We start from the raw sequence: 72,089 nt of genomic DNA on the forward strand, positions 1-72,089 counted from the left end.
GGCAGAGAATACTAAGTCACAAAATAACAGGGTACCATGAGCGAGGAACACAAGGCCAGTTGGTGTCAGTGACTGTCACACATTTAATAAAACTTTGTCAGATGAATTAATGAAGGTTTTAGGAGCCTGGCATTAGAGAGCCACAACACCTTCAGGGCTTCTTCTTGAAATAATGTACCTTACCGGCGGCCACCTCAGTCTGTGTATTTCCTCCAATGAAAGGGAGAAGAGCAAAAGCAAAACAAAACAAAGTAAAACAAAAACCCCTTTCCCCCAAAATACAATAAACTGAGTTTAAAAATTTTTTATTTATTATTATTATTTTTTTAATTCTATTTATTTACTTGAGAGAGAGAGAGAGCGAGAGCACAGAGGAAGAGGGAGAAGCAGACCCCCGCTGAGCTGGGAGCCCAACACAGGACTTGATCCCAGAACCCTGGGATCATGACATGAGCCATAGGCAGACACTTAACCAACTGAGCACCCAGGTGCCCCTAAACTGGTTTAAAACTTTAGCTTTCCCAAAGCATTTCTACTCTCACCCTCAATTTCTACATATCTAGGATTCTACATCAGACACTTTTCATTACTGTTTCTGAGAATCTTGTCTGTATTGAAAAATTTAGGCAATAGATCAACATCCTTTGAATTAATAGGATAGGATAGATTTGAATCCAAACTCCCCAGAATAACCTCCAGAACCCTCTAGCCTCAATGCCCCTCACTGTCCTACTTGAGATTCTGTTCCAGCTACTCTGACTTCTTCCCATTTTGAGGGTTTTTGCATATGGCGTCTCCACTGCCAGGAATAGTTTTTTTTTTTTTTTTTTGTGCTTCTTGGACCCAGTTCCAACCTGTGAGCGTGGTTGGGAGGCACTTCTTCACACCAATAAATGAGCGATGCTGTGTGGACGCCGGCTGGGTTTGCTATAATGCAACTCAGTTCTGACACAACTGACTCAGAAATAGCAGCGATTCCACTGGTTGAGGGCTCAGTCTTTCCAAACTGCCCCACCCCCACTTCAGATGCCAGTGCAAGCCCAGGCTGTCATCTGTGCCTCTCACTGTCCACCACAGATCAGAGATTCCAGTGGCCCCCACATTGGATTTGATTAATTTGCCAGAGCAGCTCTCAGAACACAGATAATCATTTTACTTACTAGAACATTGGCTTATGGATTATTATAAAAGCCTATAACTTAGGAACAACCAGATGGGAGAGATGCACAGGGAAAAGTGTAGGGGAAGGGCTCAGAGTTTCCACGCCCTCTCTCGGCGGGCCACACTCCTAGTACCTCCACCTGCTCACCAGCCAGAAACTTTCTGAACCCTGCCCTGGGATTTAATAGCAGCTTCATGACATAGGCAAGACGGATCAAGTCATTCACTATTGGCAATTGATTTAACCTCCAAACCCCCTCTCTTTCTTGCGGGTTGGGGGGTGTGACTGAAAGTTCCAACCTTCCAATCGCTCAGTTATTTCCTCAAGGTAACCCGCCTCCACCCTTAGGTGATCTTGGGACGTGTCCAGCCTAGTCATTAACATAACAAAGGCATCTTTTTCACCCTCAAACTCTCTTCTTTCCTTCTTCCTTCCTTCCCTCCCTCCCTTTCTTTCTACCTTTCCCCCTCCTACTTTGTACACTTGTTAATTCCAGCGGATAGGGAAAAACCGCACTCTAAGATGGCCGACCAAACTAGCGAGGGAGTTCAGCCCCTGTCTCAAAGCCCTTCCGGGTTCTGTCCTACCCCGTTTCCGGCGTGCACGAAAAGTACCGAGTATGCGGAAGTAGAAAGATATCAATTTCCCTCCCTGCTAATGCTCGGGACTCAGACCTTCGGAGAGCAAATCCTCTGAGCCCACCGGTGTTAAGTAAACATCCGATCTGCCAAAGTCTCCCAGGCCGCTTGGTTCTTCCGCCAGGATCCAGTCTGGGTGTGAAAGACCCCTCCCCCAGAAAGCCCCCTCCCCTAGAAGATAGATAGGATAACTAACCGCTTGTTTGCTTTTCTGTGAACCGCTGGCTTTTAGGCGTAGATTAGGTTATTAATTGCGTGATTAATTGCTCTTTTGCCCTTCTGTAACTGCTTGGCTTATAGAAATAATAGAAGACGCCATGATGGCATTCCTACCTTCCCCCTTCTTGTTCCCCCTCCCTGCCTCTCTCCTCCCGCGCGCGGGCCCTCAGAACCAATCAGCCTGTTTCGCCCTTCCCGCCTCTCTCTTCGCGCGCGCGGGTCCCCAAAGCCAATCAGCAAACTCCACGTATGCCTTTTTCAAAAGTTCTAACTGTCAACCAATCAGTTGTGCTCCACCCAACACTTGTTTGTACCTGTTTATAAAAACCCGGCACCACCCCAGCTGGGTGTGCTCAGCTAGCAGGAGCTGCTGACCACCCGCAGGCGCGCGCTGACCACCCGCAGGCGCCTGTGTAACAATAAAGAACCTCTTGCTGATTGCATCCAGTGGCAGTGTTGGATTCTTGGGTAAGGGGATCCGCGGGTCTTTCAGGTGCCGTAACACAGTAAGTACCGCGGGTGTCCTACGTAGACTTCTTAAAATTCTTTTGAAGAAAGGAAGAGACATTTTACGCATAAAAAGGTCGCGATTCAGAGAGATTTTGGCCCAACTTTCCCTATCTAGTCCGTGGCAAAGTCTTATTCTTATGGTATTAAGAATATGAACTTGAAGGTAATACTCCCCAAGGTTGGATTCCTGGCTCTTCTTACTCACGGCATATCCTTAAATAAATTGGCTTCTCTAAGCCTGAGTTTCCTTCTTGAAATGAAAATAATGCTAGGGGAGCCTGGGTGACTCAGTCAGTTAAGCAACTGACATTTGATTGCAGCTCAGGTCATGATACCAGGGTTGTGGGATGGAGCCCTGAATCCGGCTCCACATTCAGCTCAAAGTCAGCTTGTTCTCTCTCCCTTTGCTACTCCTCGTGCTTGCTTGCTCTCTTTCTCTCTCTCAAATAAATAAATAAAATCTTTTTTTTTTTTTTTTTAAGTATAATGTTAATACTTCCTTATTAGGATCTTCTTCAAATACTGGCATGCAGCCTAATGCCCAGTATTAGGGATGTATTGGCTGCTCAGGAAACAGAAACTGCTATTACTGAGTATTCTGTCTCTTCAGGCCAGTTGGCTCCAGGATGCCCTAACTCCCCTCAGACTGTTGTGCTGATGGTAGTGTAGATAGGACTAAGATGTTAGGAAGCAGACACAGGGGTAGTAGTGGAAACCGACTTGAAGCAGGAAAGGACCACATGTGTAAATTCATTAATTGCTGGGTCCCACTGGGTGGAGAGAACTAAGTTCCTTTTATTATAAACCCTGCTTGGGTCTTTTAACCCGCCAAAAGTGCAGAATGTGTGACACCGGGCCAGGTTTGGGGGGGTTCCACCTTGAACAGATCTATAATAACAAATCTCCACTGTTCAAACTTGGACCACTTCCCAGGTGACAGCATTTCTGTGTAGCTGGATATTTTCAAATACTCTTGGAAAGGAGATTTCACATTTCCTTAAATAATACCAGAAACTCCTAGCAAAATACCAGTTATTTTTGAAGTGGGAGAGGTAGGTTCTTGTCTCAAGGAGTCGAAGAATGACAAAGGACAGTTAGTAAAGAGACAAAAGTTTAAATAAGGATACAGAAAACGCTGGACCCTACAGGGTCGCCACTGAGGGCATTTAAAGTCGGTCTTCAATAGAAAGCTAACCTGGGAACTTAAATTCTTTTAGCATTTCTATTGGTAACACCATTGAACAGGGACTAGTGATCACACCTTCTATGGCTTACTTCCATTTTAGGGTCTGGTTATTCTTTGTTGGTCACAAGTGATTATCATAAAAAAAGACACCAACCCTGCAGGTGCAGAGCAGGATGCTCAGGTTTTCTCCCTTATCTCTTGTTTCCCAGCACCTCCACATTTTTGAGATTTCTGTGATCCTGATCACTATCTACCTCTCTCTTTCTAGCCCAGTCTGCCCCTTACTCAATTTCTACCAAGGTACCTCTGATTTCTTCATCACCTGCCTGGATTTTGTAGATCAGAATAACCTGCTGAAGATCTCTGGGTGACTTCTTACTATGGAGTTCAGGGGCATCCCCCCCTTTCCCTTTATGGAGGTCAGGCTTAAAGGTTGTATCTGACTATTGGACGCTAGTGTTACTGAGAAAAGAATGCAGGGTTTGCAACTCATCTCCAGCGCGGCAGCAGTTGTGAGATGCACCTGTGGGCCGGTGACATTGATTTCTATGAATTGTTTTATTCTTGTCAGAATCGATCCATCAGCCAGTGGCCACCTCATCCTTGGATGTGACTTCATCATGTTTCCATCTTCTCACTTCTCTCTAGCCCTCCAGCCTGTCAGGAAGGAACAGGTTACCTTGGAGACAAGATGTTTGGAAAATGTATGAAACCACTACCTCTGATTCAGTTATTAGGTATCTTATGGGATTCTCTATGCTTAATTTATAAATCCTTTAGAAAGGATTGGTAATGAATTTCAGAATGGAGGATTTTTTTCTTTTTCTTTTTTTTTAGAGATGGAGATACGTATATCCAAGGAAGTTTTAAAAATCTTTCTTTCTTTTTAAACAGTAAGGTGAACAATTGCTTGGGTTGCCCTGAATATCCCTGTTAGTGCAAAGAAGAAAGAAATAGATGAAAGGACCTCTCAAGGTTCCTTTCAGTTCTAAGAGCTCAAAAAAAAAAAAAAAATAAGTTTACACAGTGACAGAAGCCTATGTAAATTTAGACTGTTTTATTCTACTATTTTGCTAAATACTATAAGCCACAATTTTTTTTATATAGACAAAAGGTAAATTAAACAAAATTATGTGTTTAAGCACGTTTTACTATTTTAGTTTCTCTTTGTGGAAATACACGTATAGGACTTTGGTATGTATGTTATTAAACATGCAGATACACTTCCTCTACAGGTAGACATCATTCTTGCCACACTTCTGACCTCACAAGCTGTTCCTTTTGCCTCGCTCTCCTTCTAAGAGGTGACTTTTCCCCCCACTGCTTGTGTATTCACAACTGACAAGCAGCCATTTTCCAGAATTAGAGACTTTTCAGAGTCAAATGCTTCTGGAACCATAAATATCAGACAGTGGCTACATTCCAAGAATTTCCTGGCATGATAAAAGGAGGGTCAAGCTTTCTACTACAGACAGTGTTGTTTATACAGCCCAGGGAATGCCTAAGTTAACTCTGCTTCTGCAAGGGGTTTGACCCTGTAGGCTGTAAACTATTAACCACTGTGTTCCTTGAACCACAAGGAATAAGCACAGATCTCATTAGGGAGCTTTGTGCTTTAATTCTTGTCATTGAGTCTGCAATTGACCCTACTGGGTGTTCCATTCAGTACTTCAAAGTAAGGTCATTAACAGCCAAGGGTGAAGGACCTGTGCCATGATCTCCTTAAATAAGTGACTTGAGCTGAAATGCGGAGCCATAGGAACTTCTCACCTACCTTTATAATGGATACTTTGGAGGAAGCTGAAGCCCTACAATTTTCTCTATAGTCTGCATCTTTGTTCATGCCAAAAGCATTTAATCTCTTTTCAAAATTACTTTTACTGAGATGAAAAAAAAAAAAAAGACTGCATCAGAAGGAGGAATTTAGTTCCATCCAACGAATTAAGGTGGTATACTTTCTGCAGACTTTACTGTTTCCCACTGCTAAAAAGAAGAGAGAGGAGGCTGCATTATTCAGGGAGCACTCTGTGTGCTTGGTGGACACTGTATAGGGCATCTTACATAATTCCCCAACAGTCTTCACAGAACATGGTTAGTTACATTCTATCTGTCCATCTTAGAGGTGGGTAAATGGAGTCCTAGGATAATTGAAAGTTGAAAGACCTAGAATTAAGTCTATTTGAGCCCACAGCCAAGGTCCTTCTACTAAACCACACTGCCACAATTAGCTTGCAGAGCTGTCTGTGTCCAAAGACCATATCCACTTTCCTCCCTCCTTTTCCTCTTGCCTCCTCTCTTTCTCCTTTTCCTTTCTTTCTTTGTCTCTATTTTGTTTACCAAATATTTCAACCACACTAAAAGATTAGAAAATGATATATCAGATATCCATGTACTGCCTAATGCCAGAGTTTATAAATGTTAATATTTTTTATATTTACTTTAGATTTTAAAAATATAATCAAAATATTACATATCTAATTAAAGGCACCTCATCTCATTCCTTGTTCATCTTTCTTATAGATGAATATTATCCTAAAGTTAGTATGAATCCTTCCAGTCCATTTTTATATTGTTAAAACATAATGTATTTATCCAGAAACTATATAAGTTTCCCTCTGGTAACCATCAGTTTTTTCTTTAGATTTAAGAGTTTGTTTTTTTGGTTGGTCTTTCTCTCTCTTTAACCTTTACTCTTTTGTTATGTTTCTTAAATTCCACATATAAGTGAAATCATAAGGTGTTTGTCTTTCTCTGACTTATTTTGTGTAGCAGTACACTTTCTGGCTCCATCTATGTTTTTGTAAATGGCGAGATTTCATTCTTTTTTACTGTTGAGTACTATTTTATTATATATTCTATTATATATAATATATTAATTATTATATAATAAATGTGATATATCACATTTGATATTATATATTAATTATATTATTATATTATTATTATATATATTATTATATTATATAATATATAATAATGTGTATATTATATCACATCTTCTTCACCCATTCATCTATCGATGGACACTTGGGCTGTTCTTTAATTGGCTATTGTAGATATTGTTGCAATAAACATAAGGGTGCATGTATCCCTTTGAATTAATGTTTTTGTATTTTTTGGATAAGTAGCCAGTAGTGGGATTACTGGATCGTAGAGTAGTTTTATTGAACATAAAAACTACTTAACATTTTTTCGTAAACATGGTGTCTTTTCTCCACTTACCTGCTCATACATTTTGCTAATTTTTTTTTTTTTTTTGGCTTATTTACCTTTTCTTACTTATTTATGGTTCTTTAACTATTTTGGATATACTCTTTGATAAGGAATACATAATGCAAATGTCTTCTGTTTTGTTGCTTGTATTTTCACTTTGTTCATGATGTTATTTGTCATACAGAAAATTTTAATTTCAATATACTCAAACTTATCAAAACAGTGTTTTAGGTTTTCTTGTGTTTTGTTTAAGAAATAATTTTCAGGGGCACCTGGGTTGCTCAGTTGTTTAAGCCTTTGCCTTCGGCTCAGGTCATGATCTCAGGGTCCTGGGATTGAGCCCCACATCGGGCTATGCTCAACAGAGAGCCTGCTCTCCCCAACCCCTGGCTGCCTCTCTGCCTACTTGTGATCTCTGTCTCTGTCTGTCAAATGGATAAATAAAATCTTAAAAAAAATTTTTTTTTTAATCCCAATGGTATAAAGTTATTTTAATATTTTCTTTTAAAATTATATTTTTTCAAACCTTACCAAGGATAAAGTTTAGAGAGACCATCACTCTGTCTAGAATTGTTTTTGGCTTTTTTGTTTGTTTTATATAAAGTGAGACCAGGTTCTGACTTTATTTTTTTCCACATGCCTAGCCCTCATTCTGGCACATATCATTCAAATGTTGGTCTTTTCCACAATAATTTGTACTGCCTCCTCTGTCCTACATAAAGAGAGCTGTTGCTCTGCACAACTCCAGGGGGCACCATTCATAACATATGCTATATGAATGGCACAGCCTTAGAGCACATAGAATATAATGTAAATGCTGTCCCTTGGAGCTATGGAATGTGACAGCCCTGTATAAATATCTGATATATATGATTGCTTGTGTATTAGTTTCCCAGGGTTGCCAAAACAAATTATCACAAACTACATGGCTTAAAACAAAGAAATATATTATCTCAGTTGTGGGGGTGACCTAAACACCTAAATCAAGGTGTTGGTAGGGCCATTTTATCTCTAAGGTTCTGGAGGAGGATACTTCCTCGTTTCTCCCTAACTTTTGGTGTATGCCAGCAGTCTTGGCATTTTGTGTAGATGCATCATTGCAATTTCTGCCTCCATCATCACGTGGTATTCTCTCCTGACTGTCTCCTGTCCTCACATGACCTTCTGGTAGAAACACTGGTCATTGGCTTAGGTCCCAGCCCAGTCCAGTGTGCCCTCATTTTGACTATTTACATCTGCTGGCTATTTCCAATAAGTTTATATTCTGAAGTTCATAGGGGAGCACAGTTCAACTCTGTGTAGTTTGTTTTGCTGTAATTTCTATGTTGTTGGTTTATTTAATCTACATCTGTGCCCAAACTACCTTACCAAAGTATTGTGGCTTAATGCTAAGTCTTTACATAAGGTAGAATGAGTCCTCAGCTGTCTCTAATATTATTCTTCAAACATTTCTTGGCTTTTCTGTGTTCTTAAAAATCTATGATACCCCTTTTTGAAATTTTTGGTTGAATTTTCAGATTAATTTGGAAAGAGTTGGCCTGTTTATGATAGCATAGATAAATAGCTCCATTTATTTAGACCTATCTTCTTGAACTAATTTCCTCCATACATGTTTTCCACATTTTTTTGCTTATTTTTTCCTTTATATACCTAATGGTAATTCTTTCTTTAATGAGTGGAATATTTCTTATTAGTTGTTGCAAGTATTCAGGAATGCAGCTGTTCTTTGTGTGTTTATCTTATATCTAGTAGCATTGTTGAATTCTCTTAATAATTCTCACTATTTATCTCCAGAGTCTCTCTGATTTGCTATATAGAAAATCCTACTGCCTGTAGAGAATAATTTTGTTTTTCCTTTGAATCCTGATAATTATTTCCATTTTATCTTATCTTTCTTCAGTGCCTGGGACTTCAAGGAAGTTTCATGTAGAAATAGTGACAGCAAACATTATTTTCTTGACTCTCATACATTTTTACAAAAATATTTTGCTCCCCAAAGATTTTGTGTTGTCATAGTAATGATCATGATCAAGACTTTATGTTGTTTATCTTTAAGTTCTCCCTCCCCCAACCCTTCTCAACTATCCCAATTTACAGAATCAGTTATATTTAATTCTCTACAAACAATTTCAGAAATATAGGGCACGTTTCCAGCATTTGGTGAATTGGGAATTACATGTTGTCCTGAGTCTGTATGAAAGCCTCTGACCCTCTGTCTTTCTTTTAAAACCTTTGTTTCCTGAGACACAAACTGTTGGGAATTGATACTTGCCCAAGTCCTCTCATTCTGAGTCTGGTGTCCTGTTACTTTTGTCAATTCCTCCTTCAGAGGGGATGCACTAAGGTTATAGTCCTACCTTAAATCAGCATCATTTTCTGCAACCTGGATACTATTACCCATGGCACTCATTTGGCTACACATTTACTTAGTGACTAGACTAGTAATTACCAGCTATAACTTTTTCATCTGTAATATACCAGAATATTAAGAATAGTGAATCACTATGACAATAAATAGCTACGGATGAATAGCTACTGGCAGGGAAGTAGGAGTGTCAAAATCTCTGGAGAACAAAGAATAGCTTAGTAAAATGCTCCCAGACTCCCCAGTTAATTCTAATATGCTACTGACTTCTCTCATTTTGGGATCATTGACCTTGAGGTACTTATTTCCTAATTTTACCCACTGAGTCAGAGTCCTTCAGTAGAAAACCTGAATTATTCAGATAGAGCCAAGTTCTCTGTGCCTCTCTAGATGCTGTGATGGGGAACTGCAGATCATTTCCCTTTTCCCTTCACCAAGAGTATACCTGATAGAGTCCATCTCTTCTTGGATTTGGTGTGTGTTTGTTTCAAGTTTTTATTTAAATTCTAGTTAGTTGACATATAGCATAATATTGGTTTCCTATTGGTTTCAGGAGTACAATTTAGTGATTTGTCACTTACATATAACATCTAGTGCTCATCACAAATGCCCTCCTTAATACCCATCACCCATTTAGCCCATTCCCCAACTCACCTTTCCTCCAGCAACCCTCAGCTTGTTCTCTATATTTAAGAGTTTTCTATGGCCTTCCTCCATCTCTCGCTCTCTCCCCACCCCCTTCCCTTATGTTCATCTGTTTTGTTTCTTAAATTCCACGTATGAGTGAAATTATATGCAGTCAAATGCTCTAACCCTGAGATATACCCCCAAGTGAAATCATGGTATTTGACTTTCTCTGACTGGGTTAATTTGCTTAGCATAATACATTCTAGCTCCATCTATATCATTGCAGGTGGCAAGATTTCATCATTTTTGATGGCTGAGTAATATGCCACTTCTTTATCCATTCCCCAGTTGGTGGATGTTTGGATTCTTTCCACAGTTTAGCTGTTGTTGATAATGCTGCTACAAACTTCAGGGTGCATGTGCCCTTTTGAATCAGTATTTTTATATCCTTTGGGTAAATACCTAGTACTGCAATTGCTGGGCCATAGGGTTGTTTATCTTCAACTTTTTGAGGAAACTCCATACTCTTTTCCAGAATGGCTGCATCAGTTTGCATCCCCACCAATAGTGTAAGAGGATTCCCCTTTTTCTGCACCTTCATCCATATCTACTGTTTTCTATGTTGTTAAATTTAGCCATTCTGACAGGTGTGAGGTGTTATCTCATGGTTTTGATTTGTATTACCTTGATATGTTGATCATCTTTTCATGTGTCTGTTCATCATCTGTATGTCTTTGGAATATTGTCTATTTGTGTCTTCTGCCCGTTTCTTAACTGGATTATTTATTTTTCAGGTGTTGAGTTTGATAAATTCTTTTTATATTTTGGATACTAACCTTTTATCATTTATGTCATTCTTCTTGTATCTTTTGAAGCATTGAAGTCCTTATGGTCAACTTTCTGCAGATATTGGCAACAGTTATAGAAATCATTTGAAAACTTTACATTTATAAAGGAACTCATTAAAAACAATGATCTGTAGTTACAAATGCTCCACCACAAATAATTAAGAATTATTTTATATTGGTAAAATTCTTACTTAATTGTTAATCTTCATCTTATTACTTTATTATATATGAAGAGCAGCAGCTACTTTGAAAATCAATTTAGCATCTCACTTCATTTCAATGTATACATCTTGATTATATAAAATGATTTCCTATGTTTTTGCAGTTGCAAAACAATTATAACAAATCCAGTCATTATAACCTAGATACAATATTTTGATGTGTATGATTGTCTTGAATAAATTTACAGCAAGCAATATAGAAAACACTCCATTATTTAGCATGTATTCACTGATTAAAGAAAGTTTTCTCTTTTTTTTATTAAGATTTTTTTCTTTTATTCAGTGGTTTTATTTTACAGCCTGAGAGTTATACTTATTGTTTTGTGGCTTTCAGTTTTCTAAAAAAGATACATCTCATTGGAATCTTAGCTAAGGAAATATAAAAAGTTAAAAGAACAGAAAGAACTGGACAAATTTGACATTTTCCAAATGACATTAAGATGTATTTCCTTTGGTTCATCTATATGAAACTGTCATAGTGACAACTGCAGGGACAGAATATCTCCATAGTTGAGAATCCTCTTGGCCTCTTGGCCTCTTCCAGAGCCAATTCTCTAGTGGGCCAGAAGTGAAACCCAAGATATTATATTTTCTTCTAGAATCTCTTCCCTCCTAGACACATTGGGGCTAGCAAACTTTTATGTTGGTGGACTGCCACAAGGATTAGAGATCACTTATGAAAAGTCCTTGATACACAAGAAGTATTCAATCAATGGTAAGTATTGTCTTCTAACCCTTGTTAAAGAAAAGTAGTTAAGTTCCCATTTTCTTTTACCTGAAGACTAAAATCGGAGTCAAATCCAGCATAACTTTGTTGAAGTATTCCTGTATCTGAGAAGTTAGGTACTAAAACAATGAGCAAAGATAGGTGAAACACAGGTTATAATCTAGCTGAAAGGAACAAAAGTCAGACATATAACAAGATAACTGACAATCCAAAAGTATCAGTGAGTGCCTAATGAACATTTGGCACATTGTCATCCTCATTAAAATAAATACCGAATGAATAAAGGAATGAGTTATGAGGAGACAGAAGGAATTTATCATGAGTTGGTACTGGGTTTTTTATTGAATAGGTCAAATTTTAAAGTAGACATAACAGGCTTGGATATACAAGGAAGAAAAGGAAAAATATTCTTTCCAGCAAGAGTAAAAAATGTTATTTCGGTTCAGGAAATTGCAAGCAGATCAGTTTGACTGAATAGAACAAAGTAATTGTTTTCATGGCCTATTTATAAGAAAAGTAAAACACCTTTAAATTAATGAAAGGGACATTCTCTGAGAAGCACTTAAACTATAGTTTGAAATTCACACTTTGGGAGAAATTGTTGCTAGATAAAAAATGTTTTGGCTTAACAGATCAGCCATGTTTTGGAATTTACTCAAGTAAATACACATAAAGATTGGCTAGAAAATCTGCTTTGGAATCATTGATGAAACCTGCCTATGATTACTCATTAACATTACAACTAGCTTTCAGGGCCAAGTTACAGTTACTTCAAAACCCAAGTAGATAAACCCTAGTATTGCCTGATTCTAGTATCTCCTATGAACAAAATCTCACCTTTTCATTTAGATAAGTTCCCATATTGCCCTTCATGTTTGGTTTTAAGCCGTCGTGGCTGACTGCAACCTTAGGGATCTGCCATGTTCTTCCACTGCTACTAAATCTGCCCTTGGCCAAGGTCATCCTATCTCAAAAGTAGCAGAAGCAGATTTATTTATTTATATTGCCATTTCTGATACAACTTTCAGGAGATGGCCAGTGTCCATGCCAAGGATGCTTTATTCCTTTCTTTCAAAGCTCGGCTCCCCAGGGTAGTATATATACTGAATTTTTTATGGTGATGGGAGAATAGTCTTCCACCTGGATCTGAAGCATGCTTTTTTTCTTGGAACCAAAGTAATACTGTTGTTGAACATCTGAACATTTTTTCACAAAGACTTTTTAGTATTTTCTTCTTTCTCTAGCTCCTGCAAGCAACTTTTCAATGACCCCCCCGCCAAAAAATGTATACTTCTAACAAACAAACAGACAAATGCAAACAACAGAAAACAAACCATATGTGTGGCATAGGAGCAAAGAAAAATTCAGACACAGTATTTTTTTCTATCCATGTGCAAAGAAAGCGCCATGACCTTTCCCCCAAGAATTTCTAACCTCTTCTTCCTACTCACCTCTCAGAAGGATAAAGTATTTAGGAGTTGCTCCTGGCTTGACCATTTAAGTCCGCCTATATTAGAGATAATTCAGTTTTCTTGTTTTACAGTTAGAAAAACACTTAGTACAAACACAATGCAATGGTTTATTCAAAGGACTTAGTTTTTCCAGATGTGAAGGTTATACCTCTAAAGGAGAAAAGATAAATTTTAAAATAATTGTGTTTTTTTTTAACCCAGCCCTTTTCCAATCTTAAAAGTTTCCCCCCAAATTGGAATCTAAGTTTCCACTAATAGACATTCTTAGATTTAGTCCAGCTACAATGTTTACTGTGAAATTTTGGGGTTTCTTCCTTGGCTTTTAAACATTAAGAATTGGGGGGAAAAAAAGTCTGGGAGATAACTGCAGAGGTAATACTAAATCAAGGTGCTAAGGACCTGAAGGAGTTAATGAAGTTTGTGGTAGAATCTCGGCAAGAATCACGGCTCTGTTGTGGTAAAATTTATTATTAAGATGTTGTTAGCCAAGAAAAGTTACAGAATGCTTCTGAGAAGTATCTGCAATAATTATATATATATATATATATATATATATATATATATGTATGTATGTAAAAATAGAACAAAAACCAAAACAAATGATCCGGAATTTACCACTCTGTCTCCAACAGAATCTACATTAAGGAAACTGTCTGGGCATTGAAATACCCTTTGGAATATTAAAAGGGTGCTATGTATTATTTGGTTAAATTGCCAGTATCAGGAAGAAGGATCACTAATAAGGAAATGCTCACTGCTCATTGTTCTAGTAACAATAGACTCAAATGAATAATTGCATGATAGCAGGAGATAGGGCTTCAGTTTATCATAGAAATGCTCCTAATTAGACTTGCTACACCACTGTATGTCTCATCTGAATTGCCCATGTATTATTGATAAACTTTATTGGATTATTTTACATATCATGTATTCATCTTGGTCTGATCAAGGCTCAGTTGTGTATTGCAATTTGCTAACTATGGTTGGTTGGCTGGCGCACTGGAGTTCATCAGCCCCCAGTTCTAATTCAGGACGTCACTGAGGTATGAATAGATTAGGTTATTCTGCAGCCCAGAGGTTGATCCTTTATTAGCTCTTCAGTATTTGATAATTATAATGAAGATCACAACTGCAAGATCTAATTAAGTTTGGAACTTTCCAAAATTGACTTTCTGTAGAAAATTTCATGCTGAATGAATGTGACAATCCAGAAAATTAAAGAAATAGCCTCTTGCATGACTATATTTCATTTTCCTCCTCATACATAGAAGCATAGAATCCTGGGGCTAAAAACAGGGTTGAACAACTTCCTAAATTAAGAACAATTTTGCACATGGCCAAGATTTTAATGTCTATTCCCATCCAAGAAAAGTTGTACATAATAATGCTTCTCATGGGTATATAGCAGTTTAATTTTCCAAGTGTTTTTACTGGTGTTATCTTTTTATCCTCATATCATCTGAATTAGGTGGGAGGGGTGTTTATGATGTGACTTTACACTAAGCTAGTAAGATGTGGGTTCAGTTGGCAGTAAATTAACTTTTGGAGCCACCATTTCTTCCTCTGGAAAATGGGGATGAAAATACTTAACAAGGCTCTTCTGAGAATTAGAAATGGTTTCCAGCAAGTCTGACCTTTTTAGTAAGTGGTCGTGGTGATTCTCCCATCTACTGGGCCTTTCTGTCTTTGAGCCAGAATTGTGTCTTAGGCTGAGAGAGTTTGTATTTCCAGGCACATATGCCCACATATGATGAACGTCTCAGCAACAGTATTTCCCCTTAGGATTAGGAGTTGCAGCAAATAATTTGGTTGTATTTTCTATCACCAATACAATTTGCAACTGAGAGAACTAAACTCCTCATCACCAGATTCCATATAAATTCTCAGATAACTGATGTGGTGGTACATTTTCCCCTTCACAGGAGGACAAATTTGCTCAGATGGTACACCATTGTTTCTAACACGTTCACTTGAAACTCGTGTGCTGTACTCTTTGCTCTTCAGCAGACCTCATCGGAACTATCCCAGGTCATATCCCGACTGTAAGGTTCATCTTTTTCCTTTTCTCCTGATTTGATTATATTCAGAAGCAGGGTGGTATAATTTAAGAAGGCCAGATTATTGGCAGTGCAGCATGCTTTGAAAGTCCAGGAAGGACTCCCTTAACACAGAGGACCTCCTGTGTGTTTAGACCTCACTCCCAGCCTTTCATCATTGATGTGAGCCAAGTCATCAGTGACTGAGTCCTTTGCAATCAACAGAAGCTTGTTATCACTCATGTCTACTTTATTCTGGTAGTTTGTGAAATTTTCTGAATGGATCAGAAAGCTGAGGAAAATTCAATCTAGTAAGATGCAGGGCAGGTGGATTTTCACTGTGTCAAGTGGTAGATCTCAGGAGAGTCTTGAGTAAAGAATCCTAGATGGGTGCTGAGGAGCACAGGTACTGGTGGGTAGAGAAGCTTGGTGTTCAAAGGGGAGGTAGGACATCACCAAAGTGCTGATGTCTATCAATATGATTTTCTTGGGCTAGATCTGCCATCAAGACTTCTCTTGACACACTTTTTATCTTGCAGGAAACTGAAATCAGTTTAGGTCATCACCAATTTTCTGGGCTTCTGGCAAGAATAGGCATAGGCTTGCTATAGTGGAGAGGGGGGAGTTAGATTCAGTTTTCCTGGTCTCTCTACTTCCTGTATTCCAAGGCACGCACTTCACTGTTCTAAAAGAACTGGGGAGAGAGACTGCTGTTTCTCTTTAGCCTTTACATGTTCCTTTCTGCTGTTTTCCTCTCTGCCTTGGGAGCTCAGCTGTCACAGTGAAGCAGGTGCCATTCTGTCACACTGAGCAGCCCTTGTTATATCTGAGAGACACAACCACAATTCATTTTACAGCTCCACACGTTAGATAAACCTGCCCACATGTCTAATTGCATTATATTTTGCCATTCATTTATTAAAGATATTTATGAAACTTCTATGCTGTGCCAGGCCCTGTTGTAGTATTAGAGATACATCTGTGAAAGAAGTACAAATAAAAACCTTTGCCCTCAATGGCTCGTGCATCCTGGCCAATGAGGTAATGTATGCACTACAATACTGAGAGCAGGCACTTTTCATAGCCCTTTACATGCAATGGTTTATTCAGTACTTACAGGTGGATACTATTATTTGCCTCATAGTGCAGATGAGGAAGCTGAGGGAAGTGATGTGCCCAAGTCATGCTGTTAGTAAGCTATGCGGCTGGGATTTCAACCTAAGCAATAGGAAGGATAGCAAGATTGAATAGTGTTTTTTGTAATACTAAGATTTAATGGCTTCTCTGATGAAAACCTTTTTAAAAAAAAATTTTATTTATTTATTTGAGAGAGAGAGTGCATGAACAGAGGGAAGAGGCAGAAGCAAACTCCCCACTGAGTAGGGAGCCCGACATGGCACTCAATCCCAGGACCCTGAGATCGTGACAGTGGCCGAAAGCAGCCACTTAACTGATGGAGCCACCCAGGTGCACCGGATAAATAAACCTTTTCAGAGCAATGTAGAAACTGTGCTAGCTTCCAGTTTTCTGTTTTTGTGTCAAATATAGTAGATGTGTTGAAGTGTTAGATCTGATGTAAAACCCTAACTGCATCAGATGAAAGAGAAAGAACAGTCAAAAGTGTATGCTATGTTTTCAGCTGGATTTGGACACTGAATATTTGAGTAACACTGAGTGATTTTCCTGTAATTGGCTAAAATAAAAAAATGAGAACCAGGTAAATGGGTAGTCATCCATATTTGAAAAATTCCATGATAACCTGCAAGACTTTATGAGCTGTTGACCAAGGAACCCAAACTCCATCATGTGATGGTTATTCTCTTAAAATAACTGGCCTGTCCGCAACCAACCTTTTGGGAATTGCAGGGCTCTGGGAAAACAGCTCTTAAAGAACCGAATACATTCTAGTATCCCTCGGGACGGACAGTAGTGCCTGAAATTTCTGCCTTTTGTCATTTTTATTGCATAAGAGGGTTTATAAAAATCAAATAATATTAGGAATAATTACAACTCTTATCTAATCTTTTAATAGTTAATTGATAGAAAATGGGAAAAACATGGAGCAGAATATGGTTGGAAGATAGATCAATTAAAAATAAGGAAGAAAATAAACTTAGAGAATTATGGTAAGAGTACTTACCTCTGAATTACATCTCCTGACAAAATTTGTCTGCTTCCCTGCCAGAAGGTAGGGACCATGAGGTTGAGGCTTTCTTCTGCTTATTGCTTTGTCTCTAATGTCTAAGCAGTTTAGACATATAACAAGTGCTCAGTCTGTATTTGTTGAGACAATGGTTAAGTGAACACCAACAGATTAAAGGAAATAATACATAATTGCTGAATAAAGTTTCAATTGACATGCTTCCGAATACTTAAGGAAGATCCCCTTTTCAGATCAAGACAGTTATAAGACTTGGTTATAATTTTATTATCTCTAATGACTGTCAACTAAATGACAGGATTTTAAGCTCAGTAACAGGAAGATACTGTTTGTTTTCTTCTTTCTTAAACCACTATTGAATGAATAATAAATGAGTTGGCAGGCCAAAACAAGAGAAAAAAAGTAAACTAGGGGATAAGTAGGAAGTACTTCATTATTGTTTTAAGAGTCAGACTAGCCAATTTATCTGGTGAATAGGAAGAAAAGAATAGGGCAACATAGAAAGAAAAAGATATTACTTTAAATCTGTATTTTACTTTACTTTAAAAAAGATTTTATTTATTTGAGAGACAGAGAATGAGAGAGAGCATGAGAGAGGTGAGGGTTGTGGGTCGGGGGGAAGCAGGGACTCTGATGTGGGACTTGATTCCAGCACTCCAGGATTAAGATCTGAGCTGATGGCAGTTGCTTAACCAACTGAGCCACCCAGGTACCCTTAAATCTATATTTTAAAATCTGACTCTTCTTGTGCTTTGGGTCCACTTCTGTACAGTGGGTTCCCAATAAATGTTTATTGACTGCTCTATTGATTTCCCATTTTCCACTCCAAAATCAGCAAGTCTAACCCAAATAATGCCCCAATTTTAAATGGATTAAAAATAAACATTTATTTAATTTTTTGCTATGCTGATGTTATTGAGACCACTTTTTGCTTATTGCTAGAACCAAGATGCAAATTACTGAGACTCCAGAACTCATCTATCTCTTCACCTCTCACACTTCCTCACTGCCAATTCATTTATTCCTCCCAGCAGTAAATGTTCACTACCCGTCACCACAGCATCTGGCATATGATGGGGACTCAACATATAATTCATTTATTTTTATTTTAAAAAGCACCCTCTTTGACGTGTGCAGGATAAGTTGGAAAGAGGTAAGTCAAGGGGAGTGGTTAAGTGTAATTGTCTTGAAAAACTTTGATCATACAGAATAAAACTCTTGACTTTATACCCACCCCCACCCAATATGTAAGTTTGTGACTTATGTCATAAATGTGGCATTGATTGCCACATTTTTGGATTCATGGATTCATATACTATATGCATCATAAAACACACAGAAACAGAAATAAGAAAGGATGCCATGAAAATGGGGAAAAAACCACAAAAACAAAAACAAAAAAGCAAACCCAGCTCACAATGTTTTTCTGTCATGCTCTCTTCTATAATAACTAACCAGGATCTCAAAGCATAATACATACCTTGGGAAGATAGGGGTATAAATCCTTATTTCAGAGAGTCTTTATAATTTTGAAACTTTCTGAATTTTTGTCAGATGTCGCTAGATGTCCATTGTTTATACCTTCTCATGCTGCTAACAAAGACCTTGTTCTAGAAATAGGGAAGGTTTCATGTTTCCATTTGCTTGAGGTTTGTTTGTGCTTGTGTTTTTGGATTACTTTAAATTTTTGTACGTTCTTGTTTTCTGCAGTAATCCTTTTAAGCCCCGTGTCATGCAGTGAGACCTGCTTTTGTTAAAATGAGATAATATGATATGGAAATCCACTTGAGTACTATGATACTTGGGTAAGTTGAAAGCAAATAAAAATGTTCGTATCACAATGCCAACCCTTCCGTGTTGTAGAACGCTAACTCTTTCTGCAAGATTTCTTTGCCAATCTGACATGATGTGTGAACATCTGATATGCAGACCAAGAAAGGGTACAGAATAAATGTGTATATTATATAAAAGTAAAGCTCAGTCTTTTCTCTAGCTTTGGGTAAAAAAATAGGACAATCTAGTGTTTTCTTCCCACAGCCCAGGGAATCATCATAGGAATCCCTGGAGTCTCCATGCCTACCTTTTGATGTTGTTGCCCTAGAGGGTGCCAAAAGGAAGCAGTGGAAGTGGAGATCTGAAGAAAAATACATGAGGTAAAGCAAGTGAATGTGGTGCTAATACCTTGCTCTTTCAACAATCCTTGTTGAATCAACTGAGTTTTCAGTTTTTTTAATTTCTACCACAACTCTTATTTTGGTCCATAACTTATATCTGATGTACTACAAGGCATAATTATAATTTTAGGTTATTATACTTTTTTATTTGTATTTATGTGTTTTTTCAAAATGTTACAGCATGGCATGCATTGTGAGGTATAAACAAAGAAAATCTAATCATAGCTGAAAAATTTCAGAAATAAAGTCTTTGCAATATTATTTTAAATTAAAAAATAAAAAGAACCAAGTTAAATGCAGAAAATGTTTTCTGTTTATTTTCCAAAGATTTGTATGTTACATAGTAACAATAGTTGGCAATTTTTGCAAGGTATATGTTAGAGAATCTTAAACCTGTCTGAAATTTTAAAAATAAATATGCCCTTGATAATTTTTCTTTATATTATATATATACCTATTATATTACATATGTCATATTAGATATTATGTATAACAAATGTAACATAGAATCATGTTATAGTTATAGTTTATAAATTACATATCCCTTTTTAATTTAATTTTTCTTTATTCTGTTATTTATTTTTGTCACTTCTTCAATCATAAACATCTCCACCAGAATGCAGGCAGAAGAAATAAAAAGGTGCAGCCAAGCAATTTAATTCTGTCTTACAAGAGCAATAACAAAAATCAGTGTTTATGTCTGACTTTTAGCTTACTAAATGTTTTCACATTTTTTTTTAAGATTTTATTTCTTTATTTGATAGGCAGAGATCACAAGTAGAGAGGCAGGCAGAGAGAGAGGAGGAAGCAGGCTCCCCACTGAGCAGAGAGCCCGATGTGGGGCTTGATCCCAGGACCCTGAGATCATGACCTGAGCCGAAGGCAGAGGCTTTAACCCACTGAGCCACCCAGGCGCCCCCACATTTATCTTTTTACTTGATTCTGCCAACATTCTTAAAGTAGATATTAATATTATTAGTAGTATTATGTCCCCATTTTATAGATGAGGAAGTTAACTGTGGAGTGACTGGCTCAAGGGCTTTCTGTCCAACAAGTATAAGAGCTAGGACTTGAGATCTCACAACTGTTTCTTTTTTTTTTTCTTGAATAATATTCTGTTATCTTTGTGTATCCAATTACACAATGCATTATAATGTAGTTCTAGTAGGGGCTATAAGGGGAAGAGAGGTTAGACCTTTCAAAATCCTTTAAATATTAGACATACCAAATTAAAAAGAAATAATGTACAGAAAATAATAGACATCAATATATCAACTGTCAATTTAAGTAAATTATTAATATTTTGCAAAATTCACTTCACTTTTCCATCATTAAATACATCTGTTAATACTATAGAATATTAATGTCTAAGGTTTTTTGTTTCATTCCTTTTTTCTTCTTATTCCTTAATTATTCTGAAGTGTAATAGATTATTTCCAATTGTTTTATATCTTTTAATGTCTTTCATAATAACTATATTATTTGGGTTTAAAAACTTATGTATATAAGTCTGTGTGTTGAGGACGGGAGCATTATGCCATATGTTTTAATTGGCAACTTGTTTTTTCTTCATTTTGACATCATGGTGTGAGGATTTAATTCATTCATTACACTCTTGTTCAATATTTCATTGCATGAATAAGCCACATCACATTTCCTAATTGAGACAGCTTGGGTGTTTGTGCTTTTTTCTGTCACAAACATTGCTACAGTAAATACCCTTAGTATGTCTCCTTTTCCATACACTTGAGAGACTTTAAGGTAGATGTAAGAAGAGTAAGTTCTGGGTTTTAAGGTATGTGCACCAATACCCTTCCAAGGAATTCCTAATTGTTTACCAACATGGTGGTACCAATTTGCACTCTTACCAAAATTTTCATATTCCAATGTGCTTATTTTCATAGTATTACTAGGCTATTCATTTTGTCAACCAAATGGGTATGAAATAGTGTTTTCATTGTTGAACATTTATGTCCTTGCTTTTAGTGAAGTTGAAAAATGTCAAGTATTTTATCAACAAGTCAAGCTTCTTTTGCTTGTGTTTCCTTATATCTTTGCCCTTTCTGATACTTTGTTTCTACTGTGTTACTTGTCTTTTCCTTATTGATTCATGGTCCTTTTATATATTCTGAATTCTAATTTGTTTTTAGCGGTAAGGATTATAAATACCTTCTAATTTGTGGTTTGTCTTTTTATTTCATTTATTTTTGTCTTACACATTTTTATTCTTTGTTTATAAAATACTTCTACTCCCTAAGTTTTTGCACAGAAAACTTTAAATCCTATGATCTCATTTGAAATGGCCACTACTTTTTTCATTATGATGAGATTCCACTTAACACCAAAGATTTAAAATTTTAAAAACAAATGACTGGAAAGAAGCCAATTTGAAAAGGCTACATACTATATAATTCCAACTATATGACATTCTGGAAAAAGCAAAACTATGGAGACAGTAAAAACATTAGGGGTTGCCAGGGGCTTAGCCGGGGGAGGGAGGATGAATAGAGGGAACACGGGATTTTTAGGTCAGTGAAACTCTTCTGTGTGGTACAGCAATGCTTGATGAATGACATTATACATTTATCAAAACTCATAGAACATACAAACACAAGCAGTAAATTACAATGTCAACCACGGACTTTAATTAAAAATGTATCCTTATTGGTTCAACAATGATAACAAATGCATCACACTGATGCATGATGTTAACAATAGGGGAAAACAAATTGGAGGATCAGGGAGTATACTGGAACTCTGTGCACTTTCTGCTCATTTTTTTTTCTGTAACATAAAACTTCTCTAAAAAAAATAAAAGTCTATTAATTTAAAGGAATGCATTCTCTGACAATGAATACTTCTTTTCCTCATATGAAAGTGATTAGAACCCTGAAGGAAGTATTAGAAAAGATATGGTTTTGGGGCACTTGGACAGCTCGGTGGGTGAAGCATCCAACTCTTGATTTCAGCTCAAGTCATGATCTTGGGGTCATGAGATTGAGCCCCATGTTGGACTGCATGCTCAGCGGGGAATCTGCTTGAGATTCTCTTCACCATCTCCCTATGCTGCCCCCCTCCACCACTTTCTCTCTCTTTCTTCCTCTCTAAACTAAATAAATAAATAAAATCTTAAAAAAAGAAAAAGAACTGGTTTTGTAAGTCAGGGATAAATTATCTGGTGATGAGGGGGGGTACCCAGGTCTTGATAGGTATATGCTTGTTGTCCTGCTGTAATTATTAATATCATCTACTATCATTCTCAAAAACTGTCCCATTTAGACAATAAATTATATGACCATCTTGACCCCCTACAAGCTTGGCTCTCAAATATGAGAGATACAGATTTCTTTGACTAAAATCGGTTGGAAGGTGGTTTATAGATGTCTTCCAAGTTTCCCTCATTCTTGGTGTAAGAAGCTTACTTTTCAGTATGATGATTACCTCTGGCTCTGTGCTCAGGAATGACAGTTATAATTAATAGCTGGGGAAAAATCATAGTTTATGCTAGAAGACAAGTGTGTTGTCAGTAGAGGTGTGTGTTAGAAAGCAGCAGATCTGACTCGCTGGGGAAACAGAATTGAAATACTTCTTCTTGATGTGAAGCCATTGAGAATTGCCATTCTCAATTCTGCTTCGCTCTTTACCTTGCTCTGCTAGCGCCTGTACAGGGCCAAGGGTACCTGGGCTTGAGTTCAGTTGTACGATGTGGTCTAAGATAAGACACACAATCTTTTGGGGCCTCAAGCTTTCTCATTTGGAAAATAAGACACTTGAGTCAGATAATCATTTTCTTTTAGTTCTAAACTTGTATGATTATGTGTTCTACAATTTTTAGGTGTGCTGCTGAAGCCAAGAGTAGTGAGAGATAAGTCTAGAAAAAGTAAATGAGGCAAAAAAAGTAGAGGTTCTGAGAAGTTTAGAGTTGGGTCTTGTACTTCCAGGTGTGACAGGGCTGTTGGCATCAACCAAACATTCCCACTGAGAATAACTAGAAAATCAGATACAATACAATAAATAATTGTTTGAAGGAGGCGGTGAGAACCAGCTGGTATTTGAGGGACATGATTAGGGAGAGAAGGGAATAGCATCTTATACTTCATTTGTCCCTTCTGGAGATCAGCTGATTGTCGCTGTGAGTTCTGTGCTTGAGAATCTGGGGCAGCTCTTACTAAGAGACACAGGAGCTGGCAAAGCTTTGGCAATCATGTGGGGCTGGAGAGGCAAAGCTCACACTTCAGGGCTGTTAGAACAGCCAGGACTTGAAGATCCAAGTTCCTAAAGTAAAGAAAAGCACAGAGAAGTAAGCCTGACTCTCAGTTTTTTGTTGTTTGTTTTTGGAACATGTTAAAATCTCAAAAAGAAACACACACACACGTGTGCGAGTGAAAGATTTATTTATTTGAGAGAAAGAAAGCAGGGGGACAGGCAGCGGTAGAGGGAGAGAGAGAATCTCAAGCAGACTCCCCACTAAGTGTGAAGCCTGACTCAGAGCCAGATCTCCTGACCCTGAGGTCATGACCTGAGCCAAAATCAAGTGTTGGATGCTTAACTGACTGAGCCACCCAGGTGCCCCAGGAACTTGCTAAATTCTTAAGTTCTTAGAACTTAAGAAATAAAGCAAAAATGTACTGACAGCCAATGTGGAGTTGTTGGCATCTTCATAGCCTCAAGGAGAAGGAAGAAAATAGGGTTTAGGATATGTTGAAGAAGGGCCCTAATCCCAGGCTTTCAGTCAGGATCTCTCGGAGGCTATACTCCAGAACAGTGGGGGCAGAGGGAAGAGAGTAAATTGAAGCTTACTAAGATTGAAATTCAGTCTCAGCTCAGCTCAGTTGTGGATTAGATGAAGGCATTTTTTTTTTTTCTCTCACTGAGTGGGGAAGATGACAGAGGATACTATCTTAAGACTGTACACATTTTCATACAGGATAGATAATATTCAGTAAAAGCATTTATGCACATATACACACAAAAAACAGGTCCAGTATTTTTTTAAAAAAAGATTTTTATTTATTTATTTGACACAGAGAGAGATCACAAGTAGGCAGAGAGGCAGGCAGAGAGAGAGGAAGGGAAGCAGGCTCCCCACTGAGCAGAGAGCCCGATGCTGGGCTCGATCCCAGGACCCCAGGATCATGACCCAAGCCGAAGGCAGAGGCTCAAGCCACTGAGCCACCCAGGCGCCCCCAGGTCTGGTATTTTAAAAAACACAATACGAAGTGGTGTATAGGACATAAACCTTCATTTAGAGCCCCTGATAAAAGCAGCATATAGACAGGAACAAGAGAAGGTGGGGATTGCTGTGAGGACATTTACCCACATCTCTATAAGGAACAATTACATCAGTTTGGGCACTTTGTGTTGTAAATGACAGAAACCTTATTTCTAACAGCCTGAAACAACCAAAATAATTTATTGGCTTATTAGCTGTGAAATCCATAGATGATGGGGCTAGGTTTCTTGATTTGTTTTTGGGGTTCAACTCTGTCATCAAAGACAGTTTCACTTTTGGAGTGTCAGCTGTAAATCTTCCCTCAGAGCAGCAAAATGGCTTCAGTAATTCCAGACTTAACAAACGCACAATTCTTTAGAAGAAAGGATATGGCTGTGGACTAGTAGTTTTCTCAGAATTGTGAGGAACATTCTAGAGATAAAACCTCCAGGAAACATTTTTCTCAGAACAAACTGGCATAGATTGGGTTCAATGTCAATTACCGGACATATACCTGTGACCAATAACTCCAACAGATGACTTAGGAAGGTTCTAATTGGTCTAAAACAACCACAGCCCCCTCGTAAAGCAGAGCACTACACATCCCAACAGCAGGGTAGGAGGTGTTGGGGAAGCATAGTCAACAGCTGCTATGGAAGTTTTGAATAAATATGCAACTATTAAAAAAAAAAAAAAAAGGCTGGGGCACCTGGGTGGCTCAGTTGGTTGAGTGTCTGCCTGCTGCTCAGGGCTCAGGTCATGATCTCCACGGTCCTGGGATCAGTCCCATGCTGGGCTCCCCACTCAGCGGGGAGCCTGCTTCTGCTGCTGCTTCCTCTGCCCCACCCCCTCTCCTCCCACCTTGTGCTCTTTCTCTCAAATAAATAAATAAGGTCTTTAAAGAAAAAAGCCTAGAAAAAAGAGAAAATATATAATTATTGCAGGTAAAGGACCATTCCAGAAGAACATGTGTTATAAAAAAGAACATTTTCTACAGGAAATGTTGGGAACTGTCAGATTTAAGGTGATTAAATACACAAAGGAAAAGAATAAGAAGATAGTGTAAATTAAAAGAGGATATTGCTAAGCCAATTTATAAAAAGACCTTCAGTAAAAATAGCTACATTACGGGATTAATTTATAAATTAGAAATAGAGCAGTAGAGAATCAACATGGGTACCAATCAAACCAATAACATGGGGAGATTCTTAGGAAAATGAGCAAAATAGAGCAGAGAAGATGAAAAAATGATGTCAAAAGAGGCTGTAATATATATGAAGCCAGAAATTGGAGATTATATGTGTCAATAATTGGTGTTTCCTGAAGTAGAGAATAATATAGGAAGAAAATGGTCTATTTTCAAAGATGTAATAGAAAACTCCCCTGAAATGAAAGAAAATATGATCCTATACATCAAAAATGTGTCCCTCTGTACCAGGAAAAACTGTTGTCAAAAAACATGTAAACACACATCCTGGGAAAGATAATTGGATATCAAACCCCTTCCCCTACCAAAAAAAAAAAAAAAAAAAAAGCCTTTGTTTTAAATTCAGAAAATGGAAATCTCCCTCAAGGATAAATAATCAATCTGACCCATAGATTTAAGGTTATTCTACCAAAAGTCTGAAGTTTGCCTGAATGGGTTTGTGCACACGTATGTGTGTACACGCTGATTTTTACATGGAACTTGACAAGGAATTTAAAATTTATACCAAAGCACAAAGGGTAAATAATAACCAAACAAGATGGAAGAGACTTGACTTCCAGAGCTACAATTATCTAGAATAATTGTGACCATATGACACTGGCACAGGAGGAAGAGATATATAACATAGTAGATGATCCCTAAACATAGCAACTTATATAATGAAAGGATTTATGACAGAGTTGGACTGCAGGTCAGTGATGAGGAATGGACTTTTCAGTCTATGCTAGGATGGACTTCTGAACTGTGCTAGGATGATTGGTTAGACATGGGTTCCCTCTCTCACTGTCTCTCTCTCTGCCCAATAAAATCTTAAAAAGAAAAAAGAAATAAGAAATTACAATATCTAGGTAAAGAAGGAGTTCTTAAGACATAAAAAGAGGGTACAACATACAGGGAAAAACTTGGATAAATTTGACTCATGTAAAACCAGGGACTGCTGTTTATCAAAAGACGCCTTAAAGATGGTGTTGGCAAAGGTTTACAGTAATCAGAACTCTTCAGCATTGCTGGTGGAAATATAAATTTGTACAGCCATCTTGGAAAACAGTTTGTATTATCTCATAAATAATCCCAGCTACCCTGCTTCCTTGATACGCCGTAGAGAAAATGATGTACCTAAGCCCCAGGACATGATATAAGAATGTTTGCAGCAACACATTTTCTAGAAGTTAAAGCAAATGGACACACAGACACTGGAAATACCAAATACCGCTCAGGTAGATAATGGATGAATTCTTTGTGGATGCACTCCATGAATGCTAGAAACCTGTGTGAAGAAACTGCCTCTACTATAAGAACATGGAAAAAAATCTCAGGAACATAATTTTGAGGGGAACAAAGCAAATCATGGCAGGATACATAGGATATGATTCTATTTGTATGCAAAGCAAAGGTTGAATCAATTTCTCCGAAATTACTGAGCTGGAAAAAATAGTGGCAGAATCAATGAATAAATATAGGAGTTGCATCTTTGAAAAATCAAAACCAAACCATATACTAGATAAAGCTGTCTAAAGTAATCAAAAAACAAAACAGAAGAAACACAAATATATATACAATTAAAAATATATCAGTTCTTGGTTGCTGCTTTTCCAAATTACCACAGGTTTTTTTGTTTTCTCTCTCTCTCTCTCTTTTTAAAGATTTATTTCTTTATTTGACAGAAGCAGCAGAGGGAGAGGGAAAAGCAGACTCCCCACTGAGCAAGGAGTCTGTTGCAGGACTGGATCCCAGGACCTTGGGATCATCACCTGAGTTGAAGGCAGCTGTTTAATCAGCTGAGCCACCCAGGTGTCCCAAATTACCACAAAGTGGCTTAAAACAACACAAACTTATTATCTCAAAATTCTGTAGGTCAGAAGTGTAGGTGGGCTTAGATGATCATCAGGTTCCTCTGGCCCAGGGATGAAAGGGATGAAATGAAGGTGTCAACCTGAGCTCTCATTCTGAGGTGCTGGGGAAGAGTCTGCTTTCGTAGTTCATTTAAGCACTGGCAAAGTTCACTTCTTTGTGATTGTAGGGCTGAGGTTACTGCTTCCTTGCTGGCTTCCAGTGAGGAGCCTCTCTCAGCTCCTTCAAACCAGCAGCTGTGTGTCAAATCCTTCTCATATTTCTAATCTTGCCCATGTTTTTCATGCCACATTCATTCTGCCATATTTTCTGACTCCAGTTGGAGAAAGTTCTGTGCTTTTAAGGGTTTCCGTGCTCTGATTGTGTCCCCCAGGATAATCCAAGAGATTCTTCCCTTCTCAAGGTCTATAGCCTTATCCTATCTGCAAGTACCATAACATATTAAAAAATTCGGGGGCTTAGGGCATGGACACTGGGCAAGGGGTCAGAGAGACTGAGCATTCATCTGCATACTATAAAAAAAATAAGGAAAGAGAAATAACCCCTGATGCAGAAAAACACAACATATATTATAAAGCACGGATCTATGCAAATAAGTGTGAAAACCTACCGAAACGGACAATTTTGTAAGAAAACATAATTTACTAAATTTGTCATGAAAAGAGGCAGGCAAAAATCTCTCCATGGGAGGGAACTAAGACTATCAAATTTCCTACAAAAGCACCAGTCCAAATGTTTCACAGTTGATTTTTTCAAAACTTCACGAAATAGATGATATCCAGTGTCATCTACATGGTCTGAGAAAATTGAGAAAAGGGTATGCCAGCTATTATTTATTGGTATCCAGCCTCTTATCTGACCATCTGTATTCTCTTCTGTATTTCGAGGATCTGGAAGCAGGGCTCTTGCTAGCAGGGTTCTGGTTAATTCTGCCAGCTGGAGGCACTAATGTAAGATTAGGAAGGGGGAAGAATGGAGAAGCCAAGTTCTCCTTCTGGCAGTGGTGGCCTGTCCAGGGCTGGTGTGAGCGGGCTCCTGAGTAGCTGTGAAGGGGGTGGTAGTGGTCCAAAGGCAGCAGTGGCCACAACGACTACGTGGTTACTTTTTCCAACCTGCAGCTGCTTCTTGTAGGTCCTGATCTCAGGGTGAGATCTTGCTCTTCCAGCCCTACCAAACATCTTGAGACTGGACTTCTATTTCAACTCCCTCTCTGCTGGAAATATCCTGAATGCTTCCCCTGCTTCTTACTGGAATCTGACGGATACAGAAGGTAAGCATTTGAGTTGTTTTTATAAAGCTGCTCAAATTGATCCCATAATCTGACAAACAGCATAAAAAGGAAATGTCAAACTGATCTTATTAATGAATGTCAGTGCAAAACTTCTAAATAAAATGTTATATCAAATATTAAAATAAAAACAGAGTTTAATGAATACTTCTATAAGTAATAAATCATGAATAACTGGGGCTCATCTCAAAGTCATTTGTCATATCAATATGTCGAAAGAGGACAAGGGAATGAAATAACAGGTGTAAATTTTCCAAAGAGGGAGACAAATTTGTTTTTCATGGTAATGTACTTATATAGCCCCAAAGAATCAGCTGAAAAGCTATTAGACACAATATGAATATTTAATAAAGTGCCTGGTTACAAAATTAATCTATAAAATAATTAGCTTTTGGTTTTAAAAACAGTAACTGATACGAAAGAAAATATCTTCGTTACAAAAGCAAGGAAAAAAATAAAGCCAGAGAAAAGCTTTTGAAAATGCGCAAACCTGCATGAAGAGAACTTTAGAACGCTGACCAGGGCATAGAAAGAGGACTGAAGGGGCGTCTGGGTGGCTCAGTCATTAAGCATCTGCCTTCTACTCCCTTGGGTCATGATTCCAGGGTTCCTGGGATGGAGCCCTGCCTCGGGGTGGGGGCGGAGGGGTGGGTACCTGCTCAGTGGGGAGCCTGCTTCTCCCTCTCCCTCTGCTGCTCCCTCTACTTGTGTTCCCTCTCTGTCTCTCTGTCTCTCTCTCTCTCAAATAAATAAAGAAAACGAAAAAAAAAAAAGCAGACTGAAGACATGAAAAGAGGCATCTTATATTTTGGTTAGTAAGCTTCACGCTGCAGAGATAGCAATCCTTTGTAAAAAAATCTGCTAAAACCATATATACATTCTCATCAAAATACTGGAATGTTTAATTTTAATTTTTTAACTTTTTGATTTTGACAAAATAATTCTAAAATACAAATTTGGGTGAATATAAATTTGGGTGAATACTGAGAACAAAAAAGAAATGTGGGGGTCTAATGGTATCCAAGAATAAAATGTACCATGAATGCAACAGTAATTAAAACAGTATGGCATTGATGCAGGAATAAAGCTGATGACCATGAACCAGAGCAGGAAGTTCAAAATAAACTCATGTACCTAGGAGAGTCAGCCTGTGATACAGATGACTTTTCAAATTTTTGAAAATATGCACTTCTTAATATATACTAATAGGATAATTAGCTCACTTGAATGACACAAATTTAAATGAGTCCTGATTCCCTCTTCTCTCATTATATCAAAATAAATTCCAAATTAGTTTAAAAAAAGTAATGTGTAAGTGAAAATTACAAATATTAGAAGGGCATATGAGTAAATTTGTTTTTATACTTTGAATGAAGAGAAAGCTCTTTTAAGAATAAACCCAGCAACTATAAAGAAAAATAACTGATATATTTTGAGCGTAAGTATTAAAAAATTTTTCTGTTAAGTAAGATTAATGGATGGATGGATGGATGAATAGAGTCAAATGACAAATTTATTTCACAGATTAAAAATAGTTATAGTTAAAATAATTATATATAATAACTAAATAATATTATAAATAATAACTTATATATTATATTTAATATATTATATAATAACTAAATAAATATTATATGTAATGAAAATAACTAAATATAAGTAACTATTAAAAATAGTTATAAAATGTATCAAGCAGAAGGATTGAATCTTTCAACAGACAGAAAAGCTCATTAAAATCAATGTGAAAAAGATTAACTGACAATCTAACAGAAAAATGGTCAAAGGATATGAATAGTCAAAGGGAAAAATATAAATGGTTAATAACTTTAGGAATAGTACTAAAGTTAAAATAGTCCTAAAGTTAATTAATTATTCAAAATTAATGTAATGCAGGGGCGCCTGGGTGACTCAGTGGGTTAAAGTCTCTGCCTTCGGCTCAGGTCATGATCTCAAGGTCCTGGGATCGAGCCCAGCATTGGGCTCTCTGCTCAGCAGGGAGCCTGCTTCTTCCTCTCTCTCTGCCTGCCCCTCTGCCTACTTGTGATCTCTGTCTGTCAAATAAATAAATAAATAATCTAAAAAAATTAATGAAATTCAATTGGAAACAATAAAACACACTTAATCATTAATCACATTAGGGAAAATGAAACAAGTCTATAATCCCATTGTTGGTAAATAGAATACAGTGACTAATACACTTGGTGTAAGTATAAAATGGTACAATGTTTTTGGCGGTAAATAGGCAGTTTTGATACACACCTTAAATTCATATATCCCATAAAGGAACAATGGAGATTTCCCTGCGTATTTCATTTATATATTAAACACATAATCTATTGAACACTTACTATGTGCTGTTCTCTGTGTTCACTACCAGGGATACAGCAGTGATCAAGAAAGTCTTTGTCCGTAAGTTATCTGCTAGCCAAAATGTAACATTGCTTGTAGTGATTTCAAACAAACAAACAAACAAACAAACTTGATGTTAGGAGAATTTTTGTGTGTTGGTAATCCATACAACATGATATCATGAAATTATTAAAGAGAATGAGATAAACATGAATGTACTTTTGGGAAAGTTCATGAACAATCGTGAAGTGGAAAAACAAGTCACATTAAGTATGCATAATATAGTGTTACCCCAAAGTTTGTCAAGATACACACAGACACACACACACACACTCATTTGCTTATAAAATAAAACATCTAGAAGAATACATAATTCACTCAGGAGATCATCACTGGGAAGCTGCATGGGAAAAGAAGGAGATGTCAGACTATTACTCTTAATTTCATAGAATTCTAAATGGCTTATTTCTTCTCATAATCATATATTAATTTTTAATAATTAAAAAACTCCATCTCAGATGTTTTTAGAAAGAAGTCTCTCAAAAGTTCTTTTACATTGATTCCCAGAGCATATTGAGATCTGTTGGCGGACTTCACATTTCCACTTCCTCCCATGGGAATGGGTTCCTGCTTAATTAAGTGGCCCAGCCTGCAGGGAAGGTATTGGCAACACCATTTGGAACACCTAGATGTATCCCAGGAGTTCCATTCCTTAACTGGGAGGTCGTCCATCAAATAGAGAATTGACTTCATTTTTTTTTTTAAAGATTTTATTTATTTATTTGACAGAGAGAGATGACAAGTAGGCAGAGAGGCAGGCAGAGAGAGAGAGGAGGAAGCAGGCTCCCCGCTGAGCAGAGAGCCCGATGCGGGACTCGATCCCAGGACCCTGAGATCATGACCTGAGCCAAAGGCAGCGGCTTAACCCACTGAGCCACCCAGGCGCCCTTGACTTCATTTTTGAAGTGCAACCCCTTCGCCTTATAGCATTGTTGACTAAGTTTCCCCTCACCATTGTGGAGTCCTCACACTAGAAGTCATCACTGCTGTTGGTTGATGATTGAAGATACCAAGGGGAAGAGCTATCGTTTATTTCATAATCCGAAAGTGATCATAAGGTGTTCATTTTAATAGTCTTCCCTTTATATTTATTGCCTAGGCCAAACAGGAAACAATCTGTAGGCCTGACACTTGGTTTTGCAAATACACCTTTCCTGGCAATGATGATGGTCCCAAGGCAGCAGTGGCATGGGCATCTTAAAATAAAACATCTTTCTTACGTAGAAGAGGTTTACAATTCTCTAAAGGTTTTGTCATGGCATTTAAGTAGGCTGATATTCTACAGAGTAGTCATACCTGCACATTTGATGGATTATATTTTAGGAACAATGATTGTTTTCAGTGTGGGGAAAAGCCTCCACAGACGGATTGATACTGGGCTCCGTGCTGGGTCTTATGCATTAATCATGAAGTATCATGCTTATGCAAATGTGTAGACTCCCAATTAGGCAGAGAGCACAGAGCCCTGGGAATAATGTTATGGGCTATTGGGCCTTTGAAATACACTCCTTGGCCAAATTTTCAAAAGCAAAGCAGATTTGAGATGCCTTTTTACTCTTGAAAACAGGTGTACAATTGTCTTCTTAGTGCTTATTTCATGCCTTCGACCTTAAAATAAAGCTTTCTCCCAGTTGGCATGATTTTCCCTCATTGCTCAACAGAAGCAGTGGAAATTCTGAATCACTGACAAGAAAATAAAATGTTCATTCAAAATCTATACGTGCTAAGAATATTGAGGATACATCAATATTTGGGGTTTTGGGTCACACATTTTGAATGTTTCATGTATTCAGTTTTCCTCTGGCAAGCTCTGCCATCTCTTATATTTTCTGTGATTAATCAAAATATTCAGGTTTCTATGTTGTAAATCTTCTGCACATGATGCAAATATCATGAAGAGAAAACACAAATGCTGGAAGACAGACTTTTGCTTTAATGTATTACTTCTCATTTTCAAAACTTTACTTTGTTAACTTGAAACTGCTGATGTCTTACCCTGGCTCTTATTATCATAAGACACTTGTTGGATCCACTCCAGTATCTGGCGAGGATGTAGTGGTGGGTGGGAATGAGGGAGAATAAGAAGAAAGTTTGGAGAAGTTTTTGCTCTCCTTCATTTAAATCTCTCTTTCTGCCTGGGTGGCTCAGTTGGTTAAGCAGCTGCCTTCGGCTCAGGTCATGATCCTGGTGTCCTGGGATCGAGTCCCACATCGGGCTCCTTGCTCCGCAGGGAGCCTGCTTCTCCCTCTGACTCTGCCTTCCCCTCTGTCTGCCTATGCTCGCTCTCGCTCGCTCTCTCTCTGACAAATAAATAAATAAAATCTTTAAATCTCTCTTTCTAAGGTGGTCATTTTGAGTTTGGTTATGTCTACTTGCTATTATTCAGATGATGCATATAGACTGGCAAATCGAATGTTGCTACATAAGGAAATTTCGTAGGTTAGGAGAAAGGATGAAAAGATGTTTTTGTAGTTGTATATACAGTAATCCTTGCCTCTAACTATCTAGTTTAACAAAAGCTTCAGACACATGTTTGAACATTTGTTATTCAACTGGGAATCAATTGAATAAGAAACCAGTTGAAGGAAATCCCTGCTGCTTTCATCAACAATATCTAGGACACAGCTGATTGATAAGTCACTTACTATATAAGTCTTGCTTCCCATACAGCACTCACTCATGGCTTGAGTGGGGTGGAGGACTGGCAGGGATGGAGAGAAAGAAGGAGAGGGGAAGAAGAGAGGGAGGGAGGAAGACTATAGGCTTAAGGGAGAAAGAGAGAGCTGGAGACCTTCTTTATAATATTTGAAAGTTGAAGATAATGTCTGGAAAACCCTCCTTCGTGGGAAGAAAGGACTTCCTGACTTTTAAAAATGGTGTTAATCTACTGTGCTGTTTTTTCAGAATGCCCCTGGCTATGTGAGTAGCACTTCCAATTAGATCTCGTTGAAAAGTTTGTACAGAAGTCTGTAGCCCTCCAAATGCAATTTATTACATTAGGCGATTCAACAAAAGATTGGCTTTTCTTAGCCCAAGCCATAAATGGCATTGGCAAGTTAGTCCAGTCAATCTTTTTCAACATAGCTTCTCAACCCTGGCAACAAAATCATCCTTCTTTCTTCTCTTTCTCATTGTCTCTTTCTTTTTCACACACCACACACACATGCATACACGATTTTAATGATTAAACATTTTAAGTAACTACTGCTCCTCACTTTATGAGGACTGTAGGGAAAAAATGCCTCTGTGTAATCCTGTCAGTGGAGAAACTCATTTCTAAATACATTATTAAAAAACCAGGCCCACCGAGGGGACTTTGTAGGGCATGTCGTATGTTTCCTGTGACTTTTGAGTAGCTGTGGAAAGGGAGGTGTGCCCATTTGACCCAAGCAGGACCTGCTCTATAATTGAGGCCCTCCCTTCATCTCCAAATTTGGAAAGTTTCACTCTCCCCACTGGTGGTGTCCTCTGTGAAATCAGAAGCCTACAAAGAGAAAGATCAAAGGGTGAGAGAAAGGCCATGGTACATCGTTGCAGGAAAACATCTGATTTCTGTTGCACTTAGGTTTATTTAGGTGTTCTCTGTTTCCATAGTGAAAAACAAAGCAGCAACTGGAGAAATAAGGCAATAGAAAATTATGATGTCAAGCTGGAATTTGTTGAATGGAAATTAATGAAACTTAATGATGCTCCCGAGTTTTCTCTTCTACAAGAAGGTTATAAAAGGGCGTTTTGTGTCAGTGTATTGCCTTGCTTGCTTCACTTTGTGTTGTTACTTTGGTTTTTGTGTTTACTGTGCAAGAGAAGTATTTTTTCCCACCATGGTCTGGAACAAAGAGCAGAGTAGTGCTTGGTGATGACAAGTATCATCATATCCTTAAGAAAAAAAAAGGAACATCATATCCTTAAGAAAATAATCTAGTACTATAATCTGGTAAAATGGAACTCTTTCAGACAGGATAGCCTTGGTCAGTAGAAGGTGGTGGTCTTTCCTCACAGAAATGCAGAGAAAAAAGAAAGGACAGACTTCAACTTCCTAGGGCGTCCCACCACCCAATACCAGCCATCCCTTACATTGAATAGGTCTTCCAACCCTATTTATAACTGAGCCCAAGAAAAATATCTCAGCATGACTCTGCCAGTTAATTGCCACCAAATTTGTTCCATCCTTAATATAATTTTGTCATCTCTCAGTTAGCTACAGTAAGCTGTTCTGTAATGATAGTTTGCACTACTCTCCCCCATTCTATTTAGACTTTACTTCTAGTTAGAACAAATAGCAGTTTTTGAAGTGTTATGTGGGGGCTCTTGGAAGAGCCCCAAGACCCTGTCAGGAGGTCCTCATGGTCAGAGCTATGATTTTGTAATGTTATTTGTCTTTTCTACTCTTATCCTCATATATATGTGCAGTAGAGTTTTCCAAAAGCAATATGAAGTGTTCCATAGATTTTTAAAATTGATTTTAATGAGTTCATTGATAATTTTAATTAATTTATTAATTTAAAAGATTAGAAGCAGATATTAGATTCCAGCTATCTTTTATTAACAGACATTAAAGAGATTAAGAAATTTGCAAAAATGTAAAACAGTGCCTATCTTCTTATTAATTTTTAAGTAATATTTTGGAAAATATAGTGATATTTCATAAAATATGTTTATATTAACATGTGGTAGGTTTATTATTATTTTAGGCTATTTGTAAATACATGCTTTTAGATTTTTTGAGTTTTAAGAAAAGGTCTTTAGGATCCTCCATAATTTTTAAGAATTTTAGGGAATCCAGAGACCAAAACATTTGGGAATCCTTAGCTTACAAAGTGAGCAGAGCAGAGTCAAGGTAGGAAGTGATGCCTTTATCTTTAGCATCTCAAAGTCCTTATAAATTAAGTACAGCTGGGCCTTGCTTTATAATAATCAAGTGTATTAATATTAATATTCACAATGAAGATAAATTGTGGTAAAATTCAAATTAAAGCAGCTTTGATGAGTTTTTTAACTGCACTGTGACTAGTTTTCAAAACTATAAGTGCATTTTCAACTTTTTAAAAAAGATTTTATTTATTTGAAAGAGACAAAGACAGAGTGCATGTGAGAGAAAGAAGAGTAAGGGAAGGAGAAACAGACCTCTGGCTGAGCAGAGAGCCTGATGCAGGACTTGATTCCAGGACCCCAGAATCATGACCTGAGCCAAAGGCAGACGTTTAAGTGACTGAGCCACCTGGGCACCCTCAATTTTCAGCTTCTAAGAACATATGTAGTGCAGCCTGATGAACATATTGGCCCTTATTCTAGGTGAATTAAAGTAACACTCTTTGGGTATGAGAAAAATAGCAGTGATTTAATTGGGCTTTAAAGACAATGAAGGTGAAAAATCTGTATTTGGTCTTTTTTTACAAAAACTATAAAACCAAAGTAAGATATAGGGAAAATGAAAATGTGACTGGCTCTAGAAGAAAGAGATCAATATCCTTTTCAGAACCAATTTATTTTCACGTGAGTTTTGTTTTGTTTTGTTTTAAGGTAGAAATAAGAAGAGCAAAGAATCATCCAAGGACAAACTAGATTACTCTGCCAGATTTGCCACAGAGTGTTGCTATTTGAGATACTATTTAAAAAAATTAGAGCAGGGAAACTGGATTAAAATTGGTTTGGGGAGAATCAAGGGAATCAAGAATTGAGAGAGAGAAAAGCAGAGTTGACTTTGGGGACCCACAGAGAGAGCTGTTTTGCTTGAAATTAACAAATGGGTTTGGGCTCTAGCAAGGAAAGTCTGAACTTGAACTATACAAAAGCCGAAAACACTAACTGTCCTCAGAGAAAAATAAGAAAAACAGTCCAGGACAAGTTAACAAATTGCATCTAGTTAGTAACAAGAGCATATGTTGACTGGGGGCGTGTGTGTGTGTGTGTGTGTGTGTGTGTGTGTTTGGTACTGGTGTCAGGTTTCAGAGTTTGCTGCACACACTCTTGATGACAGGGAGCCCGCTGTGTTTATGGGCCCTGAAAATGGTCCATTCTAAGGAGGAAATCAAAAAGCCCAGAGGTATGTGGATTTTGAGCAAGTCTGTCCTTTGCAGAAGGAGAAACATACATCTACTTCTCTGATTTCTGGAGTGTGCTTTCCTGTACCCAGAAGTCCACAGTCACTGCTAAGAGTCCTGTTCCTGATAGCTAGTTAAAGTGTCATGTTTTCAGTAATGGCTACCAATTCTGACATTTGATTTTTAGCAGTTTGGATCAGTTGACATTTGACTGGCTCTTGAGTTTACTATCAGAAGATGGGCTTTTGCTTCTCTTCAGTTGTAAGATTTGCTGAATTAATTTTTATCAAAATTTTCAAAATTTTTATTAAATTTTTCAGAAACAATACATCAGGCCCCTCTCCCTGGAAGACAAGCTGGAAGAACAAGAGGACAACAACCCAAGGGTTGTCATAAAACTGTACAACCCCAACACCAGGGGAAAATAGTATATTAAGTTCCTGGTATTGCCTCATGGCCTGTTTATTTCTTAGATTTGACTTTTCTTTTCTTTTTTTAAAATTCTTTCTCAACATTTTTTTTTTCTTTTTACACACTTACCATTTCAACTAGATTCTTAGTACAACATATTCCATAGTAACTTTTTAACTTGAAAATTTTCACACATATACTTTTTTCTTTTTCCTTTTTCTTTATATCTATATCTGTATAAAGATATATAGAGATGTAAGCTTCAATGTAGTCCCTTTCTCCTTATTCATATATATATATATGAATATATATATATATATATATATATATATATTTTTTTTTTTTTTAATTTCCCTGTATCTCTGGGAAGTAGTGTTCTCTAACAAAGAGAACAAAATATACCCAGGAAGAACTCAAAATGTTATCATCCTTAGCCAAGAAAAGGACAAGGAAGATCTTTCTTCAATTTAGAGCTCTTTATAGAGTTTGTCATTAACTGAACACAAAAGATTAGAATGAAAAATTTTAGTCATCTTCATCATAGATGTGGCCAAAGTCTCTACTTAAATTTTCCATTTAAAATATGTCATATCTATGCATGCCTAAATTGGAGCTACTTAAAATCAAACTACCTAATAGTACTGAAACTTTTTATATGATTAAACCACATGATGGAAAAGATAAAGCACCCGTCTTCCTGCTCACACTGTAGGGGGCCAAGAAATGATTTTCCAAGTTGTAGCATCTAAACTCTGTGTAATTCCTAGGTTATTCAAAGATCTTAGTCCCTTAAAGCTCAAACATATAAATGTACACATGTAAACATACAACCTGCTGAATGCTGCTCAAAAAATACGGGAGGGGTGCCTGGATGGCTCAGTGGGTCAAACCTCTGCCTGTGGCTCAGGTCATGATCTCAGGGTCCTGGAATTGAGCCCTGCTTGGTGGGCTCTCTGCTTGGTGGGGAGCCTGCTTCCTCCTCTCTCTCTCTCTGACTGCCTCTCTGCCTACTCGTGATTTCTCTGTCAAATAAACAAATAAAATCTTAAAAAAAATTTGGGAAAGAGTTAAATGTAGAAAATACATGTTACAAGTAGAAGTTAAACTGAAGAGATTGAACTAATAGACCCCTTAAGCAGTTGTGAGGAAGCAGGCTGCAAAAAACATACCACCAGAATTAAAAAGGAGGACAGGGATGAGAGAAGTAAGCTGTGGGAAAACAAGCTAGGACTGAAAACGGTTAACACAACACACACACACACACACACACAGACACAGAAAACAGGCCCTGGTTTTAGTAGCTTTACAAAAATTTCTGAAGGAAATTTAAGGTTTCTTTGAATATTGATGGGTCATAGGAAGTTCATATCTGGTAAGGAATGCTAACAAGTGTTCTCTGTAGCTACAGTGAGTGGTCAGACACCCTTTATAGAAAGTTTTCTCTCTCTCTCTCTCTCTCTCTCTCTCACATACACACACAGTAAATCTGGTGATTGGCCCCCTGCAAAAGATATACAAAATCACCTTAATTTTCTTTCCAACTTTGAAGCTATGAGCATTAGGGACCTTTGGATAGTTTCCTTGCTTGGGATTGTATGTCTACTTTCCTTTTATTTAAGTAGTTGCATTGGATTCAAGGTTGGTTCTGGGTTCTTGCGTGTGTTCTGAGATTAGGGTCTTAACTATATTAAGAATGAATAATACTCCAGAAAACTTTCAGAATGAGAAATGATTTTAAGGATATTTAAGAATGTAGAACAGAGAAAGAATGTCTTAGGGAAGTGGTGAAATAGGTTGAGATTGTTTGAATTAAAATGTAGGACTCATATCCTAATAAAACAAAGGTCTTCCTTCATAGCTGAGGTGGTGAACATTATTGTCTGAACATAGCTTTCTGTAGGGTCCAACGTAGAAACTGACTCCAGATCTTCTAAATCAGAGGATCTTAAAATGTTTTGTGCTGTCAATCTCTTGGGCCGTCTGGTGAAGCCTGTGGACTATTCCTCTGAATAATGTTATTACAAAGGCAGCCAACTATATTAAAATAGAAATCCAGGTTCAGAATATATCTACATTATATTCATGCATATCCATGCATAACCATACATGGATATAACACATTTATATCCACAATATATCCATATTATATCCACATTATGGGTATATTCTAAAGATGGAGCCAACAGACTCTCTTGATGAACTGGATCTGGCCTGAGAGAAAAAGTTAAAAAATGACTCTATGTTGTTGGCAGAACAAATGAGAGTGTGGAATGTCCATACTTAAACTGTCTTCAGTCTAGTAAAACTAAAACCCCTCAACACTTAAATGCAGGGGAAGGAACAGAGGCCTACTGCTTCGGATAATTTTTTCTCATTATTAAGACATCCACTAAATTGGTGATGGTCACTGAGGCTTCTTCTTTTTTTTTTTTTCTTCCTCCAGATTAAATTTGTGAAAGAAAACCAATGAGAAATGATTGTTTAAAAGTGCATCTTTCGATGCAATATGATTTATTTGTTCTATGTTTTCCTTAATTGGCCATTAACTAGTTATTAAATATTTTTCATGCTAAAATAATGTCAGTTTCTTATATGGTTGCCACTCAGTTCCATGTAAAGGTCTACTCATAGCTAGCACTGCCTTGATGCTTGATAAAGTGTAAATAATGCAAAGAAGACAATGGAGAAAGTATCACAAGCACTCACTGTGAGCTCAGCAAGTTCAGAGTATTGTTGACATTAACAGTCCAACATTATTTAGAACTCGGGGGCTCAGGGGTGGCTCAGAGGGTTAAGCCTCTGCCTTTGGCTGGGGTCGTGATCCCAGAGTCCTGGGATTGGGCCCACATTGGGCTCTCTGCTCAGCGGGGAGCCTGCTTCCCCCTCTCTCTCTGCCTGCTGCTCTGCCTACTTGTGATCTCTGTCTGCCAAATAAATAAATAAAATCTTAAAAAAGAAAAAAGAACTCATCATATTTGGCTTTTATTCTGAGTATATCTGATCATTGTTTCATGTGTTATTCTTTGGAGTAGTTAACGAAATGCATGAGGTGAACTTTCATCAGGGAATAAGGAACTGCGAAGTGTCAGCCTCACAGCCCTCCCCATAGGGGTCAGTGGAAGGCGAGTTAATGAGTGGCCCTGCTCAGTACACAATAATTGAACCTTGGGTTAAGCACGTGGCTGGGGCTTAGATTCCTGGGTCTAATTGTCTTAAATGACTGAAGAATAGGAAACAGCGAGCTTACTATGTTTGCTTTGAAATGTTCCTTCCTTTACCTTTGAAACTGCTGGTTTTATGGTCCAGATCATTCTAAAAACCCTGCTCTCTGTGACTATTTATGGCTGTCAATAAGGAGAGAAAGGAGTAGGAACATAAAGGATGAAGTTTAAACTAGAGTGATGCCAATTTATAATGTTCTGGGTCCTTTTTTTTTTTTTTTTTCTTTTTAAAGTATGTTTCTTTTTCTTCAGTGTGGGGTCTTGAGCTTCAGGTTTTGGAGTTGGTAAATTCTATTTTTCTGACAATAAATGTGAATCTTCTAGATTAACATGTGTCAGAGAAAACAAAGTTATAAAAAGCATGTGTGTTTGGTAAGGGGAATTGTGGACTTGGAAGTGGAGACGACAGGAAATCTTTGGGATGGAGGAAATGGATGAAGAGAGAAATAAATGGGGAAAGCATCAAGCTCCCTCTGCTTTACCTGTACAATTTTCAAAACCTTGGAACTAAAGTGAAGAAAACCACAGAGAACAATTAATTCCATCTTCACTGTGTATAATGTGTAATTTGCTCTTTCAGTTAAGGATATGTAACACCAATGACCAACTGTAGGCAAAAGTATAAAGTAAGTGAGATTATTTTTAAAAACTTACCATTCCTTTTTCATTGGTCTTTAGTCTCCGTTTGGGTCAGTCCTATTAGTGCACCTAGTAGGTACAGGTACACTCATTCCAGACTCCTAGGAATTTTCCATGTGGGCATGTTGTGTCTTCTCTGACCTCCCTTAAAATACACTTGTTCAGTGTCCCAGACTTTCAGAGCCAAAAATGTGATGAGAGTTAATTAAATATTGTAAAAAAAAATCTCTAAATCTTTAATTAACAAAATAATAGTTTCTGGGTAATATCTGAGCTTTTAACTCATTCTAGATAGTAATTTCATTTTAACAAGATACTCTTACACCTTACCTAAAATAAATAGAATGGCTATTTTAGACTATAAGAGAATAGTGAGAAGGAGATCTATGTATATGATGGTTCTTTCAGTTCCTTTTAAACTTGACCTTTAGGTGACCACCTGTTCAGACCAGGAAAACATGTAGGTCAACAGCAGAAAGACTATAGCTTATAACCATACAGATACAGACTACAATGTATCTCCAGAACTTCTATCATCAAAATGATAAAATAATTAGTAAATACCAATCATTGGTAAATATCATCGGTGAAGGAAGTAAAAGGAGTTTGGTATTATTTATGCTGGGAGAAATTTGGTTAATATTTTTAGGAACTGAATCTGAAATTGTAGATTCCATAGGCATTCCATTTCATAAGATTCAAAGAAATAGGCTGTACCTGTAGTAGAAGAAACTTAATTTAAGACCCAAGGAAAACATTATGCCATCTCTAGAACCTACATTTAAAGGATTTTTAACTTCTCTCTCTGCTGAGCTTTATGACCACATTAGATACTTCTCTTGATTGGCTAAGTTTGCTTATCAACCCAATGACATGTTTGTTTCCTAATACTAAGACTTGGAATCTGTGAAGCTTCCCAGCATTGTCCCTCTCCTCACACAACCTGAGGCAGCAAAACAGGGTGGTTCTTTCTTGGTTGTGAGCTCCCTCAAGGAATATCAAGAATTTACTGAAATCTCTGCCTAATTGCAGAGAATAAATTCTCATGCTGCTCTTTTGCAAATATTTCAAATTATTTGTCTAACAGTAAATTAGATCTGACATGTTAATTGGTTTAGGGAGCCATGCATGATGTTTGCTCATTTGCAACTAATTTCTAATACATTAGTATTTTTGAAAAAAAGTAGATCAACTTGGAGAAAACTGGGTCTGGAGTTCAATCACCCTGCAACTTCTATTATCAGAGAGATCACACACACTAAAATTAATGTGAAAGGTGTATAAGTGGCTCATTCCAGGCCTGGCTGATGACTCATATGACTATAAACACATAATTCCACTTCATCTTTCCTGGGGTTTTTCCTTCAGTAAAATAGATCTAATAATACCACATACCAGCCTCATAAGGAAATTGGCAGAATTAATGAGATAATAAAAATTGTGGGAAATAGTTGTTGAAAGGACCTCAGGGCCTTGTCTTTACACTCCCTCCTGCTGAGTGGGAACATCTGACCTATCCAAATCCCCAAATCCATTCTTTCAATGTTCTTGAGCAGACTTAATCACTTAGGCTGGAGAAGCTGCTTCCGTTCCCCCTCAAGTCCTCCTCAGATTTATCAACTTGGTGATTGAATCATTTATCACAAAGTTGAACCTAAATCTCCTTTTTGGTGGCAGATGATAGATAATTCTGTGACTTTTTCAGAGAACATGGCAAATGGCGGCATGATCCAGAAACTCCATGGACTCATTTGGAAATAGTACATCTTGCAGTTGTGTGTTCTTGTTTTTTTGTTTGTTTTTTTTTCCTCAGACTCCTTTTCCTTAAGGTTGGTTTCTGGTGAATGACAGAGAAGCTGGATACATCAAAAGACAGTCTTACAATGAATACAACTTATTCTTCATACAAGTCACTATCAGTGATAAACAGAGACATTTGGTAGCTTCATGAGATTTTTTTAGCCAGGTATGTATTTTTAAAAATATATTTTTAGCATAGAACTATAAATAAACCATAATGTCATGTAGCTAAGCAAACTTTTGGCACTTAGGAACCACTTTAAGAGGTTCACAAACGGGTGCCTGGGTGGCTCAGTGGGTTAAGCCTCTGCCTTCGGCTCAGGTCATGATCTCAGGGTCCTGAAATCGAGTTCCGCATTGGGCTCTCTGCTTGGCAGGGAGCCTGCTTCCCCCTCTCTCTCTCTGCCTGCCTCTCTAACTACTTGTGGTCGCTCTCTGTCAAATAAATAAAATAAAAAATCTTAAAAAAAAAAAGAGGTTCACAAACTCAGGCCATTAAAAAAATATGTGGACATTGTATATATAAAATATACATAAATTATATATATATATAATGTATATAAATGAATATAATAAGACATATATAGAACATATATAAAACATTCTGTATATCATATATAATGATTATGTAATGCTTTTATATAAAATGATTTTTAAAAAATTTTATTTATCAATTTGATAGAGAATAAGCAGGAGGAGCAGCAGAAGGAGACAGAGAAGCAGACTTTTCACTGATAGAGAGCCCAACCTCAGGACTCTGGGATCATGACTCGAGCTGAAGGCCGACATTTAACCAATTGAGCCACCTAGGCACTCCTATATATAATCAGCAAAAGAGCAAAGGCAAATTATATATTAACCTTATCTTTATAATTCCATACTGTGGGTTCAATGAGGGAGCTAGGGAGAAAGGATTTCTTAATATTTCTAAATTATAGCTGGGGAAATTGAAATATAGACCAGAGCCACAAAAAATGGGCTATAGAACTCGTACAATGAAAGACATTAGTTGCTTTTGCTGGTTGGATATATGTATTGTATACAAAATTTTAGGATAACAAGTAAGAGATATTTAAAAATTCATCTTTAGTTGATTTGAATTGTTCTTGGTCATTGGTGTTCTATTTTGTGTAGTCTAATTAATTCTTACTGCTTGAGTCTGCACCCTGGGGTGATTTTAAATAAGCAAATACGCAAAGAGTTTTCATTTGCATGGTGATGTTGACTCATTGAGTGATTTTGTAGTCTAACTTCCTTATTTTCAGCCAGAATTAATTTCTTCTCTTTCTTTACAAACACCACACACACACACACACACACACACAATTATACACTTATCTTACTAAAATTTTTAAATGCATTTCTGCCAAAAGTGTTATATTCTATGAAAGATTATATTTTTAGGAAACTGCAATTTTAAACTATAAATACTAATTATGTTAATTATAAATATTACATTTTAAATTCTATAAATAAATAATCATAGGAATATAGGTGTTTTTTTTCCCCTGCTCTTTAGCATTTAGGAAATATAGCCTTGAAAATTCTAATAGCCATTTGATTTTAGGTTGCAATTTTACAAATTCTGCTTCCCTCCTAAATAGTATTTTTAGAAAATAACTATCAACCCCGACCCCATGTCTAAATAGATAATTTTAAATATCCACATGTGTCAACTACATGGTAAACTTCTGTATCTCTATCTTCATACACTTTCCTTCAAAAAGCTCTCTCTCCTCTTATTGTAGACTGAGAACTCAAGCAGGAGAATCTCTTTTGGGTTTATCCTGACATGGTGATTTGACCCTAGAAGCAGGGAAAACAAGAACTGATGCAATCTGTTTTTGCCTCTTTACCTAAACAATAGGTACTAATAGGTTTTATATCCTCAAATTTCCAGGAAAAGAAAAGAAAGAATAGCACTTAAAAAAAAAAAAAAAAAAAAAAAAAGGTAAGACAGGAAAGCATGAGCAATGAGTGACGGAAGTTTGAAGTAATGAAATTGGAGTTTTCCAAGTGTCAAGTATATTTGAATGTTATTCTGTTTTATTCCAACATCTCTTTAATATCAAGTAATCATAATTTCCAGGGAGAAAATGAAGAGATGGAAGCGATGCCACCTTCTAACAAGTAAGGCAGGGAGAGTTGAAACTGCAGGAGAGGATGGGGTTGGATTATGAAGTTGGAAGGTTGGATGGGTCATGCTGCAGACACCCAAGAACCTGCAGAAGTCAAGGATGGAAAAAAGCCAAGTCAGCCCGAGGGAATTGACCAAAACCCATCGAACTGTTCACTCTCAGGGGTGAGCACAAGGCAAGTATGGAATCTAATGAACAATAGACCTGAGCCATCCTGCCAGAGGCCTGATGATGCTATCCATGTACTTTTGGGACCTGTGTGATACTAGAGTTTCCCTCCACCTTTGTCTCATGTCAGTAAGATACCAGCTGACACCAGATATGTTCTGCTATCATCTTGGGAAAGGAAGTATGGAATGAGGAGGTCACCTGTGACATTAAGCTTTTTTCTTTTGTTTTTGTTCAAGAAAGACAATACTATCTGACAGGACTTCTTTGATTACTGAATCAAACTAAGCCTAAACTTCTACTAAATACATAGTTTTGCCTATTAACCAGAGGATGTTGTCCTGAAGGGAGCTATAAACACAATCAAGGCAATATATCTTCTGTGCATATCTAGCACAGTATAATAAATTTTATAACACTGCTATATGCAGTGGAGATTAAATGAAAAGGAGAAATTCTCCTATTCTTTACCAGAATATGACTGCAATAATTTTCTTTCCATGCATTTTGGAAAGCTAGTCCTTCACTGAGAGGGATGTTATTCTGTGTGGTGGGATGGTGGGAACCTGCATACATTCTATTCTGAATGACGAAAGTTTGAAATTCTTGTCCACTATCTGCAATCTGTTTGGTTCTTCATACATGAGAGTTTTAAAAACACACCCCTCTCCAAGTCTGAACGCTTTGAGTTACAGGGTCCCTAGGCCATAGTAATGTTTAGGCAGTGTTGAGAAACTCTGGTTGGGTCCCCTAGGAAGGATCCTGTGAGCCACCTGCGCAGCACTGTTCTGAATCTGGGAGAGTTGCACGACCATTAGCACGCTGAATGGCTGCCAACTTTGTTCTGCACACTTAAGAAAGGTAGACTTTCAAAAGAGTAAATGTTTTTCCATCCTTTAACATCTATTTAAAGTTTTCTTTGCTGTGCTAATGATTTGGAGTCTGATAGAAAGCACTGGACTTCTTTGCCATGTTCTTGCCCGTATCTATTAAGTCCTACCTCCTGCTCAAAAGGCAAGTGCAATTTAGGTGAATGAAGATGACTTGGGGAAATGTTTATCTCTGACCCATAGTTCTTCCAAGCAGTACAGACAACATCTTCTTGGGTCCACTAGATAAAGGAAAGCTGATGGTTTCTGGTATTAATTGTATGTGTCTGGTAATTGGTATTTATTTTTATACATGGTGGGCCACTTATAAAATGATGAACCCAGTGTTCAGAAAGTAAGAGGAAAAATTAGGATCCTAACCTGGGATTCAGAAGGATTTATCTAGGCTCTGAAGCTACCCTCCACTCAAGGAAACTTTTCTTCAAATTCAGGGGCACTACAATTTATTAATTTGAATTTAACACTGAGTTACAAGTGTTAAGTTCCTTTTTTGGATGGTGAACTTTGAACTTCCTCTTAAAGTACTGGTTTTGTAATGGAGATTTTGCCACTGATCTAACTCTGTGACTTTGGATTTGTTTAACTTTGACACAGCAGTAAGAACACTCTAGCAACCCCTTGTGCATTCAAATAGCCTTGCCTAAAAAGCTGAACCAACAAATCTTTAACAGTTACAAGAGTAATGTGTATTGAGAGGCAGTTACTGGATAAAAATTGGGTTCAAGATGATTTTCAATCGAGCTGATTCAAACAAAACCAGAGAAGTGTCATAAAAATATAATTTCACACACAAGGAGCACATTCAGAGGCTGATGCTGCAATATTAATGGACACTCTCCCCCTTCCTATTTCCATCAAAATTCTTAGCCATAGAGACTAAAATGAGAGATTGCTATTGTATTTTGAAGGCTGGATGAGGATTTTAGGAGTAGCAGCTTAGAAAAGACAACAGCTTCACGTAGTCAAAATATTAAACCTTGTCTCCTGTCATTGGGCTTCAGAATTATAAATGACTAAACGTCTAGGAAATCTAGTGAAATATATATGAAAAAACTCGGAAGAAAAAGTTTTTGAAACAATCTTAATATCAGAGAAAGATCTCAGAGTTGTATATATTTAGCAAAAAAATAAAAACTCAACCCTAGAAACTTTTCCATATATATTGGATTTATTATATTTCTCCAAAGCAATTTGAAAAGCACTGAATTATGTTCCCTTTCAGCTTCCAAAAAAATAAAAACACCATAAGTAATAAAAGCAGAAAAGTTGACTCTGAAATTCATTTTCGTATAGATTTATAGGAAAACTGCTTTGATGTCTTTTCCATTCCCCTGCCAGTTTAAAAAAAAAAAAAAAAGAAAGAAAGAAAGAAAGAAAAGGGAACGTCTATTAAGTTTAACATAAAAAAACCCACTCTTCAAACCTCATTTATCTTTGATGAGCCCTGGGCAGAGTGCCATAATAACACTATGCACAATATAAGAATTCTATAATCGTTCAGTCTTTTCCCTTTCTTTTATAATCAGCCGAGTGTTGTTATTGGCCCTCCCTCTAACTGAGTTAGCGAGACTGGGCTGACATTTGACGCAGTGCAGGTTGCTGTACACAAAAGGGAGTTGAAAGGGGATTTCAGCAGTCTCCAGGAGGAAATCCTCATTTCACTTTCAACACATCCGAATTCAGGATGCTTTCTTCGGTATGTTAGGACCTAATGTTTTAATTAAGTGGGACCTCTCAGGGGTCTGCGTGGTCCTACCGGTGCTAAGCAGAATCTGCCAATGCCCCTGGCATTGATGGGGAAACAGATCCCCCGGCCTTTTCTGAATGCTTGGTGTATGTGAATTGGTCAGACCTCACAGATGTAAGTCCTGGCTGAATCCTGGCTCTGCTTGCTTCCTCTAGGCATAGGAAAGCACATACAGGGAGGGTTTGAGTTAATAAGTTTGAGTGTATTCATGTTTCAAACCAAGTAGGACACTCAAAGTGAATGGAGCTGGCACATCCAAACTTGTGTTCTCTCTCTCTTTTATCACTCTTTCTAGCCATTAGAATGAGAATATTTTCATTAACTGAAAATTCTGGTTTTCAGGAAGCTAGTCAAAGTATTTCTGGTTCTGCATTTTTATGATAATTTAAAAAATGTAAAATAAAAATGAAATAATCTATTTTCTGAGGAGCAAAATGTCCGATATGTTTGGTGAAGTTAGAGTTGATCAAGTCTGAAGTCTAATTTTTTATTTAGCAATTGTGTTTACTGGAGGAGGTTCGGGTTAAGATAACATAGTTTTTTAACTTATTTTTAAAAAATGAACATATAATGTATTATTTGCCCCAGGGGTACAGGTCTGTGAATTGTCAGACTTACACTTCACAGCACTCACCATCACACATACCTCCCCAATGTCCATAACTCAACCACCCTCTACCCCCCACCCCGCTACCCCCAGTTTGTTTTATAAGATTAAGAGTCTCTTATGGTTTGTCTCCCTCCCGATCCCATTTTCTTTCATTGTTTCCTTCCCTATCCTGCAGGACCCCACATTGCTTCTCAAATTCCTCATATCAGGGAGATCATATGCTAATTGCCTTTCTCTGATTGACTTATTTTGCCCAGCATAAGACCCTCTACTTCCATCCCTGTCAGAGCAATGGCAAGATTTCATTTCCTTAGATGGCTGCATAGTATTCCATTGTGTGTGTGTGTGTGTGTGTGTGTGTGTGTGTGTATACATATATATATATATATATATATATATACATACATACCACTTCTTTATCCTTTCATCTCTTGATGGCCACTTAGGTTCCATTCATAGTTTGGATGTTGTGGACATTGCCGCTATAAACATTCGGGTACATGTGCCCCTTCAGATCACTACATTTGTATCTTTAGGGTAAATACCCAGTAGTGTGATTGCTGGGTCGTTGGGTGGCTCTATTTTTAACTTTTTGAGGAACCTCCATGCTGTTTTCTAGAGTGGCTACACCAGCTTGCATCCCCACCAACAGTATAAGAGGGTTCCCCTTTCTCTGCATCCTCATCAACATCTGTGGTTTCCAGACTTGTTAATTTTAGCCATTCTGACTGGTGTGAGGTGGTATCTCATTGTGGTTTTGATTTGTATTTCCCTGATGCCAAGTGATGTGGAGCGCTTTTTCAAGTGTCTGTTGGCCATCTGGATGTATTTTTTGCAGAAATGTCTGTTCATGTCCTTTGCCCATTACTTGATTGGATTCTTTGTTCTTTGGGTGCTGAGTTTGAGAAGTTTTTTTTATAGATTTTGGATATTAGCCCTTTATCTGATGTGTCATTTGCAAATATCTTCTCCCATTCTATCAGTTGTCTTTTGTTTTTGTTGACTGTTTCCTTTGCTGTGCAAAAGCTTTTGATCTTGATGAAGTCCCAATAGTTCATTTTTGCCCTTGCTTCCCTTGTCTTTGGTGATGTTTCTAGGAAGGAGTGGCTGTGGCTGTGGTCGAAGAGGTTGCTGCCTATTTTCTCCTCAAGGATTTTGATGGATTTCTTTCTCAGATTGAGGTCCTTCATCCATTTTGAGTCTATTTTTGTGTGTGGTGTAAGGAAATGGTCCAGTTTCATTGCTCTGCATGTGGCTGTTTAATTTTCCCAGCACCATTTGTTGAAGAGACTGTCTTTTTTCCATTGGACATTCTTTCCTGCTTTGTCAAAGATTAGTTGACCGTAGAGGTGAGGGTCTATTTCTGGACTCTCTAGTCTGTTCCACTGATCTATATGTCTGTTTCTGTGTAGTACCACATTGTCTTGATGATGACAGCTTTGTAATAGAGCTTAAAGTCTGGAATTGTGAGGTCACCAACTTTGGCTTTCTTTTTCAACATTCCTCTGGCTATTTGAGGTCTTTTCTGGTTCCACATAAATTTTAGGATTACTGGTTCCATTTCTTTAAAAAAAAAATGGATGGCATTTTGATAGGGATTGCACTAAATGTGTTGATTGCTTTAGGTAGCATAGACATTTTCACAATATTTGTTCTTCCAATCCATGAGCATGGAACATTTTTCCATTTTATTGTGTTTTTCTGAATTTCTTTCATGAGTACTTTATAGTTTTCTGAGTATAGATTCTTTGCCTCTTTGGTTAGGTTTATTCCTAGGTATCTTATGGTTTTGGGTGCAGCTGTAAATGGGATTGACTCCTTAATTTCTCTTTGTTCTGTCTTGCTGTTGGTATAAAGAAATGTAACTGATTTCTGTGCATTGATTTTATATCCTGATACTTTACTGAATTCCTATACAAGTTCTAGCAGATTTGGAGTGGAGTCTTTCGGGTTTTCCACATAAAGTATCATATCATCCACAAAGCGTAAGAGTTTGACTTCTTCTTTGCCAATTTGGATGCCTTTAATTTCTTTTTGTTTGATTTCTGAGGCTAGGACTTCTAGTACTATGTCGAATAGCAGTGGAGACAATGGACAGCTCTGCCATGTTCCTGACCTTAGCGGAAAAGCTCTCTCAGTTTTTTTCCATTGAGAGTGATATTTGCTGTGGGTTTTTCATAGATGGCTTTGATGATATTGAGCTATGTGCTCTCTATCCCTACACTTTGAAGAGTTTTGATCAAGAAAGGATGCTGAACTTTATGAAATGCTTTTTTAGCATGTATTAAGAGTATCATATGGTTCTTGTTCTTTCTTTTATGGATGCATTGTATCACATTGATTGATTTGCAGATGTTGAACCAACCTTGTAGCCCTGGAATAAATCCCACTTGGATGTGGTGAATAATCCTTTTAATGTACTGTTGGATCCTATTGGCTAGTATTTTGGTGTGAATTTTCACATCTGTGTTCATGAGGGATATTGGTCTGTAATTCTCTTTTTTGATGGGGTCTTTGGCTGGTTTTGGGATCCAGGTAATCCTGGCCTCATAAAATGAGTGTGGAAGTTTTCCTTCCATTTCTATTTTTTTGAAGCATTTTCAGGAGAATAGGTATTAACTCTTCTTTAAATGTTTGGTACCATTCCCCTAGAACACCATCTGGCCCTGGGCTCTTGTTTGTTGGGAGATTTTTGATGACTGTTTCAATCTCCTTACTGGTTATGGGTCTGTTCAGGTTTTCTATTTCTTCCTGGTTCAGTTGTGGTAGTTTATATGTCTCCAGGAATGCATCTATTTCTTTCAGATTGTCAAATTTGCTGGCATTTGGTTGCTCCTAATATGTTCTTGTTATTGTTTGTATTTCTTTGGTGTTGGTTTTGATCTCTTCTCTTTCATTCATGGTTTTATTTATCTGGGCCTTTTCTCTTTTCTTTTTGATAAGTCTGGCCATGGGTTTATCAATCTTATTAATTCTTCCAAAGAACAAGTTCCCAGTTTTGTTGATTTGTTCTACTGTTTTTTGTTTTTTGTTTTTGTTTGTTTCTATTTCATTGATTCCTGCTCTGACATTTATGATTTCTCTCCTCCTGCTGGATTTAGGCTTTCTTTGTTGTTCTTTCTCCAGCTCCTTTAGGTGTAGGGTTAGGTCGTGGTATTTGAGACCTTTCTTATTTTTTGAGAAAGTTTTGTATTGCTGTATATTTTCCTCTCAGAACTGCCTTTGCTGTGTCCCACAGATTTTGAACAGTTGTGTTTTCATTATCATTTGTTTCCATGAATATTTTTCAATTCTTCTTTAATTTCCTGTTTGACTCATTCATTCTTTCGTAGGATGCTCTTTAGCCTCCATGTATTTCGGTTCTTTCCAACTTCCCTCTTGTGATTGAATTCTAGCTCAGAGCATTGTTGGTCTGAAAATATGCAGGGAATGATCTTAAACTTTTGGTACCAGTTGAGACCTGATTTAAGACTCATGATGTGATCTATTCTGGAGAATGTTCCATGTGTGTTACAGAAGAATGTGCATTCTGTTGCTTTGGGATAGAATTTTGTGACTCTATCTATGATGTCCATCTGGTCCATTGTGTCATTTAAGGCCTTTATATCCTTGTTGATCTTTTGTTTGGATGATTTGTCCATTTCAGTTAGGGAGGTGTTAAAGTCTCCTACTATTATTCTATTATTGTTGATGTGTTTCTTTGATTTTGTTTTTAATTGGTTTGTATAGTTAGCTGCTCCCATGTTAGGGGCATAGATACTTAAAATTGTTAGATCTTCTTGTTGGAGAGACCCTTTGAGTATGATATAGTGTCCTTTCTCATCTCTTATTGTAGTCTTTGGCTTAAAATCTAATTTATCTGATACAAGGATTGCCATTCCAGTTTTCTTTTGATGTCCATTAGCATGGTAAATTGTTTTCCACCCCCTCACTTTAAATCTGGAGGTGTCTTTGGGACTAAAATGAGTTTCTTGTAGACAGCATATTGATTTTTTTTTTAATCCATTCTGATATCCTGCGTTTTTTTGATTGGGGCATTTAGCCCATTTACATTTAGAGTAACTATTGAAAGATATGAATTTAGTACTGTTATATTGCCTGTAAGGTGACTCTTACTGTATATTGTCTCTGTTCCTTTCTCATCTACTACTTTTAGGCTCTTTCTTTGCTTAGAGGACCCCTTTCAATATTTCCTGTAGTCCTGGTTTGTATGTTACAGACTTCTTGTCCTGAGCTGCTTTCAGGATTTTCTCTTTGTCACTAAGACAAAGTTTCACTTTGTCTTACTATTAGATGACAAGATGTGGGCCTATTTTTATTGATTTTGAGGTGGGTTCTCTGTGCTTCCTGGATTTTAATGCTAGTTACCTTTGCCATATTTGGGGAATTCTTTACCATAATTCACTCCAATATACCTTCTGCTCCCCTCTCTCTTCCTTCTTCTTCTGGAATCCCAATTATTCTAATATTGTTTCATCTTATGGTATCACTTATCTCTCAAAGTCTCCCCCTGTGGTTGAGTAATCATGTTTCTCTTCTTTTTAGCTTCTTTATTCTGCATCATTTGGTCTTCTACATCACTAATTCTCTCTTCTGCCTCATTTATTTTAGCAGTAAGAGCCTCCATTTTTAATTGCACCTCTTTAGCAACTTTTTAAATTTCAGCTTGGTTAGATTTTAGTTTTTTTTATATCTCAGAAAGGGCTTTTATTTCTCCAGACAGGGTTTCTCTAATATCTTCCATAGATCAAAATACACCCTAAATGTAGCACAGGGCTTTGTTCTAGTGTCTAGCCAGAGCAAATTCTCTCCATGGTCTTTTTCTTTCATTTTCCAACTAACTTATCTTATCAATTCCTTTTCAAGAAATGCTTTTTAAGGGACGCCTGGGTGGCTCAGTTGGTTGGAAAACTGCCTTTGGCTCAGGTCATGATCCCGGAGTCCCGGGATTGAGTCCCGCATCGGTCTCCCAGCTCCATGGGGAGTCTGCTTCTCTCTCTGACCTTCTCCTCACTCATGTTCTCTCTCACTGTCTCAAATAAATAAATAAAAAAATCTTAAAAAAAAAAGAAAAAAAAAGAAATGCTTTTTAAAATTTTCAAATTTATAGTCATATTTCATCCCTTTACTGTGTTTACCTTATTTTTGTGTATATATAAAAGTTTTTCTTCCTTTCTTTCTCTGTGTATATATAAAAGTTTTTCTGCCTTTAAAATTTTGGGAGGTAGTTTCTTCTAAGAGACCAAAATATACCCCAAATCAGGTGGGTGGCTCTGTTCTATTCACTAGTCATATATATATATATATATATATATATATAGAGAGAGAGAGAGAGAGAGAGAGAGAGAGAGAGATAGCAATGTTCCTCAGTGGAGCAGACTTCTGAAAGATTGGATTTTGTGCTCCGTTGCCTCCACTGCTTGCCAGGAGCTGGATCCTCCCCCCACATTCTATCTTCCCCTTGTTTCAGATTCACTTCTCCACATGTCCTACCTTTCAGAAAGTGGTTGATTTTCTATTTCTAGAATTGCTGCTCTTCTCTTCGATCTCCTTTTGGGTTTGTCAGTGTTTGGAATGTTTTCTTAACTAACTGAACTCCTTCAACCTGAGCTCATCTTGGTCTGTTACTCCTCCACTATCTTGACTGTCCTCCCTCTAATAGGTTTTATTTATTTATTTATTTATTTATTTATTTGACAGAGAGATCACAAGTAGTCAGAGAGGCAGGCAGAGAGAGAGAGGAGGAAGCAGGCTCCCTGCTGAGCAGAGAGCCCGATGCGGGACTCGATCCCAGGACCCTGAGATCATGACCTGAGCCGAAGGCAGCGGCTTAACCCACTGAGCCACCCAGGCGCCCCCCTCTAATAGGTTTTTATCTCTATTTAGCTTTTTTGAGGTTTTTAGAAAAAAATTATGAGCTTGTAAATCAGGCTTATAGACTTGCTGATAATACTAGGAAAAAAATTGGAAGACGAGAATTGCAAAATAAGAGTTCTACTGGGAAAGGAAGACGGTCTCCCAGGATGGGCTACTTAGCTGGTCAGGTTCTGGTCAGTCTCGCTGAGATCGAATTTTGCAAATGGCCTCCAGTTGTTTGTTCTTTCACCATATACAGTGGCCAGAAGTCACTTCTCAGTACAAATCTGATATTATTCATGACTATTTATGCCATTTCTTTCCCAGTTATATCATGCCTATAGTATTGACTATGCAGACTCATATTCAATTCATGAGGACAGTGTGATGTATTAGTGCTACTGGAACTTAGAGCTTAGCTCTATATGGAACTATTCCAGTGTATTTTTGGGTTTTTTTTTTGTTTGTTTGTTTGTTTCCTGGACCTTAGGAGTCCATTGGTTTTCCATTCTCTCTTTACATCAGTTTTATCTGGTATACTGGCACATTCTTTGAGGTTTTACTTTGAAAAAAGTTCTGCTGAGTTTTTTATACTTTAATTTACAGATGCTAAATAAAGTTCTAGAATAGGGAAATGACTTCACCAAGGGCACACACTAGTTTCTGTTTATTTTTCATCCTAGCTTTTTTTTAAATAATTTTTTTTATTTTTTTATTTTATTTTTTTATAAACATATAATATATTTTTATCCCCGGGGTACAGGTCTGTGAATTGCCAGGTTTACACACTTCACAGCACTCACCATAGCACATACCCTCCCCAATGTCCATAACCCCACCCCCCTTCTCCCAACCCCCCTCCCCCCAGCAACCCTTAGTTTGTTTTGTGAGATTAAGAGTCACTTATGGTTTGTCTCATCCTAGCTCTTGATTCTTCTTTTCAATTAGTATATTTAGCTTTCAAGTTAAATTCCATTAATTTGAAGAACCACCAATCACTTTTAGTTCCATGATGACTGGTAAAGTCACATAGATCATTGCCATCTTAAATTTGTATATCTATGGGAAAGGTGCCAAGTCGAGATATATGAAACATCTACTTTGTTACATTTCATGTACACAGACTTGCCCTTTACACATGCTTCAGAGCACTGCTTCCGTCCTGAATTTCCTTGTAAAACTGCCTCTGAGGAATCTGTTGCATGACTTTTCAGGCTTTCTGCCAGTAAATCTGACCTAGATTGCCCAATATCAGCCTGCTGTATTTCTTGCAATGGACAGAAACATCAGCATGTGAGTTGCACTACAAGTTAAGAGGGTTGTGAAAACTTTGACAATTTCCTAAATTGAAGCCAAGATGATATAATTATTTGCCATAACATGTGTGTTGTGTGACTTATGCTATCAAAATATCTATTGTAATTCTCTCTGCATGGTTCTGGGGATTACTAATATTGTTAGCACTTACTTATGAAAGTGACTGATCTTGGTATTCTTCTCTGGACACATTTTTCCACTCTAGGTCTTTTATAGTTAATGGGTTTCTAAAAGATAAGTTTATTAGTCTAAAACAATCTAGCATAAGAAAGATGCTGTCTTTCATGAAAAGAACCCTAGAAAAGAACCCTAGCCAAAATATGTTGGCTCAAGAGTGGGATCTACCACTTAATAAAACTCATTTGGGGCAAATTGTTTCTATTTTTCTGATTTTTAGTTTCTCTAATTTTTGAAAGGAAATAATAGTCCTCGTCCTTTCTCAGGTGACTTTGTGAAAACAAAATAATATGTGTGATTTTTTTTTTTATAATTGGAATGTGGTCACCATATATATTTATGATTCAATGTCAGTTAGTCTCCTAAACAATAGCACTAGGACATGACAATCAAAGATGGACAAGACAAGACAAAGCATGGATATAAGAAAGGCTGGTATAAAAAATATGGTCAATATAAGTTTAATTAATACTATGTAATACCAAGAAAGTATTAGTCCCAGTGGATTCTGCAATAGGCACAGCTGATATATTGGATTTTGTTCTTGGCATCATGTTTTTAAGACAGGCATTTTCAAATTGCCATATGCCCAAAGGAAAACACCCATATGGTAAGGTTCTATAAAAATGGAACTTGCATAAAGACTGGCTAAAGAAACTAGAGCATAGATTTCTCAGAAAAGAAAAGATTTGGAGACATAGTATAGTTGTGTTCAAACATCGATGAGCTCTCAAGCAGAAAGGCTTTAGACCTAATCTCAGAATTTAATTGAGACCAAACTATGATAGTAGTTTCTCAGGAAATATTAGGGGACTTTAACTATTATCTTTTATCATCCCTTTGACTAATAGGGTATAGTAATTTAATCTGTGTGCAGGGTAGGTGTCCTCTTCCTTCTTTTTTATATAAAATTTATTGCCTAGTTGAAAATGAAAATTTTCCTGGAAATAATTGATTTCAGCAGAAACATGCTCTCCTTGCTTAACATTCTTCATGATATTTTTATATACATTAAACAAAAGAATATTTGAGATTGGTTATTGCGGGAGGAAGTTAAAGGTAATGAGAAGGGAGAGGCTTTTGGTTTGGTTTGTGATAATAAGGTGCTATTTCTTTTTTTTTTTTTAATTATGCTTTTATTTATTTATTTATTTATTTATTTATTTTTAAAGATTTTATTTATTTATTGACAGAGAGAAATCACAAGTAGATGGAGAGGCAGGCAGAGAGAGAGAGAGAGGGAAGCAGGCTCCCTGCTGAGCAGAGAGCCCGACGCTGGACTTGATCCCAGGACCCTGAGATTACGACCCGAGCCGAAGGCAGCGGCCCAACCCACTGAGCCACCCAGGCGCCCTAAGGTGCTATTTCTTAATCTGGTTGGTAGTTACATGGATGCGACCAATTTGTGATAAATGTGATAAATGACCTATATACTTAATGATTTATGCATATTTCTGTGCATATATTATAGTTCAAAAATATATTTGATTTTAAGAAGAATATAAGTAATATATATTTAAGATATAAAGCATACAAAAAATCTTTAGGGATTTCTTTAAATACTTAGAAGTACCGGGAAGCATTATCCAAATAAAGAACTTAAAAATGATCAATATCATTGAATTTATTATCTATATGCTTCCACTTTTATCCATTTCTATCTCCTCATCTTAGAGGTAACTGATATACTGATTTGCATTTTTTATTTATTTTCCTTTTCTTGAAAAAAAAAAAAAGTTGCATCCCAAACCTATGTAACCCTAAACAGGATTTGTTTTCTTTTGCTTGTTTTAGAGCTTTACCAAAAATGCTTATACACTGTGTGTAGTCTTCTGTGATTTGTTTTTTCCATGTTGTTACATGGATTTTTCTTTCTATCAATTTAATGGATAAACACCCTTATTGGCTAAATGTGTTGTAGTATCTTCTCCTGTTTTGTGGCTTATTGTTTTACTCTTTGAATGATGTCATTTGATGAATGGGGGTTTTGAAATTATAATGTAGTTATATTTATTATCTTTTCTTTTCCAGTTAATAGTTTTCGTGTCTTATTTAGGACATCATTCCTTATTCTAGAGTCATATAGATAATCTTCTATATTATCTTTTGAGTTTTGAAAGAGGTGTACTTTCACGTGTAAATCTTAATCTCTCTGGAATTGAAGTAGGAGTACAATAGACTTGTTTTCCATATGGGCAATTAATTATATCAGCACCATTCATTAAACAGTTCCTCATTTTCTCACAGCTTTGCAATGCAACCTCTGTCATATAACAAATTTACATACATAGGCAGGTTTCCAGGCTCTCTGTTGGATATTTGTCTATTCCTATGCCAATATCATACTGTACTGTTACTGTAAATTCCTAATGTCTTGATAATTTGTAGGGTGAGGCTCTTCCACTTTTTCTTCTTCTTTAGAACTCCATATGCATTTTAGTATTAATTTATTGATCTCCTTATAAGATCCAGCCATGCCTGTGATTTTAAAATTATGAAATCTTTGGCTCAATGTGGGCAGGTTTGACCTCTTTATATTGAGTAGTCTTAACCATTAAGATTAGATGACTGTCTTTTACTTAGGTCTCTTTACTGTTGTTCTATAGAGTTTTATAATTTTCTCCATATAGGTTTTTGCCTTCTGTACATTTTTTAAGACTTGTTTGTAGGTACCTTACATATTTTGTTGCTATTGTAAATTTTTTGAATTGCATTTTTGTACTGTTTGTTTTTGTGGCACAGACATGAAATTGAATATTTATTTGTATTTTCTCTAGCTCCCTTTAAACTTTTATTAATTTTAATAATTTATAAGCAAATTATCTTGTGTTTTCTATGTAAAAAGTCATACATTTGTGAGTAATGACCATTTATTTTTTCCTTTTCAATCTTTGTGACATTTTTCTTATTCCTTACTGTGTACCGGGATCTGCAGTAAAACTTTAAATAGCAGTGGTTATAGATTGTTACTGATTTTAATTTAAATACTTGGAGGGCCTTCTTTTATAAACGTGGTTTCATAAGACACCATCTCTCTTTGGAAATTGCTCAAAATTAACAGTAATTTTTTTAAATGGAAAAAAAAAGACCCACATTCTCTATCTTCATTAAAATTAGGGGACACATATAATTCATAAACATGAAAATACACATAAAATCTTCTCAAAATTACTGAGCAAAGAGGACCAAAGACATTCTAGAAGGCAAGAAATAGATATCTAAATGATGCATAGCTGCAGTATCTGAAAAATAAAGTCAAAACAAAGGAACAGAAATTAAGTTCAAGATATTATTCAAAAAAGCTTTCTTGAGATTTAAAAAACAAAATGAAACAACACTGGAATCTGTACATTGCAAAGGCACATTTTATGGGGAAAAAAACCCTGACCAGAAAACTCAATATTAGGACATGGCTAAGTAAATTACTTGGACTCTAAAGATAAGGAAGGAATCTTTTGGGTAGTGGTATAAAAAGAACAAGAGACTTGTAAGGGGGAAAAGAATCTATCCATCCATAGATTTCTCCACAGCGACAGACAGAGGGGAAGAGCTACAAAATACTCAGGGGAAGAAATCGTGAGCCAAGGATTTTTTTTATTCAACCAAGATGTTCTTCAAGTATAAAGACCTCAGATAAACAAGTTTGAATATGTAAAAAACCAAGGAATATTTTCCCATGAGCCTTTCTTGAGAACAACCACTGGAAAATTAATTTAAACCAAAAGATGAGCTGGGGAAATTGTGGCAAAAGAATTCATGACATTATTTTGTTGAGTATAGAACATATGTAACTATAAAACCAGGACTCAAACAAATGTGGGGCTTATGGTGACAGAACAGAATGTGAAAGTTATATGCCTATATATGTAGAAATGAGACAGCTAACTAAAATTGGAAAGGAGGAGGAAACAACACGAAAGATAAGATCACTGATTACAAAGGTGCTCTGTTAGGGGCGCCTGGGAGGCTCAGTGGGTTAAAGCCTCTGCCTTCGGCTCAGGTCAATCCCATCGAGCCCCACATGGAGCCTGCTTCCTCCTCTCTCTCTCTGCCTGCCTCTCTGCCTACCTGTGATCGAGCCCCTCATGGAGCCTGCTTCCTCCTCTCTCTCTGCCTGCCTCTCTGCCTACCTGTGATCTCTGTCTGTCAAATAAATAAAATCTTTAAAACAAAACAAAACAAAACAAAACAAAAAAACAAAGGTGCTCTGTTAGATAGGAGTTAAATCCTTCAGAGCTCAAAAACCAGTAATGTAATTATAGACGTATTTAAAAATATAAACATAAATATTGTTACAGTTAATATTATCAACTTAAATTAGGAAGTAGAGAAGAAGAAATAAAATGGAACACTATTTTATCATTATTCAAAGTAGGGATAATTATGTCAAAAGACATAGATAAGTAATGACATGATATAAAGTCATAATTATGAAACAATGATTAAAACGAAAAGGCAAACCTCCTTCACTACCAGAAGAACTACACATAAAAAATAAGAAAGGAGACCAGGATATTAAGTGTCTTTAAAAATCTATAAAAGATCAACAACATTAAATTATATAATAGAAATAAGATCAGAACTATCAATAAATATAAATGAACATAACTCACATAGTTTCAGAAAAATTTTTCAAGAAAGCAGAATACTTTATACAAATATATATAAACACACACTCTCTATACATTAAAGATTCTGGTCACCAATTCCAACATGTGTGTTTGTATAGGGGGGTGTGTGTGTGTGGACTTTCCCCACACGAACAAGCAATTTTCCAATACCAGCTGAGTGTCATACAATTTAACTCAATTTCAACACTATCTACTCAAAGATAGCATTAGATCCCAAAGGTTAAGGGGTCATCCTACAAGGTTGCCCCATCCACCCCTGCCAAATGCCAATTGCAAGTCCAGGTTGCCACCTGTGTTTCTGACCTATTAGCTACAGATTGAAGGTTTTAAAGACCCCCTCCTTGAGTTTGATTACTTTGCTGGAGCAACTCACAAAACAAAGAGAAACATTTTGCTTACTAGATCACTGGTTTATTATAAAAGGATATAATCCAGGAATAGGCAGATGAAAGAGTTGCAAAGGCAAGATATGGAAAAAGGATTCAGAGTTTCTATGCCCTCTCCAGGTGTGCCACTCTTCCCAGATCTCCATGTGTTTACCAACCTGGAAGCTCTCTGAATGCTCTCCTTCTGTTTTTTTTTACTGAGGCTTCATTACATAGGCATGATTAAGTCATTGGCCATTGATGAATGAACTCAATCTCCAGCCCCTCTCTACTCCCCAGAGATGGGGGTGGTGGTACTGAAAGTTCTAACCCTCTGATCACATGAATGATTCTCCTGGCAACCAGCTCCCCATCCTTAAGTTACCTAAGGGCTTTCCAAGTCACCTCATTAACAAAACAAAAGACACCTTTATTGCTCTTATCACAGGAAATTCTAGGCGTTTTAAGAGCTTTGAGTCGGAAACCATGGACAAAGACCAAATATATATTTCTTATAAATCACAGTATCATAGTATACATGATAAATAACTAAAAGAAGTAATTTAGAAGGACTGAAAATAAAAGGAAAGCAAATTATACAAGACAAAAGCAAAGCTGGAGTCATAAGATATTAGTCAAGGCAGAATTCTGGCCAAAAAGCATTAACTGTGACAAAGAACACTCTGTAATGTTAAAAAGAGTCATTCACAATAAAAATATAATAGTGTTGAATATCTATGAGCCAAATGTCTCAACTTCATAAAACAAAAACTATAAGATAGAGAAATAAACATGTAATAGATGGCTAAACTTACCTCTTAGCCCATGCTAGTGGTTTAAAAAAGAAAAAGATACAAATGAATGAAACAATAATTTTATAAGAAGGTATAATTTACAAAAAGTAACCAGTAAAGAGATATAAAAAATTAGATTAATTTTCATGGAGGAAATAGTGAACATTGTCAGTTTATTACCTTGTGTAGCTTTTCTTTCTACAATACCTTTGAAGAATAGATTATGAATGCTATTTCAACAGCTCCAAAGAATACAATATATGTGCAATTGCATTTTAAAAGTTAGTCAGAGGTTCACCTGGGTGGCTCAGTTGTTTAAGCTCCAGATTCAGGTCACGATCTCAGGCTCTGAGCTCAGCACAGTCTGTCTGTCATTCTCCCTGCCCCTTTGCTTCCCCCAGCCTTGCTCCTGCATGCACACATGCTCTCCCTCAAATAAATAAATAAAATCTTTAAAGAAATTAAAAAATAAAAGTTATTTAGATATCATTTAGTTCACTAACATATCTGTGGGATGTCAAGATGATCAAGGTCTTTGAAGACTAGCTTACAAAGAGCAAGAGAGTCGATATAACCCCAAAATGAAGGTATGTTGCTGACCCTTCCTGGTAAAAGAAAATTGCTCTGGTTCTTTATATTCCAATTCTTTATAATTGGTATAGAGGAAATAACACAGTTAATTTCTGAATTGATTTGCTTCACATCTAGACCATATCTGAAGATCCTACATATAGATCATGAGATGCACTTAGAACCAGCACATAATCAAATCTATCATAATCTATAGTTATTCTTCAACATCCACCTGTCCCTTGTACATATGTGAATACTGGAAGTTGGTAGATATCATCACTATAATATTTCTTTTTTTTAAAAGATTTTATTTATTTATTTATTTATTTGTCAGAGAGAGAGAGAGAGAGAGAGTGCACGAGTACTGGCAGATGGAGGCAGAGGGAGAAGCGGGCTCCCTGCCAAGCAAGGAATCCGATGTGAGACTCGATCCCAGGATGCTGGGATCGTGACCCGAGCTGAAGGCAGCTGCTTAACCAACTGAGCCACCCAGGCTTCCCTCACTGTAATATTTTTCAAGGTTTTTTATTTTGTTCATTTTGTTTGTTTGTTTGTTTGTTGTTTTTTTAGCACTAAAAGTTCTCAAATTTAATACCAAACCAACCTATTGGTGCAAAGGCATAGTAGCAGAAAAATCATTTCCCTAATAAAACATGTCTGTGGGGCACCTGGGTGGCTCAGTGGGTTAAGCCTCTGCCTGCGGCTCAGGTCATGATCCCAGGGGCCTGGGATCGAGTCCCACTTTGGGCTCTCTGCTCAGCAGGGAGCCTGCTTCTCCTCATCTCTCTCTCTGCCTATTTGTGATCTCTCTCTCTGTCAAATAAATAAATAAAATTAAAAAAATAAAAAAATAAATAAAACATGTCTGTTGGCCAGGTAGGAAGGATATTTACAGAGTGATAGGATAGAACACATGATCTTCACACAGTTTAATTAAATACATGCTGCCAGTTAGGTATGTCATTTCATGACATGTGATGCCTTATAGGCCCTGCTTCGTTCTTCTCCAGTGCCTCCTCTTGGAGTTGTACCTGATTTTACTACCAGTTTTCATCCAAATCCACTGGGGAATGGGATGATTCTGCTTTTGTTTCTTGGCCGGGAATCACTTGATTCGGAAAGTCTTGTGAGAAGACATGGCCAGAAACAGTCAGCCACACACAGCAGGACGGAGGAAAAAAAGAAAAAAAATGTTTTTAAGGTTTCAATGATAACAATAATTTTGTCAATTTCCATGAAAATAAGGTATTGCTTTTGTTTTAATATTCTGGGGTGTCTCGCTCCAGGGGTCAGGGAGTCAATGTGAAAATTCTACTGATCTATTTCAGTTATATATTCTAGAGCTGAAGAAATAACCATGAGTATCTGAACATATTATAAGGCAAATCTAGGTCCAAATTCTGTATATTATCTAGCTTCATAAATTCCTACTTTGACAAATGGTACCACAGTGGCATTTTGGATTCCTAGAGTTGTTTTTAGATATATAGATTAGTTACTAAATCTACTTATTTCATTCCTAAGAACACCATAGTTCTTTAACTACCACCAAATATTTCTATCCAAACAGGGATTTCTGTCTGATTGTCATTGTTTCCTTCTGCCCATTTCATTAAAGTAAACTCATCTTTTCTCTGTTATTTGGCCTCTGTCTCTTTAGTTCTTGTTTCCCATTGAAATCAGGAAACTTGGGTCAGTGGGGTATCTCTCAACATTATCATCTTTAGTCTTCAGAGGACAGACACACAGAGCTTTTACATGATTTGGTTCTCTCCAAAATAAAGCATTTTTTTAATGCTTAAGAAAATGAATGTCTTTTGGGACCCCTTGAGAAATAGGGAGGAAATGTGATGGATCATATATAGTAAATCCATGCTAACATTTCCATCTGTCTAGGTTTATGGATTCTTTTCTCTATGCTAGGGAAATTTTTTCATCTAAATATTGAATACAGGTTACCCACTGAGTCCTGGTTTAGTAAACTAACAAAGCCAACTATCAGAACATTTCTAGTTGTTCAAATTAACCCATTAATTTCAGTATCTCAGATAAGTGTATCCAGAGTAAAAAATCTGGTTCCATGCATTATTATATTCTATTCTTTGGCTTACCACCCTTGGAATTTATTTCCTCCATATTCTCCAGGTATCTGCTGATAAGAATTAGAGAAATGTTGTAACTATTTTGGTGTTTCTTTTTTCCTGGGTTAGGTTTTGTATTTGCTCCCATTGGGGTATATGCAAAAAGATTCCAGTTAGGGATATAGAGATAATGATGGGTGTTCTCCTTATCTTAAGGAGAACAGTTACCCTCTTACAAGGCAACTGCCTGGGTAAATTTGTTACCCTATCTTCAGCAAGAGATTAGTGGTTATAATAATAATAATAATAATAATAATAATAATAATAATAATAAATAATCCATTATCTGCCTGGCACTGAAAAAAATAAGTGATTTTTTTCAGGGATACTTTTTGATGATGTCTTGTTCTAGGAGTTTAAAGCCCTGTGATTATGATTTTATTTCTGTAAACTCTCCAAAAGCAGACACTTCACCCCATAGTATGTAAAATCATTTCTACCATAAACTCAATGTAACACCCAACTGTTCTCCCAAATTATTGCCTTCTATAGGCAATTGATCTCAAATAATCTCAGTCGTTAATTTAAGAAATCATGAATCCAAAGCATGCCATAGATTATAAGAATCCTGTTTTCCTGTGGGATTTATGACATCTCTGCATTTAAAGTCACATAGCTCAGGAACTCACTCTAAGAATTTAATCTTGGTGAATCTGTTTTGTGGGCTGACTGTTGCTAACAAGGATTGAATAATTTAGGGTCTAGTCAGTAAAGTGCTTTGTTTTTCAAACAGAGGTGACTTAGGTGACTGGTTACAAATGTGTTGAGGAGTTAAGAGAACAAAAAACGGAAGCTGATGTAATCCAGAGATGAATGCAGAATGAAGCTTATGTCCTTAAGTCTGGGAAACAAAGGAGAAGAGGGGGTGTGTTCTTAGAGGTCAGGGACACTTCTCTACCTTATGACTTTGTGTACGAAACAGGCCTGGCACCCAAAGAAGTGCTTGAACCTAGTCAGTGCTTGAACCATGGAGCAATTGTTGAGAAGCCAGGACCAGTGATGCTAAGGATGTCCTAGGCAGTCAGGTTTTAGGACTGCTGAGAGGATGTGAACACTGGAACCAGGACCGAGGAAGAGACTCTACTCTGTGGGTCCCAGAAGTGCCGAAAGGTGCTCTTGAAAGGAAGTCTTGAAAGAAAAAAAAGATTTATTTCCCCTCTTTTTCATCTTCCAATATCCACCAGTACCTCAGAGTGGCAGAATCTAACAAGAAGCCAGCCAGAGAGAGGTTGTCATGTGCCAACGGAGTCAAACACAGAAGGGTGGCGAAGGAGGTGAGGACTGCTCATGCAGACGACTGTCTCACTTTGTCTTAGCTTGCCCAGTAGCAGGAGGGAGTTCTGTTCTCCCAGAATTTGTAGTGTAGGGCATCTACTTCTCTTTATACTAATTTTGATTCTTACTTTAAAGCACCACTCTGATTCATCTCTTTTTTTCCATTTTCACTATTTTTTTTAAAAGATTTATTTATTTATTTATTATTAGAGAGAGAGAGAGTGTGTGAGTGAGAGGGACAAAAAGAGAGAGAGCAGAGCATGGAGCCAGGCATGGGGCTACATCCCAGGACCCGGAGATCTTGACGTGATCTGAAATCAAGAGTCAGCAGCTCAACCACCTGAGCCACCCAGGCACCCCTCACTATTGTTCTCTTACTCTAAGTCCCTTCCACCTAACACTTGCCTTGTTTTAACCTTCCAGATAGAAATACACTGCAAAGGTCCATGAACTTTTATCTTCAAATTCTTACTGTTTTTTTTTTTTTTAAAACATATAATTACTGAACTCTATGTTAAAGAATTATTGATGCATTGGTCAGGATGAGTAGCTATGAATTTATCCTTTATGGTTTGTTTTATTGTGAAATGGATATAACATGGAGGCATTTAGGAAAACAAGGTCTCTAAATAAAATCAAGAGCTCTGTCATTGTCAAATTTAAAAACATAAAGTTCAGAAGATAGATTTATTACATCACTGAAACCTATTAGGTCAAAGATTATTTAGCTACTTTATGCTCTAATTGCAATTCTTTATTTACTTCCCACTTCCCCATCTCTATTATATATCCCCAGCTGCTGTTCACAATGGGCTCTCTTTCTTCAGATGTGACATACTCTCAAATCTCCATAGATCATGCTGACCCAATCTCCCCTTTCCTTCTTTCCTTCTTAGCTGAGTAAATGCTCTTCACTGATTGAGGCCCTGCTCAGTTGTTCTGACCTTGGTGAAACCTTTCCATGTCATTTGGAACATTTCCAGAGTATTTGGTTCATACTGTTTTGTTTATAACTTATCACATGATGTTTTTAAGACTTTAGTACCAAAGTGGCCTAATAAGGAAGATGGGTTTTCCATAGTAGGGTCAAGTGAGCCCAACCGAACAGGAATTTCATCTTTGTATTCAATCTTCAATGAGTTCTATCTCCTCCATTAAATTATGAGCTCCACTTTGAAAGCAAGAAATAAATGTCACTTGTATTTCTATTTCTAGCATCTAGTTCAATGCTGGGTACATAGTGGGCTTCAATAAATGCCTAATGTAATTTAATTATACATTAGGTGGAAGAATGCCAGAGTCACATAATATAGTGCTTTTGGATGGTGTGCATATTTCTGATTTTCCTACCTGTTCTGGTATGACAAGTACCAATTTTCTAACCTTTGAAAACATCTGACATATATTATTTTTAAAAGTTAATATTCCTTCCCGAGATCATTTAACCATTTCTTGCAGATATTTGAAATCATAAAGAAGCATATTTATTTTTCCAATTTTTATGACCATGTATTAGTTTTACCTGATTAGTATTGGTTAGATTTGACCCAATTTTAATCTTATACTCATTGTGTCACTAATTTATGCAGAAAATATTGCAAAGCCTCTTTTTAGAACACTGGCCTTTTGAGACCAGGGACTTAGGTAGTCCTTATCATGTTCTTGGTTGCCTTACACTATCATTCTGGATGGTGGTTAATAACGCTTTCTATTTATCTTTGAGGAAAGGCTTTGAGATGACTCTAAGCTTAGGAGACACAGTCAAGAACTGCACCAGGGTTTTCAAATAGCAGCTGTGATCATGAGACCAAAGGCAATCTTTGTCCAAATGCTGTGGAATCACGATGCAGGGCATTTTTCTCCAAGCTCTGCTTGCTCATGTGGATTTCTGTTGTCAACTGTGCTCTCATCTTAGGGTATGGACTGCTATATAAGCTCCATGTTGGTTAGGCTATTTTGTTGCCCTTGATTTCTGAGTATTTCCATTCTTTTTTTTTTTTTTAAGATTTTATTTATTTATTTGATAGACAGAGAGAGATCACAAGTAGGCAGAGAGGCAGGCAGAGAGAGAGGGGGAAGCAGGCTCCCCGCTGAGCAGAGAGCCCGATGTGGGGCTCGATCCCAGGACCCTGAGATCATGACCTGAGCTGAAGGCAGAGGCTTAAACCACTGAGCCACCCAGGCACCCCGAGTATTTCCATCTTAAGATCAAAAGCCCACAAAGAAAAAAGTACTAATAAAAGAGAATTGCACTCTATACTTAAACATGGATGGGGCTTAGAGCATTAGGGTATCTCGTCTTCAGAAGCTTGTATGTTATCATAGTGAACAAACGGACTTTCTGTCTGGGCAAATGCCTGTTTGCCCTTCCAGCTGACTCTACCCTGCACCCTAATGGATATGAGGCTAATAGAGACCAGTTTTCTCTTTCTTAAACTCATTTCTTTTCTCTGCATTTTGACACCATATCCGTTTGAGGCAAGCTGTGGCAGGCACATTTACTAAAAGGATACCCATGTTGGGAAGCAGCAGCCAAAGGCTCAGTGCCAGGATTAGCCATTAGCAGTAGGGGGAAAACATTCTTGTTGTAGTCTTGTTTGCTGGAAGGCTACCCACTGGCATTTGAAATAGTTCTCTCTTGTCAATCAAACAAATTGTCTTGCAGATCTACTGGGTGTTTAGAGGATACAGAGAGAGACTTTTCAGATCTTTAGGTGCTTTTTCAGAAGGTGATCTGTGTTCTGTAACAATATCTGAATTTTTTTTTAAGGATGGTTCTTCCTTCAGCAGTGTTGTTGATATACCCCTCATGCCTAGAGATTACAGGAAATAATAGTTTTTTAGACATATCATTAAAATTGCCCCCATTTTGGAGAGTATTAATGAAAACCTGGCTGTGGGAATATCTTTATCTTGATGTCCCAGGATATTAAGGTAGCTTGAGTTATCAGACCAAAGGATAATATTAGGGTTAAGAATAACTATGGGGGCACCTGGCGGACTCATTTGGAAGAGTGTGTGGCTCTTGATCTCGGAGTCATGAGTTTGAGCTTCCCATATACAAGTATACAGCCAGTATACAGGATAGTCTGAGAGGAGTGCTCATAATAACACATAGATGTACCTTAATGTATTAAAATTCTACTTATATAAAAAATAAAATCGGTAAGGCCTATAGTGAATAGCCACCTTTGTAATGCAAATACTCCCCCATCTCTAGCATGGTTTCAACTGGTGGTGTTCAACTTTAATCTCTTTATTTCTTTACAGTTCCCCATAGAAGCCCCCCTTTATGTTTTATTAATTCCCACCTCTGATTAAGATTTCATCTAAAGAAAGTGTTGTGCTACTAAAAAATTATTTTTTTAAAACACTGAACTATACACATTATATGGGACAGAATGAGGTAAAATATCATTCTCCAAAAACCTTTTTTTTTTTTTTAAAGATTTTATTTATTTATTTGTGAGAGAGAGAGAGTGAGAGCGAGCACAGGCAGACAGAGTGGAAGGCAGAGTCAGAGGGAGAAGCAGGCTCCCTGCGGAGCAAGGAGCCCGATGTGGGACTCGATCCCAGGACGCTGGGATCATGACCTGAGCCGAAGGCAGCTGCTTAACCAACTGAGCCACCCAGGCGTCCCTCTCCAAAAACCTTTGAATTAAGGATTCCCATTTGAATTGTTTATCCCAATGGGAATTATCCTGTGAAAGGCAGAGTCCTTTGAAGAGTTCACCACTCTTATGACATTCCTTATGAAAAGTTCCGTGATGCTGCCAGGCACATGCCCTCTCCTTTGCATTTACCAAACTCCCCTGGGCCGTAAAGACATGAATAGTGTCTATCTATATACCACAGGTATATTTTTATAGTGTTGATGAGTTATTGGTCCCCCCCCCCCCCATTATAGGAGTAACTCAGGATAATTGCAGACAGTTTGAGAACATGGGTTGGTGATTTTGTACTGTCAACATACCTAATGTGGAACTCTATATCCTAGACATCTTTTCTCTGTAGGTTTTAAGTTTAGTGCTGACCACTAGATGAATCTGTGTGGGATTTGGAATATGAATGTAAAATAGTTATGATTATACTCCAAAGCATGGTTGGCATATTGTGGCCCACAGGCCAGATTCAGTATGCCAACTGTTTTGGTAAATAAACTTGTATTAGAACCCAGACACACTTGTTTATATATTGTCTTCTGCTATTTTCATGCTACAATGACAGAGCTAGGTGACTACAAACCACATGACCTGCAAAGTCTAAAATGTTTTTACCTTATGGCCTATCAATTCTGTACCTATTAATAGATATTTCATAAATTAAAAAAAGAAATTGGCTGATCATGTCTCTCCAGGTAGGTGCAAGTTTCCATGTGCTACTGAAACTCACAAAGTCTGGTTCATCTCTTCGACGAGGATGTGCTGGAGCTCCTCCTTCAGTTTGGGATTAGATATGGTGAGAGATAGTTACGGTATGTAGTTTGTCTTTGTCAGTTTTAATTGCCTTCATGTGTTCCAGGTGTCCTAAATTTTCTAAGCTATGTGTCCAGTTTTCTTTCTAACTACCATCCTTGTTGAACTGAAATGACTTCAGGCCCATCATCAGATGCCCTCCACTTTTTTTTTTTTTTCAACCAGAAAATGGGTCTACTAGCATAGTAAAAATGATCTCAGGGTGGGATATCCCAAAGTAGTTTGGAAAATACTGCTATTTTTATAACAGATATGTAGTTTGTGAATATATAATGGGTTTATTATGGTTATTATAAGTAAAGTAATAAACACATTTAAAAAAAATTTAAATAAAATTAAAAATTCAGTTACTTATCCAAAAGTCACATTTCAAGTATGCCATAGCCACAAATGCCCACTGACTACCATATTGTACAGTGTAAGTAGACCATACAGTAGGCTCTCAAAAGTGTTTTGCATTGATATCGAGGACTCTATCTATGCTGTTGACTACATTTCTCATGATAGTCTCACAACCATGTGCACTAACTGCACTAACAGTTCACTAACTCTTCTTATCTAAAAGTAATCTTCTTCCCTTCAGTTCTCCCACATCCAACCTGAGAAATAATTATTTATTTTTCAAGTATCATCTATCAATGAAATATTTTGACTCTTTCTTCTGAAAAGAATCAATTATTTCATCTTTTTTGTTCTACTGTACATCTATGGATTTTCCTTTTAGGGTAATTTTTCATACTTTATTGAATTTCATACTTTATTGGAGGCCTCTGGATGGCAGGAACTGGGGCTTATTTGTCTTTGGATTTTCCATATCTGGCACAATTCTGGCATACAGAAGTCACTCAGCAGATGATGGTTTAAGTGAAAGAAGCAAAAGGATCTCTCTATTTTTATTTTTCATTTTCTTATGACATCTATTACTTCTACCCCTTGAATTTTGAATCTCAATTTCTCTTCTTTTGCATATAAACATGCTAAAGTCTTTTCTGTTTGTTAAAAAATCACATTTATGAAGCTTTCTCAGGTCATATTTAGAGGTTACACGATTAGATAGACCAATTTCCAGACATGTAGATATCTTGTTTGACAGTAGTCACAAATACAACTCTTTATTTATAATTCCAAAACCTGACATGTTCTAAAAATCAAAAGATTCCTTATAATTCACCTGGTACTACATGGTAATAAACCCTGATTTGGTATGCATAGACATGAGACTATTCGTAGTCTACTGACGTTAGTTAATGTGAATTTTCAAATGGTACTTGAGTATCTGTGCCATACTACTTTT

General features: G+C 37.1%; 1 long non-coding RNA gene and 1 pseudogene across 2 annotated transcripts; one reads left to right on the top strand and one right to left on the bottom strand.

Annotated features, from left to right (window-relative positions):
• The first annotated feature begins 19,101 nt into the window (after positions 1-19,101).
• On the top strand, positions 19,102-38,103 carry LOC309867445. Its single transcript, XR_014313177.1, has 4 exons — positions 19,102-19,190; positions 19,423-19,538; positions 28,961-29,099; positions 37,888-38,103. It is a non-coding gene; the product is annotated as an uncharacterized lncRNA (long non-coding RNA).
• Positions 38,104-63,886: 25,783 nt separating this feature from the next.
• LOC309867529 (large ribosomal subunit protein eL39 pseudogene) lies at positions 63,887-64,042 on the bottom strand (annotated as a pseudogene). The gene has a single exon. The product of its transcript is annotated as a large ribosomal subunit protein eL39 pseudogene (transcript).
• Between the last annotated feature and the right edge of the window lie 8,047 nt (positions 64,043-72,089).

The sequence above is a fragment of the Mustela nivalis genome (assembly GCF_964662115.1).
Source record: "Mustela nivalis genome assembly, chromosome: 6".
Taxonomy (NCBI): Eukaryota; Metazoa; Chordata; class Mammalia; order Carnivora; family Mustelidae; genus Mustela; species Mustela nivalis.